The 51,674-nt window shown below is 49.0% G+C and overlaps 3 protein-coding genes and 1 pseudogene across 5 annotated transcripts; all 4 read left to right on the top strand.

Moving 5' to 3' along the window:
* The first annotated feature begins 8,516 nt into the window (after nucleotides 1–8,516).
* HNRNPL (heterogeneous nuclear ribonucleoprotein L) lies at nucleotides 8,517–22,755 on the top strand. Of its 3 annotated transcripts, XM_028530433.2 has the most exons (13): nucleotides 10,648–10,926; nucleotides 12,756–12,874; nucleotides 13,729–13,966; nucleotides 14,094–14,180; nucleotides 15,003–15,098; nucleotides 15,184–15,256; nucleotides 18,546–18,617; nucleotides 18,729–19,009; nucleotides 20,449–20,570; nucleotides 20,842–21,043; nucleotides 21,620–21,677; nucleotides 21,777–21,872; nucleotides 22,375–22,755. In XM_028530433.2, exons 1-13 carry the CDS (start codon nucleotides 10,663–10,665, stop codon nucleotides 22,431–22,433), a joined length of 1,767 nt encoding a protein of 588 aa, XP_028386234.1. In that variant the 5' UTR covers nucleotides 10,648–10,662; the 3' UTR covers nucleotides 22,434–22,755. The 3 variants fall into 3 exon arrangements, with proteins under 3 accessions (XP_035869029.1, XP_028386234.1, XP_035869028.1); XM_036013136.1 differs by lacking the exon at nucleotides 10,648–10,926 and adding an exon at nucleotides 8,517–8,583 and having other exon boundaries at nucleotides 18,546–19,009; XM_036013135.1 differs by having other exon boundaries at nucleotides 14,094–14,179; nucleotides 15,002–15,098; nucleotides 18,546–19,009.
* Nucleotides 22,756–24,926: 2,171 nt separating this feature from the next.
* Nucleotides 24,927–37,405, top strand: ECH1 (enoyl-CoA hydratase 1). Its single transcript, XM_028529569.2, has 10 exons — nucleotides 24,927–25,055; nucleotides 25,474–25,681; nucleotides 25,831–25,919; nucleotides 35,150–35,274; nucleotides 35,358–35,406; nucleotides 35,583–35,647; nucleotides 36,263–36,333; nucleotides 36,423–36,494; nucleotides 36,778–36,928; nucleotides 37,104–37,405. The coding sequence occupies exons 1-10, from the start codon at nucleotides 25,004–25,006 to the stop codon at nucleotides 37,206–37,208; spliced, it is 987 nt and encodes a 328-aa protein (XP_028385370.1). The 5' UTR covers nucleotides 24,927–25,003; the 3' UTR covers nucleotides 37,209–37,405.
* On the top strand, nucleotides 26,333–30,356 carry LOC114511235 (annotated as a pseudogene).
* Nucleotides 37,406–40,234: 2,829 nt separating the features above from the next.
* LGALS4 (galectin 4) lies at nucleotides 40,235–47,612 on the top strand. Its single transcript, XM_028530398.2, has 10 exons — nucleotides 40,235–40,573; nucleotides 40,916–41,004; nucleotides 42,298–42,502; nucleotides 44,606–44,740; nucleotides 46,235–46,261; nucleotides 46,362–46,403; nucleotides 46,580–46,609; nucleotides 46,905–46,993; nucleotides 47,131–47,296; nucleotides 47,373–47,612. The coding sequence occupies exons 1-10, from the start codon at nucleotides 40,529–40,531 to the stop codon at nucleotides 47,517–47,519; spliced, it is 975 nt and encodes a 324-aa protein (XP_028386199.1). The 5' UTR covers nucleotides 40,235–40,528; the 3' UTR covers nucleotides 47,520–47,612.
* The last annotated feature ends 4,062 nt before the right edge of the window (nucleotides 47,613–51,674 follow it).

The raw sequence follows: 51,674 nt of genomic DNA, 5'->3' as shown, positions 1-51,674 counted from the left end.
CATGGAAGAGAACCGGCCTAGCCTGGATGGGGAGAAAGGCACAGGTGCTCCAGCTCTTTGTTCTGAGGACTTACACGATTGTGGGGTGGGGGTGAGGGAATCTGGTGGGAGAAGGTGGTGCTCACTCTTCCAAGGGAGGGCCTGACCTCCTAAGCGTAAGTATGGGTGGAGGTCTGTTAACTCAGACTTTTATCTTGTTCCAGACCACTGCTTGTTATCCTGTTAAAAACAGGAGGCGGTTAATCAAAGTTACTTATGAGCTTTTTCTGCCAGTACTGTGGACACCCCCTTCTTGTAAACTTCTGCCTAACAGGTTTATTATTAATGCATAAATTGAACGTGCATACAAAATGACTCTGATATAGCAGGCAGCTAGACAGGCGCGAGCAGAGTTAGAACGAAGTCAGGTATGGGACGTCACCATGGTAGACAGCCCCAGGCACCCAGCAATGGGCAAAACTGGGGTGGGACCTCCCCGCCCAGGGCGGCCTTTCCTCCCTCCCCCAGCGTATCCGTGCTCATACAGATTAGACCCCCTGACCTTTCCTCCCTGGCATGTTGCTTTCCTGTTGAAACCACAAAAATCTGTGGTGGTGCTGCCTGTCACCAGCAGAGCCAATGAGCAGAGACAAGGACTGAATCTTTATGTCAGCAATCTGAGAAGACAGCAGGTTATGTACCCTCAAAAACTGTCTTAATGTTTCATCTCAAGCTGAGAGAAAAAAGGATAGATAAAGGGTTGGAATAAAGGTTAGTTGGATGATTTGTAGTCCAAGAGGTGATTTTCCTAGTACTCCTTCATCTGGTGATCAAGTATTTTTTAAAGGTTTTATTTATTTATTTTTAGAGAGAGGGAAAGGGAGGGAGAGAAACAGCGATGTGTGAGACACACATCAACTGGTTGCCTCTTGCACACCCCCAACTGGGAACCCAGCCAGGAACCCAGGCATGTGCCCTGACTGGGAATCGAACCAGCGACCTTTTGTTTCACAGGTCAGTACTCAACCCACTGAGCCACACCAGCCAGGGGTACTGATCAATTCTTTATCTGCATCATGGATGTTCCCTCCCTGGAATGCAGTGGCTCAGATACCATCTTCATCTGCTTGCAGACCACCTGGGGCATAAAGGTTGAACTGCTTGTGGACCTCCATGCATCCCAGTTCCTGGAACCACAGCTTTCCACATGCATTAATCACTTCAGTCTGTCAACTAAGGCTAAAATTTTTAACACTTGAGTTCCCCCTATCAGATATCTACCTCCTGTTGTGAAATGAAATTTCCTGTTTGTTTGTTTGTTTGTTTGTTTAAAGAGTTTATTTATTTGTCTTTAGAGGCGGGGGATGGAGGGAGAAAGAGAGGGAGAGATACATCAATGTGTGGTTGCCCCACACACACCCCTCACTGGGACCCTGGCCTGCAACCCAGCCATGTGCCCTGACTGGGAATCAAACCAAGGACCTTTGGCTTTGTAAGCCGGCACTCACTCAATCTACTGAGCCATACCAGCAAAGGTGACATTTCCTATTTAAATAAGTGTGTTGAATTTAAAAAAGAGTTGATTTAAAGAAAATTATTAATGAGAATTTGAAAGATACTGGATGGGTTTCTTTAAAAATATGTTATTAGCCCTGGCTGGCATAGCTCAGTGGATTGGATGCCAGCCTGAGAACCAAAGGCCCACAGGTTCAATTCCCAGTCAGGGTACATGCCTGGGTTGTGGGCCAGGTCCCCAGTAGGGGGCGCTTGAGAGGCAACCACACATTGATGTTTCTCTTCCTCTCTTTCTCCCTCCCTTCCTCTCTCTCTAAAAACATGAATAAAATATTTTTTAAAAATAAAATTAAAAATATGTTATTACGTAGGCAAGTGTTAACATCTACTCATTTATCTGTTTATTCAATAAATATTTACGGAGCTCTTAAAAATAAAGAAAAATTAAGTAGCTAAATGTACAGATGATGCACGGATATGTGGCAAGTATGGGAAAGCGAAACTCCAATGGCAGATATTTAGGGTATCAGGTATTAGGGCTTTGGGTCACTTGGCCTCTTATTCTCCCTGGGGCTCTGGGCTTTGTGCTGTATGCCTCCTCTGGGCTTTCATTCCCATGGTGCCCCAAATTGGCCAAAGCATCTCCCAGAAGCATGCTCCTTCTTCTGGTCCTATTTCAGGGGCCCTCACAATCCCACAGTCCCTAGACGGGATCCCTGAACCTCATCTTGGATGCCTCCTTCTTACCCTCCTGCCCACCCCATTCTCCCCTTCCATGGCCCCAACCTGGTTCTGGCCCAGCCTCCTCCAACCCTCTTCCTTCCTGCCTTTCCATCCTGGGGATCCCCTCCAACCCTGCTGGCATGACAGTCAGAAGGGAAATCTTATTTTATTTTATTTTATTTTATTTTTATTTTTTTAAGATTTTATTTATTTATTTTTAGAGAGGGAAGGGAGGGAGAGAGAGAGAGAGCGCGCGAGAAAGAGAAACATCCATGTGAGGTTGCTGGGGGTAATGGCCTGCAACCTTGGCATGTGCCCTGACTGGGAATTGAACCTGCGATGCCTGGTTCACAGCCCACATTCAATCCACTGAGCTACACCAGCCAGGGCTCTTATTTTTATTCTTAAAAATATTTTATTTAGCCCTGGCTGGCGTAGCTCAGTGGATTGAATGTGGGCTGTGAACCAGGCATCGCAGGTTCAATTCCCAGTCAGGGCACATGCCAAGGTTGCAGGCCATGGCCCCCAGCAACCACACATGGATGTTTCTCTCTCTCTCTCTTTCTCTCTCCCTTCCCTCTCTAAAAATAAATAAATAAAATCTTTAAAATATATATTTTATTTATTTATTTTTAGAAAGGGGGAAGGGAAGGAGAGAGGGAGAGAAGTACCAATGTGTGGTACCCCCCCTCCACTGGGGACCTGGCCCACAACCCAGGCATGTGCCCTGACTGGGAATCAAACTGGCGACCCTTTAATTCATAGCCCATGCTCAATCCACTGAGCTACACCAGCCAGGGTGGTTTTTATATTTTTGATATCTAAATTAAGCCTGTGTCCCTTGCTAATTGGGCTACATGAAAATTAAAAATTTCTATCCATCAAAGGAAATAATGACCAGAATGAAAAAGTAGTCTACAGAATGGGAGGAAATATTTGCAAATCATAAGGAATAAGGTTTAAAATACACATAGATTTCCTAAAACCCAGCAACCAAAAAACAAACAACCCATTTATAAATGGGCAAAGGACTTAAAGACATCTCTCCAAAGAAGCTTTAAAAGAAGAAGAAGATAAACAAATGGCTAATAGGCACAAGAAAAGACACTAAACATCACTAACCACTAGCGAAATGCAAACCCAAACACAATGGGCCAACACCATTTATTCTGTGGCTTCCTGAGGGACACTAGCTAGTGCTTAGTGGCTCACCTGCCTGTTGGAGGAGGTCATGGAGAAGACATGACTGCCAGTTGACCCTTGAGCTAGACCTGGGCAATCAGAAGCTCCTCTTTCCTTCTCCTGTCCTTGAAATGTACTTTGCCCACCGTTTCCACAGTGGGAGCTGTTCCAAGGACATAGCCTTGAAAGAGAACGGAGCTGTAGAAACCATCTGGCCGGTACAGGTGACTGAGCCCCATTCAGGCCTCTACAGTTAAGGGCCTAACATGGGGGTGGGGAGATATACCTGTCTTGTAGCAGCCCAAGTCAAGCTCCAGAAGTTCCCTTACTTACAAAACCTGCCACTTACCAATCTGGAGTGGCCTGCCTCTTTCTTAGGTCTCCCCCTGCTCTCTGTGTATGGGAGCCAGTTTGTGAGCCAACAAAGCCACAACCTTAGTAGGTAAAGATTGCCTTGCCAGCATCCCCTTTTTACAGAGTAAGACTCAGATCAGAGGAGTTGCCCAAAGACACACAGCTAAGAAATGACAGAGCCAGGATTTGGACCCAGGGCATCTATCTCCTGAGCAATGTGTGCTCCCAACCTCCAAACCGTTTCAGGCTTGCAGAGAGGATCTAAGTCAGACCTTAGCTTCCAAGGGTGGGAATTTTCTGTGTCTTGTTCACTGCTGACTTCCCAGTGCCTGAAACAGGGCCTGGCACACAGAAGTGCCTACTAAATATTTTTTGAGTAAAAGAATGAATGAATTAAAATAAAGCCTATATGTTCAACCAGTTTATTATTATTATTATTAAATAAATGATACCATGTTACAACTATTTGGGAAAATGGCTGGGCAGTTTCTTACAATTTTTTAAAAGATTTTATTTATTCATTTTTAGAGAGAAGGGAGGAGGAGAAAAAAAGGGAGAGAAACATCAATGTGTGGTTGCCTCTCGATCACCTCCTACTGGGAACCTGGCCTGCAACCCAGGAATGTGCCCTGATTGGGAATCGAACCTGAGACCCTTTGGTTCAAAGCTCGTGCTCAATCCACTGAGCTACACCAGCCAGGCAGTTTCTTACAAATATTAAATGTATACCTGCTGTAGGAGCCAGGCATTCCACTCCCAAGAGTATATGCCAGAGGAAAGAAATGGCCACTCATGCCCTGTCCAGTATGGCTCAGTTAGTTGGGCATTGTCCTGCAAAGTGAAAGGTCACCAGTTTGATTCCTGATCAGGATCAGGGCACGTGACTGGGTTGTGGGCCCAGTCCCTGGTTGGGGGCCTGTGCAAAAGGCAACCAATCTATGTTTCTCTCACACATTGATATTTCTCTCCCTCGCTTTCTCCTTCCTTTTCTCTCTCTCTAGAAATAAATAAAAAAATCTTTTAAATGTCCACACAAAGACTTATACACCAATGTTCCTATCATCTTCATTTGTAATTGCCAAAACTGGAAACAACCCAAATATCCATCAGTGGGTAATTCAGTAAACAAATTGCAATGACTTAAAACTATTCCATGCGATGGAGTAATACCCAGAAATAAAAAGAATGAATTCTTGTTCAACATTTATGAATCTGAAAAAAAATGATATTGAATGAAAAAAGCCAGACACAAGAATTAATGCTATATAAATTCATTCTAGAAAATAAAAACTAACCCACAATGACAGGAATCAGATCTGCGGTTGTCTGGGGATGTGTGTGTGGAGGGGTGAGGGCTGGAGGGTTCATCAAGAGGCAGGAGGAAACTTGGGGATAACAAAGACGTTCATTATCTTATGGTGATTATCTCAATTGTGGTGGTGGTTCCACAGGTTTAAACTCATAAGTTAAAACTCATTAACTTGGATTCTTGAAATATGCGTGGTTTCTTCTATGTCAGGTATACCTCAGTAATGGTGGGGAAATAGCGTTACGACTGTGTAATGAAACTGAGAACTTGTCGTCTACAGGCTGGCTTTACCCAGTGGCCCCTAAGAGCATATGAGTTTTCAATCTGAGGTGCAACAGACCGTGAAGCTATTTCCACTTCGGGCCCTGGGGAGGCTAAAGAAAAGAGTGAAAAAGAAAGCTGGCCTAATTCTGCTTTGGGGCTTGTCACATTTCTCCTCTGAGACCCCTGGCCCACAGGGGAGCAGTTTCTTGAATGGGGGAAAAGAAAAATGAGAATATGCACAGGGGAAAAGCAGCTCAGCAGATGAGAACAGTCACCGGTGGGAAGGCAGACAGGGTGGCGAAAGCGAGGGAGAACAGTAGATGAGGTGGAAAGTGGCTGTAGTTCTCAGGAAACGAGAGGGTCATGACTGAGAGTGAGGATGAGGAAGAGCTGTTGGAGGTTTGACGAGGTCTGATATATCACTTGGGAGAGTGAGACAATAAGGGGAATAGGCAAATTTGCTGGGCAGCATTATGGCTCTACTCCAAGTCAGTGGGCGTGAGCTTAAGGTAAGACCAATTAATGTGGGTGAATATTTTTCTCCATCCCCATTCCCTTGCACAGACGCAGATGTGCAACAGGTAGAGCCTTAGATTTAACAAGGATTGTGGTTTCACCAGATGAATAGGACGGAGAGTGGTGTGTGCAGAGTGTGCATAAAGTGTGATTATAATGGTTGGTCACGGCCTCTCATCTGTGTGACAACGAGGAGCCTTAGAGGTTGTGGAAAGATGGTAGGGCCGATGGATTTTTGGACTTGAGCTTCTGAAAGGAATGAACTAGAAAGACAGGTGATAGGTAGAGGGCAAGATGCCTGAAATTAAGTTCTGATGGGCCTGTGGTTATTGAGACAAGGTCTAAGTGTGACCACAGGGGACAGCAATATCACTGGAGGAAAGAAGGTCTAGGAACCAAGAGACCGGGATGGTGTGAGGATCACCTACCTTCACACAGAAATTACCAACAATGAGGACAGGAGCAGCATCAGAGACAGTGAGCTGGGAGCTAAAAAAAAAATCGTGGAGAAGTAAGGAGTAGGGACCATTACTAACTGCTGACTAGATAAAACAAAATGCAGTATATCCATACATGGAATATTTGGCTGCAAAAAGGAATGAAGCACATCCTATCACGTGGGTGAACCTTGAAAACAATGCTAAGTAAAAGAAGCCAGTCAAACACATATTGTATGATGCCACTTATATGAAATGAACAGAACAGGCAAATCCACAGAGACAGAAGGTAGGTTAGTGGTTGCTGGGGGTTGAAGGGAGGTGACTATTAACGTGTATGGAGTTTCTTGGAGGGGGAGGCTGATGAAAATGTTATGGAATGAGACAGTGGTGATAGTTGCACAACTTTGTGAATATACTATAACAGCCTGCCTTGCAGGTTCCACTTTCAAAACAAACCCACAACCTGCCCATGTCAACCCCTCCACAGACCCACCCTGATCCCCACTACCTTCTTCAGCCCGCTCCATTGAATAGGCCTACTGTCTTTCTGCTCTCACTGACATCCGTGTTTCTCATATACACTTCATGCAGCCACAGGCCTCCTGTGAATACGTGACCCAGATCAGGGCCCTCCCCTGCTCAGAACCCTCCTGTGGCTCCACCTCTAAGCCCTTCCCAGGGCCCATGAGGCCCCTCACAGATTACCCCTTCCCCCATTTTTCTGACAGCGTGGCCTACCACATACCCCTCACTAACTCTACTCCAGCTACAAAGGCCTCTAGCAATTCCTGGAACACACCAGGCACACTTCCACCTCAGGGCCTTTGCACTGGCTCTACCCTCTGCTTGGAGCCTCTTCTCCTAGTATCAACATGACTTCCCCCTCTCCTCCCCTGCAGGTTTTTACTAAAATGTCACTTTCTCAGTGAGGTTTCCCCTAATACCCTTTTGGGCTTAGCCAACTTCCCCATACAGTCCTCCTCCTTCCCCCTTTTATTTTCTTCATAGCAGTTATCACCAGCTGATACAATGTTTTACTTATCTTATGTATTGTCTACCTATTACTCTAGAATGTAATGCCCAGAGGAAGGTTTTGTATCTTGATCACCATGAATAGTGTTGGCTCAATAGAACGCCTGTTGAAAGGCTGAATGACCCCAAGGTAGGTCCTTAGGAGGATTAAAACACACCCACTTCTGGCTCCCCAAAGCCCAGATTCTAGTGAGGAGAGAGAGATTTAACAAATAAATAGATATTTGCACATGGCAATTAGAGCAGAGAGATAAGCAGGAAGCCAAAATTATGGGGTGGTCAGGAGGTGTATCAGATGAGGAGCAAAGATCTGGGAGAGTTGTAACAGCCAGTACAAATCCAGGAACAACCTTTGGGCGTTTGGGCCATGCCCAGGAAAGTGGAAAGGGTTGGATTTAGATGGGTCTGCAAGGGTCAGATTATGCCTTGGGGGTGTTGAGGCAATCTACTTGCTTTCAGAAGCTGCCTAGCTGTGGTGATTTTGCAATTGGTCTTTACCCTCTCTGGGCCTGTTTCACCTAATCGGTGAAATGGGGGTAAACTTCTGATTTCCTCTCTGCTTCCAGACTTCTCAACACTCCTCAAGACCATCCTTCGAGGCAGGTGCTATCACCTTCCTTTTATTGGATGAGGAAACGCAGGCCCAACAATGGGTTAAATCACTTTTACAAGGGCCACAGAACTACTAAGTGTGGCCTCTGCGGGCACTCTGGCCCCAAGGCCTGTGCCCTTAACTTCCATTGCATATTGCAGCCCCCACAACCATAACAGGCACTGCGGCACACTGGTTTCGCGCCTTTTGCAGCAGACAAATCCTTGTATGTCACTTACGAGCTGTAAGTGATTCTGGCCTAGTCGCTTGTGTCCTTTGAGCCCATTTCCCCATTTGTACGATGTGCACCCCAGCATTTACTTCAACCTACAGTACATTTGACTGACTAGGAGGAATGAGGCATGATTTCCAGACAGCTGCGCGCCTTTCCTGAGGGCAAGGGGCAGGGGGCTTAAGGGGTTGGGGGTGCTTGGAGAAAAGGGACGCGGAGCCGGAACGCAGAGGCCCTGCGGTCTTCCCATTGTTTTTGTACGTTATTGCTTCCACTCAACCGCGGAGCAACTCTCGGTCTGGCCCCCTCCTGACGCCCCCGCCATTTTTTTCCAGGTTGAAAAAAGGTCGTGGTCCCTTTAAGGCCCGTCCCTCCCTCTCCAAAACTTCCCAGTGTCTGCTCTCTTTTCGATTCCGAACGGCCGGCCAGGCTCGCCGCCGAGCTGGTAGGGGTTAGGGGCGAGGGGCTGGGGAGGGGTGCGGGGGGACGGGTGGGAGGTGCCACCCGCCTCCAGTTGTCGTTGCCGGAGCGCAAAGGTGGGAAGGGTGGAGGCCAGCAGCACGGTGATACAAATACCGCAGCCGCTCGTTTGCCCGCCGTGGAATTGCACGGCCAGGCCAGCGGCCGGGAAGTACCGCGCAGAGGACGGTTCCAACGCGTCCCGTTCTCCCGCGCCGGCGCCAGGGGCATTCGGGCCGGGCTCGGGGGCGGGGAGGGGAGGGGCCCCTCTCTCCCCCTCCCCCCCACCGCATTCCTCTGACGTAGGTACCTCGCGACCCCGCCCTTGTGTGGGACCAGCCCCGCCTCGATCCCGACGCCCGAATCACGCTGCGTAGCCCTCATCTCCGTTCCGTTTTGGATCATCCCAGAGTCACTGGTAGCTGGTTTAGGTCCTCATCAGCTCACTCCCAAATGTATTATCTCCTCAAATCGGCGGGCGCACCAGGCCTTGTTGTTAAGTGTCACTGACCCCATTTCAAACTTAGTTTCCACAAGGACCTCCATTTCGGGAACCCCTTTCACCTGGATGGAAAGGTTCGGAGCGTATTTGGGGGACATCCCTCGCATTTCCCACAAATCTAACATCGTTTTCTAAATGCAGTGCCCCACTTCCCCCAGCAGGCAACCTCCTAACATTTTAGAACCTTTAGGACTGGATCCCGGGTCAGACGCCCGCCCTGCCCCCATGTTCCGGTTGGTGGGTGTCGTTGGATCCTTGACTCTGAGGAAGCGCTTTCTATGGAGAAAGGAAGTCCCGCTTAGAATACCGTAACGACTCCCTTTGGCAAAGCGCTAGTACTGTGTCGTGTACTGTACTGTGTGCCTGGTACACGGACCAGCCCCGAGGCAGGGACCACCGCTCCCTAGCCCATAAACGACTTCCACGCTAAGGGAAGAGACAGTCACCGGACTGGGAAGACCTAAGAGAGGTCATGGCTGTTCCGTGAAAACCAATGGCCGGAGTGATCAGGGGCTATCGTGGGGGGAGGCCCGGGGGTCGGGGCTGGTAGGGTCGAGGAAGTCTTTTCCGAGTTAACTGGGACCGCACGGACAGAAGGAATCATTTCTTAGCTCTGGCAAAGATAGAGAGGTGCGCGGCATATGACTCCCTCTTGGGCAAAGTTAAAGGAGTTACTGTGGCTGAATTTAGAGGTGGAGTGGTGAAATGACGCCAGCGAGCTGGACAGGGTTCTAAAGCTTTTCCTGCTATGTAACGGGACAAATTCGGTTTAAAAAGATCCTCTGGCACTGTGAAGGCTTAAGATGGAGAGGAATTGGCTATGCAGATGGGGACAGAGCTGCACTGGCAGTTGTCCCTCTCTCTGGTCTAGTCTTCCGGAGCGGCACACGTTATTCAGTGAATACTCTTAAGTACTAAAGGCCTTCGCTGCTTCAGTGTTGCCCTGCCTCCGGTGGCGCCTGAAAGCATACTCGCGCATGTGTTCTCGTCTCCGATCATTTCCGAGACTGAGCCAAAGAGCGCCTGCTGGTTGGACTCACCCTTTTTCACCCAATCGGAGACCACCAGTGGTCCTGCAGCCTCGTGTGGGAGATGCTGATGACAGGCATCTGATGTAACCAATGGAAAGAGGCAAGAGGGAGGGGCTTCCTTGCCTTCTTGCCGAGTGGTGCGGGAAGGTAATCTTTGTAGTTGGAAGACTAAGGGCTTTTGGTTTAATGGATTAGCCAAAAAGCCAATGAAAGTGGGAAGGAGGCGGGGCTCTTCAGAAGCGTGGAGAGCCCGGTTCTAGAACTCCGACCTATCAAATTGGAGTTTATTTTAAGGCAGCAGGGTCGGTAAAATGACTGGCAGAAAGCGCTCGCCTATAACGAGTGTCGCAAACAAACGAGGGCGGGCACTCCTCGCAAACGGAATGGGCTTTATCCAATAGAGGCTCAAGTCATGCAGAGCCTTCCTCCCCCCGCGGCGGGACCAGTGGCTCCCCCTATCGGGTGGGGACGGCGGGTGACGGGCGTGTCCCTCCCCCAATGAGAGGCGGGGGGAGGCGGGTTCTGCACCGCCATGTCGCGGAGGCTGCTGCCCCGGGCGGAGAAGCGGCGTCGGCGGCTGGAGCAGAGGCAGCAGCCGGAGGAGCAGCGGAGGCGGTCTGGAGCGATGGTGAAGATGGCGGCGGCGGGCGGCGGAGGCGGCGGTGGCCGCTACTACGGCGGCGGCAGTGAGGGCGGCCGAGCCCCGAAGCGGCTCAAGACTGACAACGCCGGCGACCAGCACGGAGGCGGTGGCGGCGGTGGTGGAGGAGCCGGGGCGGCGGGCGGCGGCGGCGGGGTGAGGCCTGGGCTCTAGGTCCCGGTGTGGCTTAGAAGTGAGGAAAAATTTCCCACCCTGAGGATATTTCTTTGAGGCGGGGGGTCTCTGCGCAGGCGCCCCTGCACTCGCGCCGTTGAGGGGGTGGGGGAGGGGCAAGCGTTGGGCAAACGGTGGGGTTTGCTCGAGGACAGGCGCTTGCGTGTGGGAGCTATTCAGAGCCGAGAGCTCGCGCTGCGGGTGATGCAGTGCGCAGGCGCCGCGGGCTGGTGGGGGCGGGGGCGCGCTTGCGACTGGGACGATTTTTCTCGTTTTCTTCTTTGGCCCCATGCGCAGGCGCACTTTTCCCGCTTCGGCCTCGTGGGCGGTTGGGGGCGCACCGCGTGAGCGGGAACGGGTGGGCGGTGGCCTTTCCGCGTTTGAGAGGAATTCTGTTGGAACGCTTTTAAATTTTTATAGCGCCATGGTTTATCTCGAGACGGAAATCGATGTATTTCAGGATAATACAGATTGGGTCCCCTATTTTGTGAGCATTGAAAACCGGAAGAAAGGCTTGTAAAAGGTCTTCTAGGCGTTTGGGAGTTGAGCCAAGCTTTGGAGTTATCACAGTTTTGCTTATAATATCCGGGGCTTAACTGGGTGCAGGGGATTTGAGGAACCAAACTGTTCCCTGTGAGTGGTCATTTTGGAAGGCGTTCAGCCTCGTTAGTTTCCTCTGCAGAGACCACCAGTGGTTCCTTCTGGCTTGGAGCCCATTCCCTCCAAGTTGAGAAAGTCCTCTCCCGCTCAGCCATTTGCAAGGTTTTCCAGGGGTTAGCTGTGATGTATACTATGGTTTAGGAACATTTTAAAAATACCTTAATTGCATTTTCAACAGTTTTTTTATGGGATAGGGGATAGTACTACGATTTCTGACTTCGGGTATGAGGTAAATTAGTTTAGGTCCTATAGCTAGTGAGGGGCGGGGATGGGATCAGAACTCAGCTGTAGAACTCCAAAGCGCTGAACCTGGTACCCATCTGGCATGTGTGTGCCTCCTGTTTGTGTAGTTTATTTCTGAAATAAAGCACAATTATGTGCTTTGGTGGTTTTCAGACAGCAGTCTAGGCCCAGAGTTCACAAGAGGTGGGGAAATTTAACTTGTGCCCTGATTCCCAAAGGCTTCATAGTGGGAGGATACTTCCCCTGAGAAAGAAGCTGTCTTGTTTTAGTGGCATGGGTCGAATTTTCTCTTCTTTCTTAAAGAACTCCCTCCTCTTGTGTAGTTTGGCTTAGGTAGTGTTTCCCAACACAGATTTTGGTAGGAAAGTGATTAAAAACTAACTAAAAGTATTCAAGACTGGCCTGACTGCTGTTTCATCCTGTCTGAATCTGGGGATGAGTGATGGAGAACAGTAACGCTTGTCTGGGTGATGGTCCTAGCTTGCTCTAATGGCGATTGGGTGAAGAAGTTGGGATGGATGCAGACAGATTGCCCGATTCAGACTGCAAGAGAATTGTGTGGGTCCTTCTTGATGGGGCTGTCCACTTCCAAGCTCCTCCTTTCCCACATTTCTTTGACCACTGGGAAGAGGCAGGTTCTGAGAGGAATGTAAGATAAGCAATCTGCTTAGTCCTCTGTTTTTCCTTTCTCAGAAGCTACAGCAAGAGACATTACACAAGGAGCCACCTGCTGGCTCAGAATCCCTTTGAGGTGGTTGGCTTAAGTTGCTATCCCTGGTCTGACTTGTGTGTCTTTCCTGGGTGACACTCAACTGTCTTACCTGACTGGGTCCCCAATAACACAGGGGTCAGTGGGCCACCATCTTGTACAGTAAGAAATAAAATCTTATTTTTGCTTCCTTTCTCAGGAGAACTACGATGACCCACACAAAACCCCTGCCTCCCCAGTTGTCCACATCAGGGGCCTGATTGATGGTGTGGTGGAAGCTGACCTTGTGGAGGCCTTGCAAGAGTTTGGACCCATCAGGTACTCTACTCAGAAGCCATAGGTTGGGTGTGCAGAGAAGTCAACTTTTTGGTGTCCTATGTGTCACCAGTTTCTTCTGGTTGGCAGGTGCTTGGCCAGTTTGGTTTAGGATCCTTTGATTAAGTTTTGGGGTTCCTCTGCTCTTGGGGTTGACCGTTGTCAAGTTCCAGCAATTTCTGTGGCCTTTTGCTTTCTTTCTCTACTTTGTACCTTCTAAGCAACATTCTCATATTAAGCAATTATTTACTGAGAATGTGGTGCATGCTAGGTGCTGGGAAAAGAGCAATGAGTAAAACTGTCCTGGCCCTGGCTGCTGTGGATTGAGCACTGGCCTGCGAAACAAAGGGTTGCACGTTTGATTCCCAGTCGGGGCACATGCCTGGTTTATGGGCCAGGTCCCCAGTTGTGGGGGGGCGGGGGGTGGTGAGAGGCAATCACACTTTGATTTCTCTCCCTCCCTCCCTCCCTTCCTTCCCCTCTCTGAAAATAAATAAAATCTTAAATTAAAAAAAAACTGGACTTCTCCCAGACAGTTGCCCACACAGAGTGATCTGCACTGTGATAGGGGAAACTCAGGAGTCTATGGAAGGCATTTGACTGAGTCATGTGGAAAGGGGTCAGGAAGAAAGTTTCCAGAGGAGGTAATGCCAGAGCTACACCTCTTTTGCCTGTCCTGCCATTTATGACAAGGGGCGTTCAGATCAGAAAACCATGACATGAGTACACAGGAGTTCCAAGGCCAGGGAGGAGTCAGTTCATAGGAAATGGAAGGCTATTCTCCCACTGATCTTGTCATTTTTCCCTTCTTGTCTCCATGCTCCTGAGAGAGTTAAAACCTGTATTTTCTTTGCCAGCTATGTGGTGGTGATGCCTAAAAAGAGACAAGCATTGGTGGAGTTTGAAGATGTGTTGGGGGCTTGCAACGCTGTGAACTATGCAGCCGACAACCAAATCTACATTGCTGGTCACCCAGCTTTTGTTAATTATTCTACCAGCCAGAAGATCTCACGCCCTGGAGACTCGGATGACTCCCGGAGTGTCAACAGTGTGCTTCTATTTACCATCCTGAACCCCATCTATTCCATTACCACGGTGCGTGCCAGCAGACATCCCTTCAGGCTTCTCTGTGAGATCTCCTCTCTTCCCTTTCTCTGTCTCCTCCACCAAGCTACACTGACCTGCCAGTGCCCCTTCATTTTGCCTGTCTTTGCCTTTACAGGATGTTCTTTACACTATCTGTAACCCTTGTGGCCCTGTCCAGAGAATTGTCATTTTCCGGAAGAATGGAGTCCAGGCCATGGTGGAATATCCTTTTGCTAGGAAACAGGTGTTCCTTGGGATGGTTGCTCAGAACTGGGCAGGCTGCCATCCTTTTTAATTAGCATGTATCTATTGAATGCCTGCCATGTGCCAGATGTCTTTATAAAGCCCACGTCTGATGGGAGGGGCCATCAATAAACAAATAGTCAGATGTGTAATATAAAAGTGCAGAATGTAAAGTGTGCTGTGAGATATAAGAGGATCTGGGAAGGTCTCTGATGAGGTGGTATTTAATTCCCATGAGGAGGTAGGAACTGGTATTCAAGGTGGAAGAACCAGTTTCTGCAAAGATCCTCAGGTGGGCAGGAGCTTAGTATTGGAGAAAGCAAATGACCTGATGATTGAAGAATAGCAGGTATGGGGAGGGAGGTAAGCTATGGACGTTTGAAGAAGTTAATAGGGCATCCATAACAGTAGTGAAGCTTGGGTCAGTGTGCAGTGGGAAGCCACTGATGGACTATCAGAACAGGGTCATAATCTAGTTGACATTTTGTAGAGATTGTCAGGCTTAGTAAAAGCACAAGAGAGGTGGCTTGGCCTGCTGGAGTGGTGGCAAAGAGGTTGCTACCACCTCTTGGCTGGTGGGGTGGGACTGCAGATCATAAAGGAACTCTGGCCAGTGGTTGTTCACCCAGGTAGTACTCCAGCCCATCTCCATGTGAGTAGCTGGTGGCTATGGCAGTGAATAGACCCCAAGACGCTTGTAACACAGTCTTTGGGTGCTATCTTGTCTTCCTCCATTTCTGGGACACCTTGAAGACCTCTCCAAAGAGGTTCTGTGATGGGGCTTTCCTTAACTTTACTTAAGTTTGACTCTGTGCAAAGTGCCCAGCGGGCCAAGGCCTCACTCAATGGGGCTGATATCTACTCCGGCTGTTGCACTCTGAAGATTGAATATGCGAAGGTAGGTCTGGGAATTGACTGCCCCTTTGGCAGTTGCCAGCTGAGCTGGGGCCTGGCTGATCTTAAACTTTTTCTTGTCCCTATAGCCTACACGTTTGAATGTATTCAAGAATGATCAGGATACTTGGGACTACACAAACCCCAACCTCAGTGGACAAGGTAATCCTGATGGCCAGGCCACTTTGTTCTAAACACACCCGCCTTGTCTTCACTTGACTAGTGCACTTCATAGACCCGGGCTCAAGGTTATGTAATGCCATTGGGCTCCCTGTGGACATGGGAGGGCCTTGGATCAGTTCTTAAGAGAAAACACTTTAGTGGGAGAGGGTGAGTCAGCCCTTGGGTTCCAGCTGCTGTTTGGGGCCCTTGGTGCAGCTGAGGGTACAGAATCAAGGTAGGGGTTTGGATTGGGGCGGGTAGTAGGGCTTCATTGAGCACTGGGTGTGACAATGGCTTATAAACCAGTAGCAGCTCCCAAATGAATTCTGCTTCCCTTCTGTGATCCTACTTTGGCCCAGTCCATTCTCACTGGGCTGGGAATGCTCTCCACTATTGAAAGGGTTTGCTTGGGGTGGGGGGTTGGGGAGGGGGCAGCTTGGGGGGGTGATGAAGGCTCCCAGGCCCTTGCATCAGAGTCGCAGCAAGTTGACCTTGTTAAGCAGTGAAACCCTGGATTGGAACAGGGTTGATATGCCTTATCTCACTTGTAGAGGGGACTCAACTTCCTGCAGGGGGCCCAAACGGACAACCCTCTTCCTAGAATCTGTCAAGAATGGTTTGCCTTGGATGGGAGGGAGAGGTGGAGGATTGCCTTTGAAAAGCAGCAGTAACGCCTCGGCAAGACCGTCCAGCTCTGTGTCTGTCTTGGTCTAATACACTGGACTAGGCCACGGGCTGAGGGAGGAGGCTGGTTGCTGGCATCTTACAGGCTCTGGGAGGCCAGAGGACCCCATTTCTAGCCAGTCCTGTCTTCGTCCTTGAAGCTGGGCAGCAGTGGGTGGGGTGGGCTAGATGCTTCCCAAGGACCCTCACAGTGGGTGCTGTGGGCCCGGCTTCTCCCTCCAGAGGTCAGAGGCAAATTGGTGACCAAGTGAATGTACCAGAGCGGGCAATGGCATTACATGACTGCTAACAGAAACATGGCAACCAACCATTTCTTCTCCAAGGAACATAAATAGAAGATGTGCAGACCAGCAGGGGCTAGTGGCAGGGGCTGGCTGTGCATTGGTTTTGATGCCTCTCAGTTTTGGCTGCCCCGAGGCTGGGGGTCAAAAACGAGAGCTGATGAGGTAACCTGGAGTGAGGGCGGTGCTTCGCCACCCCCCTCGGGAACCATACTTCAGCGGCTCTGCCTCTGCACATTGCTCACCAACACACAGGGTAGAAACCACTAGCTCTTCCTGGAGAGAACAGAACATGCAGCCTCCACCACGTCCCCAGAAACAGCTGCAGACTTGAGCTCATTACATCAAGAACACCACACCGCGCTCCAAGGAACAGCTACAAGCACAGAGGCAGACAGAGACAAAGAAAGAGACGCAACATGGCAGCAGACACTGCTTTTTTATTAAACATTAAAAACAAGGTCAAAATCCAAGCAAACTTGAACCCGAGAATGTACACAGAAGTAGGAAACACAGAGAACAGAACTCTCAGCCAGCCAGCGGCGCTCTTTGCGGAAACCGTTTCACAGACTGAAGTAGATTCCATGGGCCTCCAAGACAATAGGATCCTCTCCATTCCTCGCCATATGGGTTTTGTTTTGTTTTTTTTAAGTCCTTTGGTTTGGGGAGGGCCTTTTTTGTTTGCTTTGATATTTTTATTTTTTCTGCAGTCAACAGCTGCCAACATAATCTGCACCAACTGGAGATAAGAAACCAAAAAAAAAAAAAAATAAGCCACAACCAAAAATTCAAAAACCAAAACAGACCTAAACCAGACAAACAGCTCAGAGGTACACAGTTACCTGCTGGTGGGTAACCGGGCGCTCTCCCAAGGCCAAAAGCTCGGGCATAGTGGGGCCACTGGCACACTTCATAACATGGAGCGCTACACAGCCAGAAGCACCGCACTGCAGCACACAATGTGAGGAGATGACAACATGGAGGGACACTACCCAGTTCATACACCTTTATTTTCCACTTTTCTGATATCTTCTGAGGACAGAACATCTGTGAGCCATTTTTGATTTAATCAAAACATTGACTGTTAAAAACAATTCTTAAAAAAAATTGTAGCGGATGTGTACTGTAACTTGTATTTATGACTGTAAAACCATGTGATGCAGGGTCGCAGTGTATGTTTGATGGGACGCCATCTTTCAGAACTGTGCTAACTCACTGTTGAAGCGTCCAATGGTAAGAGAAAATACAGATTTGTTTTTTGTGACAAATGGACATTGTACTCTGTACTTCTGCTGTAAGTAGCCCTTTTCCATCTTTGTAATGACTGATTGTTGAAAACGAAACACAGGTCGGGTGGCAGGAAAGGGCAGTGGTCTTGAGTCCTGGGTTTTGGAGCCAGCCAGACCTGGGTTCAAATCCCGGCTCAGCCACTAACTTGTTTTGTGACCTTGGGCTAAAATGTCTCTTAATTGCTCAGTTAAAAGTTAACTGCTCAGTTTCCTGATCTGTAAAATGGGGCTAAAGTAGAACCTACCTCATAGGGTTGTTGTGAGGAATTTTAGAAGCCATGATGTCTGTAAAGCGCCTTAGCACAGTGTTTGCCACTCGAGCGCTAAATTAATGGTAGCAGTTATGAACTGCAGTTGGGGTCGGGGTGGATCTGCGCCATTGTCGGGGTCTGAGAATGTTGATGCCTTGTACATGATTGCTCACATGAACTGATTTCTGACTTTGCCCTGCTTGTCCTTTTCTCTAGTCCCTGTTTGAGTTGGACGTTTCTGGGTGGGAGGGGGACTGGGACTGGGACTGAGAAAGAAGGGACCTAGGAAGTAGGATCTAGAGCTCCTAGATAGAACCTGGGGACTTTGGGAGCCAGTTGATGTCTTTCTGCTCTTCCTGGATTATTTTCCTGTCCTTAATCTCCTCTCCCTTCACTGGGAGTTCTTTTAGAAAACTGTTCTTGGCTCGTAGAACCTATGACCTTCCATAGCAGCTTGACGTTCCCCAGAGGGCCCAAGAGCTGGACTTCCCACCAGGGCCAAGGAAGGTGACAAGAGTGCCCAGAACCTTGCCTTATCCTCCATAAGAAAGGGAAGCAGCCCAGTTGGTACTGGCAGAGGAGGTAAAGTGGGTTCCAGCCTTGGGCTTCATGCCCACTTTGGGCCAGGCCACAGAAGGGAGGCCCCAGCAAGTCCTCATGAGATAGAGAGGGTTTGCAACCAGGCTTGCAGGAGCCAAGGGACTTGGAGCTTAGCCTCTTAGTCAGGAGGGAAAGAACCACCTCTCTTACTAAGCTAGGCTCTAACTGCTTTCTCTGTCCATAGGTGACCCTGGCAGCAACCCTAACAAACGCCAGAGGCAGCCCCCTCTCCTGGGAGATCACCCCGCAGAATATGGTGAGGGCAGGGGGTTCCCCTCCGTGGACTCCCGTGGCTCATGTGCCCCTGCCCGCCGCCCGCCACGCAAATTCTCACCCGCCCTCCCTCTCTTTCCTTCCCACCCCCCAGGAGGGCCCCATGGTGGGTACCACAGCCATTACCATGATGAGGGCTACGGGCCCCCCCCACCTCACTACGAAGGGAGAAGGATGGGCCCACCTGTGGGGGGTCACCGCCGGGGCCCAAGTCGCTACGGCCCCCAATATGGGCACCCCCCACCCCCTCCCCCACCACCCGAGTATGGCCCCCACGCCGACAGCCCTGTGCTCATGGTCTATGGCTTGGATCAATCTAAGATGAACTGTGACAGAGTCTTCAATGTGTTCTGCTTGTACGGCAATGTGGAGAAGGTGAGTTTCTGGTAGGTCCACTGCTTTACTTATAAACCTGGCAGGCCCCAGGGAAGCCTTGAACCTCATGGCTTGTCAGTCAGCAAAGAGGGGGACGTAGCCAACAAGGAGATCCAGAAAGAGTAACTCACTTAATCAGGTGATCTGCTGCAGGCAGGGTTTGTTTAGTCCTCACCATAAATGGCTGTTACTTATTTTTAAATTTTCAGTTCTAAAACCAGGACTAGCACATAAAAAAATACTTAGATAAATGTTAAGATTTGTAAAATTGATATGTTACAAAGATCACTATTTGTGGGTTTTCCCCAGATGATCTGGCAACATTGGGCCTTTTGCCTTGCCTTGTGGTAAAGGTGACTGTCCACTCAAATCACATGGTTTCTTCTGTTGAACCCATCTGAATCTTTTTGAGTTTGTAGTTTTTCTTGTCCCATTAATAAGGGTAGCAGCTAAGCCAGCTCTGGCCAGCCGGCTTAGTGGGAGCATCATGCCTTACACTGAAAGGTTGCAGGTTCAGTCACGATGCATGTGGGAAGTGGTCAATCAACGTTTCTCTCATTGTTGATGTCTCTCTCTGCTTCCCTCTCTTCCTTTCTAAAATCAGTGAACATACTCTCTGGTGAGAATTTTTTTTTAAATAGCTGACACGTGTTAAGTGCTCTTCCTATAGTAGGCACTCTTCTTAAAAGTGCTTTACATGTTGTAACTTGGCTTAATTTTCACAAGAGTCCTTAATAAAATGAGTGGGGGAAATGAAGGCACCGAATATGATGAACTTGCCCAGGTTCGTGGACCTTTTAGTGGAAGCAGGGCTCCGAGCTAGATGGCCTGGTTTCTAGAACAGACACTACTGTTTTTGTGTGTGTGGCAGGGACAGGGGGCTGGTGGGGGTCAAGTGTTTTTTACTATAACCCAAATAAAATATTTACATCAACCCAGTATCTAGAAAAATGTGTCTATTAACACAACATGAGAATATAGCTTTTTTTTGTTGTTTTTTAGAAAGTGGGAGAACAGGGAGAGAACCATCAATGTGTGGTGGCCTCTCACATGCCTCCTACTGGGGACCTGGCCTGCAACCCAGGCATGTGTCCTGACTGTGAATCAGGCTGATGGCCCTTTGGTTCACAGGCCAGCACTCAATCTACTGAGCCACACCGACTGGGGACTGCTTGCTTTTTTTCTCCCCCCCCCCCCCCCCCCGTGCCTATTGTTTTTTCTTGTGTTTGGCTAAGTGACCCACTTACAGGTCACGTTCCCCTGTGGTCTACCTTGGGCTGTGTACTTGACATGGGCCGAGCGTGGTTCTCTGTTTCTCTTGATTGCCCATTCACAAGTAAGATACACAAGCAGGAGTTAATTGTTCTAACTAACTTAGAAGGGGCAGGAGATGGGTCCTTTAAGCTGGGCAGTGGTGCTGACTGGTTGCTCTCCCCAAGGTGAAATTCATGAAAAGCAAGCCAGGGGCTGCCATGGTGGAGATGGCTGATGGATATGCTGTGGATCGGGCCATTACCCACCTCAACAATAACTTCATGTTTGGGCAAAAGCTGAAAGTCTGGTAGGTGTCCAAATTCCTTGGGGTAGGATGTGTTAGTGAGGGACTGGGGAGAAACGGGAAGGAAAATGGGGCCCTCTCTGGACAACAGGACCTAGCCTTGGAACACAGTGAGGCAGAGATGATGATGAAGGCAGTGGTGGGTGTGGGCCTCACCTCAGCTGTGGTGCAGTGGCCCTTAAGGCCTACAGCACTTTCTCTCAGGCAGGAATGTGAGACCTCAGTGGAGGGTTTGGGGGCCACTAGGCCCGACAAAGGTTTCCATTCCCCCTAGTGTCTCTAAGCAACCAGCCATCATGCCTGGTCAATCATATGGGCTAGAAGACGGGTCGTCCAGTTACAAAGACTTCAGTGAATCAAGGAACAATCGGTTCTCCACTCCGGAGCAGGCAGCCAAGAACCGCATCCAGCATCCTAGCAATGTGTTGCACTTCTTCAATGCCCCTCTGGAGGTGACAGAGGAGAACTTCTTTGAGGTGGGTGCCATGGAATTGGTCCCTCACAACAGCTGTCTGAGTGGGCCTTTCATTTTAGCCTTGGAACAAATACCTATTGATCTCTGCCAGGCCCTGGGTTGGGTGCTGGGGACAGCACCACACTTCTAGTACCAGTGGAGTTTGCCAGGCTCTTAACATTTTTTGTAAGCTAAGATGTCGATACTTTACCTCAGAAAGATTTTGCCTGTCTGGGTGTTAGGTGATGGTCAGAGTCCAATCTCAAAACATCCCCTTTGTCAGGCCCCTGGTGTCTAGATAACATCTGAAGGGAGGGGCCTGTTAAGGGCGAGGTCAGAAGAAGCTAGGGCAGGAAGTATGACTGTCAGAGTTGAACTTTGGTCCTGGTATTTAGTTCATCAAACATTTACCTAGTGTCAACACTCAAATAGCAGCTGATGATGGAAAATTTGGGGGGTCATGGAGATACTTTAGTGTGTGATACAAGCTTAAAAACTTTCTCCAGAAAAATTTAAGCACTCAGTCATGCACTGCATAGTCTGCTTGAATACTGCCATGTGGCACTCTTGTGTTTCTGCATCTGTTTTTGTCCTGCAGATCTGCGATGAGCTGGGAGTGAAGCGACCATCTTCTGTGAAAGTATTCTCAGGCAAAAGTGAGTAAACTTCTCTGTTTCCCCTTCATTTTTCGGTTATAGATGGGTGGCTCTCTGGTTTCTGCTGGGGTCAGCCTGAAACCTTTGCTTTCCGGTCAGGTGAACGCAGCTCCTCTGGGCTGCTGGAGTGGGAGTCTAAGAGTGATGCCCTGGAGACTTTGGGCTTCCTGAACCATTACCAGATGAAAAACCCAAGTGAGTATCTGTGTATCCTATAGTCATCTCCCTTGTGGCCTAATGGGTTGGCTGCCTTCAAGCCAGAGCTGTCCTTCCTGCTATCAAGATACAGCCCCAGAGATTTCCACATTGTCCTTGACGCAGACAAGTGGGACCTGATTACCAGGAGAGCAGCCTGATAGTCCCCATGGGGGAGGGCCAGCTGGCTGTGTACTGGGAGTTGCTTGGGCTTGTCCTCTAGGGAGCAGGTATTCTCTGTGTCAGAAGCTGCCAGTAACGCTCTACCGTGTCAGTCGCAGAAGTTGGCTGAGCTGAGCCAATACCCAGGGCAGGAGCCATATTAGCCCTGGGCCAGCTACAGAGCTAGGAATGGGATTCTCCATGGGAATGGAGGAAGGGAAGGAGAAAGGTCTTGTGTATTTGGCTTGTTTTTAAGTCACATTGGGCAGTGAACGAGGGGAACTATGTGGGGGAGCCTCCAGAGATGGGCTCAGCCAGGCCTCTTTCTTCTCCTTTGCAGATGGTCCATACCCGTACACCTTGAAATTGTGTTTCTCCACCGCTCAACATGCCTCGTAATTAGTTGCCGTGGAAGAGTCCCATCTGAGCAGGAAAACATTTCTTTCCTTTTTGCTGGTTTTCTGGTTTTGTTTTTGTTTTTTTGGCAAAAGTTCCTGTATTTTCTTTCTTTCTTTCTTTTTTTGTAATGCTAGGTTAGAGGCTTAACCATAATGGAAACGCTGGAAGGATGGAAGGGGAGGGGAAGGGAATTGATATCTCCCAAGATTAACCTTCACTTTTTAAAAATTATTGTACAAGTGATTATTTTTTCCTGTTCATATTTGTGCTGCCCATGTACTCTTGGCACATTTCAATAAAATAGTTTGGAAAATTAACAGTACTTTGGGATTCCAGGGTGTGTCTACTTCCCGTGCACTTGCTCTTCTGAAGGGCAGGCAGGCCAGGGCACAGCTGCAGGCCCAGCCCTGAGAAGAGCAGGGTGAGCCAGGGCTGTGGATCAGCCAAAATGCTAGCAGCTAAGGAGTCTTGGAAACCTCCAGAGATTTGGTGGTGCACTTTTCATGGATTCTGCCTAAGCAAGTTCAGTCTGGTTGGGAGACTCACTTAATAGAAGTACATGGTTTGGCAGGAGGAAAAACTTCAAGGGAAATTAATCCTGTCTACTTACTACCCCACCTACCTTTTTTATAAGGTTGGAACATAAAACTTCTGAAATAAAAGTGAGAGTCTTCTTTCCATTCCCTTTATCAGTTTTTGGTGTGGTTTTTCCCTTGTCACATTGGGCAATGGCCCCTGCAGTTGAACTGCGGAAAAAGATGTGTGTGCAAAACCTGGGGAACAGGGTGGGAGGAGCATGGTTTGGAGTTACATCTGCACAGTTCTGTATTATGACCACATACTGATCAATTTCCTTATCTTTACCCCTGAAATTTATCTTGTGTGGGTGTGTCAGAATTTACCTGGTCCCAGAGGGTATTTCCACCTTTTTGCTACTGCCAACTATATACTGTGCTGTATATCTTTATACAAATACCTTGGCCAACATCCCTGGTATTGTTTTCAAGGTACATTCCTAGTAGTGGAATTGCGGGGTCAAAAGATCTATGTACAATTGCAGTGTGATAGGTACTCCCCAATTGTGGTAGGTGGGAACTTGTGTCATGTGGGGTGACAGATGACAACCTGGAAGGAGTCTGTTTTAAGGGCCTTGGCTCATGGAAGAGATAGCCTGTGGAAAGGAGCAAGTCAAAAGGATAGTACTGCCCTGGCTGGTGTGGTTCAGTGGATTGAGCATTGGCCTGTGAACCAAAAGGTTGCTGGTTTTTTCAATTCCTGGTCAGGGCACATGCCTAGCCTGCAGGCCAGGTAGTCAGTTGGGAGCATTCAAGAGGCAACCAATACATGTTTCTGTCATACTTCAATGTGTCCCTCCCTCCCTCTCTCTAAAAATTTCATTTTAAGAAAAAGTACAGCACCTTGTTCATGCATGTGCTCCTGAAAACCCACTTGGAGAATATACTGTGAAGTTTTGAAACTCAGATTAACATTACTGAAGACCTGGCATCAGATGAATATGCTTCAACAAGGAATTTTCAAATAGAACCTCCAGACAAGGAGAAACTAGTCCACATTGCAGCCACAAACTTCAAAATCTGTGATTTATTTTTAAGCTAATCATGGGGGTAAAAAGTAAATTTCCCCATTTTTTGTCTTCCAGCACTGCTATTTGTTAGCACTTTTGAGTCTCCTATAGATCTACGTACATACTGCATTGTATGCCTACTTTTATGCTGATGATACTAAATGTTCTATCTCTTTCGTATCTTGGTATTTGCATAGCAGTTTCAGAGTTTTCCATTGCATAGATAACTAAACAGTTCTCTGTTGATGGACAGTCACTGGTTCTGTTTTCCAGTAGACCCTGCCTAGGACGTTTCATTGAGGCAGGGTATTCCTGTAATCCTGTTTGCCAAGAGACATCCGTTCACTTTCCGGTGAACATTTTCCTAATGAGCATACTTAAAGCAGTTTTATGGCACATATGTTGGTGGGTTAACTGGCTTTTGTTGATAGAAGACTTTAAAAGAAATTTAAGAACATGGACTTCAGATCCACATAAATCCTCTCTTCACTCATCTCCAGCCCCAGGTTTCTGTGTACAAAGAAAGTAGGACCTCGTGGTGGTGTGGGAGATTAACAAGTTATCAGTCAGTGCTTAATGTTGGCCCAACTATGTTTCTGTTCCTTGATGTGGGTCAACTGTCTAGATAACTTTTTCCTTTTAGTTAACATGGCACTAGTAAATTATTAGGGCCGCAGTTATTCAGCCATTATGTCCTTGGACATTTAAGCTGTTTCCAATTTTAGCATTATACAACAGCGCTGTAATGACTCTGTGCAGGAATACCCATCACCCGGTGAATTACTTTTAGGCCAGGCTCCTACTGGGCCAAAGGGTCCTGTTAGCCAACTAAACAAGGCTATTTCCGGTTGCCCTTAGTAAAGATGGCGGGAGGAGGGGCGTCACTGACGTGAGGCTGCGGCATTGGCGCCCTCACCCAACATGGCTGCTTTGTGCCCGCCCCTTTGGCTTCCTTTTGTTGAGTTACTTCAGCAACTCAGTAGCAATGGCGGCGGTGGTGGCAGCTTCCCGCAGACTTCGCGACCTTCTGACGTGGCGTGAGTCACCGCTTGAACTCTGAGGGCCCATTAACACTGTCGTGCTGTCATAGAGATTATAGGACGGGGAGGACTGTCCCAGGCCATCCAGGGTTTGTGTCCTTTAAACTTAGAGAGCCGTGTGTTCCCGGCTAATGGCTCCCCAGTTTTATAGGCCTGTGTGTTACTGTTGGGTCACTAATGGCTCACTGTCCCTAATAGGGGGTCAGTCCCAGGATTAAGGGTTTGAAGTGGTCCTCAGACTGAGGTCGCTGATAATGCACCCCTAATCTTCAACTTTGTATCTAGCTAAACTGAGGTTTCTTAGGGTCCTGTGTTCCCCAATCTAGTGTCATGGAGATGTGTGCCCTTTGCTCTTGAAGGTGCTGCATCTCCAATCTGGAGTCATCAAAAGCCCTTCCTTCCTTTGTCTCCCTAGGATTGACAGCCCCCACCCACCTGGGTCTCAACCTTAGCCTTCGCCCCATGGGCTCCTCTGCACAAGATGAGACCTCCAGAACAGCCCCCAGTGAAGCCCCACACCACAACTATGAGTCCCTTAAGGTGACAGCTGCCCAGAGACACATTCTGCATGTACAGCTAAACCGGCCTGAGAAGAGAAATGCCATGAACAAAGCCTTCTGGAGGTCTGGCAGGAAGATCCCCAAGGCCTGCCTGCAGGAGGAGGCAGAGACTGAGGGATTGGTCAGGGGTGGGGTGTGGGAGATAGTTGGACAAGAGGGTAGGGGATTTCCACCCCAGACACAGCCCTTATTCACTCTTTGCTCCTGCACAGAGAGATGGTGGAGTGCTTCAACAAGATAGCACAAGACACTGACTGTCGGGCTGTGGTGATCTCTGGTGCAGGAAAAATGTTCACTTCAGGTATGAGGTGCTCTCCACCCCACTCCCACCAGTCTTCCCTACCCTGGGAATACAGCAATGTTTTTTTTTTTCTTTTTTAATGCATCTAAAAAAGTAAAGGTGTTAGGAAGTAGCAAGTAGCTCATGTCTGGAAACAAGTTAGCTAATGCTCAAAGACCTGGCTCCTGGAAGGCTTCCAGGCAATGGGTCACAGAGAGGAAAAATCATTAATCGTGATGACTTGAGGAGTTAAAGTCATGGTCATGTTGTGGTCTCTACTGATTAGTCCATGCTAGGGTAGTGGGTAGTTGATCAGTGCATCTGGTCCTGATGTCAGCCATAGTGGCGTTTGGCTGTTTTTCTGGGCCTGGAGCTAAAATGCTACTGAGGCCTAGGTGTTATCACTAGTTTGACCAAAACTGTCTTTGTGGTCAATGGACTGGACACTTTGTTTTGATGCTGGTGAGAACCTCATTGTCCTGAGTATACTTAAAGGAGTTGTCCTGCAAGGGAGGAGGCAGGGAGGTGAGTGGGGTGCTGGGACGCCAGTTTGAATCAAAAGGAAAGAAAGGAGGAAAGCTCATATTACATAAATGAAGTTTCTATGCGGTTACAGTTTCCCCTTTTCTTTTGATCACTCCTCAATCTTGAGGAATATAGGGCATCTAGGTTTCAGTTCAATCGAGGGAGGGTTAGCTCATAAGATGGAGTCGAATTTGCCTGGGTATTATGCCCCTCTTATCTGGCGCTTACCATCTCACAAGCCCACCTCTTTCTCCTGGTCCCTAAGCCTTAAAGGGGGCATTCTAGGTATTCATTTTATAAGCGGGAACCACAGAGATGGTAGAAGAAGCAGTAGGCCAGGATACCTGTACCCAGTCTCTGAGTCTTTAAGACTGCCAGTAGGGAAGATCTCTAGATGAAAGATTCAGAGCTTCATTCTTGCTGGAATGAAGGCAGGCCGTGATAGTCTGACCGATTTCCCTGGCCTACAGTCCAGACATCCCTGATGAATGCCCTGACACCAGCTCAAGCAAGCTCTCTGTGTGGCTAAAACAGCATCAGTCACCAAAGCCATTTAAGCATAAACTGTTGTGATGACTTATCTGAAATTTACATTGTGTTGTCTGGCTCAGGTCTGCAATTATAGGCTCAGAAAAAAAGTTTTTGTTCTCAGTAAGTCCAAGGCAGAGGAGGGAGAAAAATAAAACACTGGTACAGAGGGCTGCACCCAAACAGTTTCATTAGAAAAATTCAGGGTTCTGGCCGGGTAGCTCAGTTGGTTAGAGCATTGTTCCGATATGCCAAGGTTGTGGGTTTGATCCCTGCTCAGAACACATATAAGAATCAACCAATGAATGTATAAATTAAGTGGAACAACAAATCAGTGTTTCTCTCTTTCTCTCTCTCTCAAATCAACAAATAATTTTTTTTTAAGAAAAAAATATCAGGGTCCAGTCCAGTCCACACATGAAAAATAAGATTTTTAAAGACAATGAACAGAACTAGAATCTAATAACCCAATAGCCAACTATAATACCATAGTTGGGTATTATAGTTCCTATTGGAACAACTTTTTTCTCTAAAATCACCCTCATTGGCCCTGACTAGTGTGGCTAGTGGGTTGGGCATTATCCCACAAACCGAAGGGTTGCTGGTTCAGTTCCTGGTCAGGGGACATGCCTGGATTGTGGGCCAGGTTCCCAGATGGGGGCATGCGAGAGGCTGCCGATCGATATTTCTCGGCACATCCATGTTTCTCTGCCTCTCTTTCTCCCTCCCTTATCCTCTCTAAAAATACATGGATAAAATCTTTTTTAAGAAATAAATAAAGTCACCCTCATTTTATCAAAGATAGCTAATTTATTGTATTAAGTCTAGTTTCAATAAATTTGGCCTGTTATTTGCATGAATATTACAAGAATGGTAATTGATCACAGATTCTTTTAAGTCTGCTTTGCTGGAACTTCATAACAAATCTCTAGATTGAACTATAATTTGCCTCTTAGAGCTAAGAAGCCAAGCCACATGGTTGCCGTCAGCATTTGCCTGTGGTACCTATTGATTTGGGTGAATTCCTCAGGTTCTTGAGGTTCCTCCAAATGTCTTGAGGTTCTTTCTTTGTTGTCTCCCAGGAAAGCAACCTTCACTCCTTACCTGGAAAGACTGCTATGAACCTTGTAAGTAAGGTATCAGGATGTTTTTCCAAGGGGTTTATGTTGGCTTCCAAAGTCTATCTTAATTCCTTAAGGTTTCCTGTTGACATCCAGAGTCTATACATGTCTCTCTGAGACATGACATTATAGTCAAAGTCTTGGTAATACACCAATTTCCAATTGTGTCCTGTTATAACAAGAACTGATTCCTAATGAATTTATGCAAACAACCATATTGCCATGATAATAATACTCAGAGTCTCCAAACTTCCATGGGGGTCAGGTTAGAAGAAAAATATAAAAGTTTCAATATGAGCAATGCTTCTTAATTGGGGTTTTCAGCAGCTTCTAACCTCCCCACTTATCATTAAAAAAAATTAGAGATTTTATTTCTTTTTAGAGAGAAGGGGAGGAAGGGAGAGAGAGGAGAGAAATATCAGTGTGTACACAGATTGGTTGCCACATGTACACCCCCAGATGGGGACTTGACCTGCAACCCAGGCAGGTGCCCTGATTGGGAATTGAACCAGTGACCTTTGGGTTTGCAGGCCAGCACTCAATCCACTGAGCCACACCAGCCAGGCCTAAAAAAATTTAAAACCTTCAAATTCCGAAAATAGTCCAATAGAACATGATAGGATCATGGACTCTGAAATCTGAACTTAAAGCCCTTAACCTGTGAGAGTCTTTTTTTTTTTGTCAGTAAAGGTGTGACAGTAATAATATACTTTCGTGCAATTATCCAGCCAACAGGGACTGATTTCCAGTTGCACGTCTATTCAGTCTTTGCCCCATGGGCCTGCTCCTCAGACGGGGTCGCTTCCATTGAGCAGATCACTGGCTCCTTTGTCGTCTCTGTTCTGCTGTTAAGCCTGACCAGGGATTTTTTTAAATTTCTGATATTGTAGTTTAGAGTTCTCAAATTTCCATTTGCTTCTTTTGTTATATTTTCATTTCTCTGCTGAATTTTCATGTCTTTTTATTTATCATGAGCCTATTTTTCTCTGCACCATTGAGCATAGTTATAAGGCTGCTTTAAAATCCTTGTCTCCTAATTCCAGCACATGGGTTGCCTTCAGGTCGGTCTGTTTATTATCTTTTCTTTTGAAAATATGGGCCTCATGTTCTTTTACTTACATTTGGAGTAAGTTCGGATTGCACCCTGGATATGGGGTTATTGGAAGATGTGGAAACTCTGGATCCTGCTATATAACTCAACAGAGTGTTGAGATTCCTATTTTATCAGCTTAGTTGGAATCAGTTTTTAAATCTTTTGGGCTGCATTCATGGTTCATAGGTCAGTGAGCAATCTGGGCAGAATTTATACACAGAATTTGGGGCTCCCCTCTCTGGCCATCTCCTTCCTGGGTTTTATTCCCTCACTTTTCAGCAACTAGGATCCCCCCTGACTCTGTTGTCTGCTTCTCCAAGCACAACTTCAGGTTGGCCTCAGGCTAAAGCTTTAAAAACAGGTAAATTCACTTGGTACCAGAACCTTCGTTTAAGTGATAACTCTCTCCAGAATGTTCCCTGTGCTCTCCGGTAGTTTGTATCTTATCCAACCAGAGCACATAGTTGTCTTCTGTGAGAGGGTCCATGCCCTAGGCGAAGCGTCACAAACAGATTGCTGGATTGGAGCCAGCCTACTTGGCTTGGGTGCTCTGCTGAGGGGCCTGAGGGTGGGCTGCAGTTTCCACCACATCCACTCCCGATCCCTGGCCCATCAGTGGCACAGTGTGCAGGGCGATGTGGAGCAGCCAAGGAGTTCAAGGAGGCACTGCTGAGCCCAGGTTCCCCAAAGCAGTGGTGTTGCGCCCTATTTCTGGCCCCACACTGGGCCTGAGACCCCCAGATGCTGAGCTGCCGCTGCTTCAGATGCAGACCCCACCACAGACTTTGCAACAGCCCATCCTCCCAGCAGCAAGTGGCGCCTTCCAACAATGAAGCATATTTTTCGGAACATAAAACAAAAATGTAGTCATTATCAGAGGTGGGTACATTCGGAAGTTGTTCTTAATCAGAATGAAGCTTGTACCTCAAGGTCAGCACTTGCAGCACCTAGTCGTCCAGGTCCGTCCCAGATGAGGAAGAACCAGCCTCCCTTTACACTTCACAAGTTGGAATAGTGTGGTCATTTCTTAAAAGACTGAAGATAAATTTTGGGAGGAGTATGAGCAAATCCTCAAAGCAAACTAGTAGAACAATATGAATCTTTTGTGAAATTTACACATGATCAGATTGTGCAATGAAATGTGACAAGCCCAAGCCACTGTGCCCTGAAGCTTTTTTCTTTTTTTTTAAATATATGTTATGGCTTATGTTATTACAGTTGCCCCATTCTTTTTTCTCCCCTTTATTCCCCGCTGCCCTGCACCCCACTCCCAACAGCATTCCTGCCTTTAGTTCAGGTCTGTGGGTCGTACATGTAAGTTCTTTGGCTTCTCCATGTCCTCTACTATGGTACTATTTTGTACCTACCATTTATGCTCCTTATTCCCTGTACCTTTTCCCCCATTCTCCCCTATCCCCCTCCCCTCTGATAACCCTCCATGTGATCTCCATTTCTGTGATTCTGTTCCTGTTCTAGTTGTTTGCTTAGTTTATTTTTGTATTTTAGATTCAGTTGTTTATAGTTACTAGTTTTTTGTCATTTTACGATTCATAGTTTTGATCTTCTTTTTCTTAGATAAGTCCCTTTAGCATTCATAAAATAAGGGCTTGGTGATGATGAACTCCTTTAACTTGACCTTATCTGAGAAGCACTTTATCTGCCCTTCCATTCTAAATGAGAGCTTTGCTGGATAGAGCAATCTGGGATGTAGGTCCTTGTCTTTCATGACTTGGAATATTTCTTTCCAGCCCCTTCTTGCCTGTAAGGTCTCTTTGGAGAAATCAGCTGACAGTCTGATGGGAACTCCTTTGTAGGTGACTGTCCCCTTATCTCTTGCTGCTTCTAAGATTCTCTCCTTCGTTTTTACCTTGGCTAATGTAATTATGATATGCCTTGGTGTGTTTCTTCTTGGGTCCAACTTCTTTGGGGCTCTCTGAGCTTCTTAGATTTCTTGGAAGACTGTTCCCTTTGCCAGATTAGGGAAGTTCTCCTTTATTATTTGTTCAAATACGTGCTCAATTTGTTGCTTTTCCCCTTCCCATTCTGTTACCCCTATAATTCAGATGTTGGAACGTTTAAAGGTGTCCTGGATGCTCTTAAGCTTTTCCTCGATTTTTTGAATTCTTATTTCATCATGCTTTCCTGCTTGGTTGATTCTATCTTCCTTCTGGTCCACTGTATTGTTTTGAGACTCAGATTCCTTCCTTTCACTATTGGCTCTCCTCCATATATCTTCCTGCATCTCTTTTATGGTAACCTGCATCCCTTCATCTAAATTGCACCCCAAATCAATCAATTCCGTGAGCTTTCTGATCACCAGTGTTTCGAACTGTGCATCTGATAGATTGGCTATTTCTTGGTCGCTCAAAAGGATGAGTCCTGGGGGACTGATCTGTTCTGTTGGAAACATATCTCTCCCTGTCTCTCCTCCCCCCCCCGCCGTCTGGTCGCTCTTGTTACGGTGGGGGGCAGAGCCTTAGGTGTTCACTGGGGCTGAGCACCCCAGTCGCTAGATTGTGACATTATATGTGGGGGCGGTGGCGGGAGCTGGGACGGGAGGGAACAATGGCAGTAGTTCCGTTCTCCTGAGCTCAGACCCTTCTCTGGGATCTTGGGCTGCGAGCTCTGCCCTGGTCCACAATCGCTACCTCACTGGGCCCGCCAGCTGCAGCTTGCGTACTCAGGGATCACCGCTGTGTTCTTGCGCCCCGGATGGCTGTCGCGCCGATTTTGCGCCAAATTTTCCCCAACCTCCACGCGCCGCCAACCCACACCAGCCCCACACCCGCCCGGCTCGTCTTCTCCTACCAGTCTGGATATATGGGTCTACTTCAACTTCTTGGCTGTCCAACTTCCATTCACATAAATCCTCTGTCAGTTCTGGGTGTTATTCTATCTGTAAATTATTGTTGTTCTAATCTTGGTTGTGCGAGGAGGTACCATGCGTCCACCTATTCCTCCATCTTGCCGAAAGTCCTCTAATGCACAATTCAAAGCAAGGGCTCTGTGCCCAGCAGCCAGCCACCTGCCACTGGTGCTTCCTGCCCACATCCCTTCACCTGTCTGTTGCGGTTTCCTCATCTGAAGAGAATGGAGAGTTGACATTAGCACCTGCCTCAGGTTGCTGTGAGGGTTCAGTGAGGATATACGCATAAAATGTCAGTGTATCTAACACCTGTGTGGTATAGCTGTTGGTGATTGTGAATAACTTCATTATGATTATGAATAATACCTGAAACATTTCAAGGTCCACGAGGGAATGAGATGGAGTTCTCTGCAGTGAGTAGTTCTTACTGTGGAGGGGGACACCTCATACCCTGTTGGGTACCCTTTACTTCAAGGCATTGTGAAAGCCAGTGTCTGCAGGTCCAGGTAGGGCTGGTAAACCAGGAAAACTGGTAGGAGGAGGGATCACAAGGTGCCAGGCTCCTCTCCCTCTGGGAGTAAGCTTGGCTCCTGTAGGTCGATGGGGCCTCCAGACAAGGAGTGGGCGGCAGCAGAAGCCCTCAGGCTGACCCAGGTGGTTCCAACCTCCGCTGAAATGGAGTCTGTAGTAATAGTGGCTCGTGATGCTGTCCGTGCCAGGCACTGCTGAAGTTCCTGGACTCTGTCTCCTTGAAGTCTTACAGGCCGTCAGCTCTCAGGACTTTACCCTTGGTTGGTTTGTTTTTAAAAATTTCAAGCCCTGGCTGGCGAAGCTCAGTGGATTGAGTGCGGGCTGCAAACCAGTGTCACAGGTTCAATTCCCAGTCAGGGCACATGCCTGGGTTGCAGGTCATGACCCCCAGCAACCGCACATTGATCTCTCTCTCTCTCTCTCTCTCTCCCCCCTTCCCTCCCCTCTCTAAAAATAAATAAATAAAATATTTTATAAGTAAATAAATAAATAAATAAAAATTTCAGAGAAGAGAAGGAGAGAAACATCGATGTGAGAAAGGTAGATCAACCCATTGTCTCTCACACGCCCCCAAATAGGGACCTGGCTCTCAACCCAGGCATGTACCCTGACTGGGAATTGTTCCAGCAACCTTTTGGTTCACAGGCTGGCACGCAGTCCACTGAGCCATGCCAGCCAGGGTGCCCTTGTTTTACAGAGAAGAAACCAAAGGCCCAGAGGATGAAGTGACCTGGACAAGGTCGCACAGGGGTTCCGTCTTAAACACACTTAACTTGTGCAAATGCAGTTCTACCCTGAGCCAGCGCCCCTCCCATCCCACTTATTTCAACAAACCGTGTAGGCAGTGAAGCCCGCAAGTCGGGGGGTGCATGTACATGGAAATGATTTTTCACATTTGTTAACTGAGTCATTAGAGGACCAGCAACAGGATGAGCATGACTGAGTCCAGGAAGAAGAAAGCGAAGGATGATTCTGCTCAAATTGGCCCATAGCTCTTGTCTCTCTCAGAGTAAAAACCAGCGTCCCCTCCTTGGCCCATGAGGCCCCACACAGCTGGCCCTGTCACCTCTCTGACCTTGACTCTGCCCACTTCCCCCTTGCTCATTCCACCCCAGCTGACCTCCTCAATGGCCCTCACACAGACCAGGGGCATTCCCACCACTGGGCCTCTGCACTGGCCGTTCCTGCCATTTGGAATCCTCTCACCCAGATGTCTCTGCAGCTCCCCGAGTCCTCCTCCACATCTTTACTTGGGTGCCACTTTTTCGGTGAGAGGGCCCCTGACTGCCCAGTTTACCACTGCAGCAGCCCTCACTGCACACACACGCCCCTCACTGCACACACACACGCTCCATTCTGTTCCATTTTCCTTCTTTCAGCATTTCTCACCACCTGACAAAATGTGTCTATATATGTTCGTCTCTTGCATAGAAAGGCAGCTCCATGAGGGCAGGAGTTGTCTGTATTGCTTACTTACTGAGTGCCTACTGTATACTAGGCCCTGTTTAGCTACTGGGGAGACTGGTGGGCAAAAAGACAAAAATTCCTCTGCTCCTGGAGCTCAAGCTCTGGCCCTAGGTGGGAGAAAGACACTGAACGCGATAAGCCTATTATTCTGCGACAGCAGGGGGGCAATGTAGGAGGCAGATAGAGGGAAGGGATCGAAGATGATGCCATTCAGCCAGGTGCCCGGAGCAGGCCTCCCTGCAGAGGTGACCTCTGCGCTGTGGCCTGGATAGAGTGATGGAGTCAGTCTTGGGGCCATTGCAGGAGGAAGGACTGTCCTAGGCAGCGGGAGCGGGAGGCCAAAGGCCCTGGGAAGGGAATGTGTTGTGTTGTCGGACCAACCGTTGGAGGCCTGTGTGCCTGAAGGAATGGGTTGGAAATGACTTTTGTGCAGAGCTGGTTCAGGTGTTTTGGCAAAGACCTTGCATTTTATTCTGAGTAAGTGGGATGGGAGGGAAGAAGAGAGGGCCCTGGAGTGCCTGCGAGTTCCCTCTGGCCATGTGTGGGGGAGCAGGCTGTGGGAGCCCCGGGGGGGAACGCAGAGACTAGGGGCCACGCATGATGGGAGCCAGACGAGGGGTCATAGAGAATAACAAGTGGGGGAAAGGTCAGCTCCAGGCTTGTCTCTCAGCGGAAGACCCCAGAATTGCGCCATCGCATGTTTTCCCATCTCAGGAAACACGGGTGCCATTGACTCAGTTGCTCAAGGCACAACCTGACTGTCTGGCATGATAGTGAAAAGAATGGCCCTTGGTTCTGGCTTTGGAATCACAGCCCCACTGCTCACAAGCCATTATGAACTCGGGCAAGTGACTTAACTTTCCTGTGCCTCAGTTTACCCCCTAAAGTGAAAATAGTGATAGGACCCACCTCATAGGATTGTCCTGAGGACAAAGTGAGTAGTGACTCAATAAATGTTAACTTTTATTTACTTCACAATCCCTTGCTAAGCACTATGTGAGTTGCTTTCTCCACTCTGGTGGTTTGAGGGTTCAAATAGGCTGAGCCCAGGTTCTCGCCTCTAGATGGGACGGTGGGTAGCGTCTGGGGGCTCCTGAGCCTCCTCACACCTCCCCACCAGGTATCGACCTCATGGACATGGCTGCAGACATCCTTCAGCCTCAGGGAGACGATGTGGCCCGCACAAGCTGGTACTTCCGTAAGCTCATCGCCACATACCAAGAGACCTTCAGCGTCATCGAGAAGGTGACTCTGGAGGCTCATGAGGCATCCCGCCTGCCCACCCCTCCTGAACCAGCCCTGACCCCGCCCCAACCATTCTCTCCTAGTGCCCTAAGCCCGTGATTGCTGCCATCCACGGGGGCTGCATTGGCGGAGGTGAGTCTGCCTCATCCCGGAGCTCATTCTGGGTGGGTGCCCATTGGCTGCTGTTGCTCGCCTCATCCCGTGGCCTCCAGCCTCAGATCTGTTGCTGGTTAGATTTTGTCCCAAGGTGGAAACCCCACGACCTGGGTCCTTGAGGTTGTTTAGTGTCCCCAGCCTCTACCCCCCAGGTGTGGACCTCATCACCGCATGTGACATCCGGTACTGTGCCCAGGATGCCTTCTTCCAGGTGAAGGTGAGCCATCCTCCCAAGCTTCTGTTTCCTCAAGTCCTGCGTAGAGCTGGGCAATGAGTGGCACAGTGGAGGCAGAGCAGGGACGGCCCAGGTAAGGAAGTGGGGTGCGGGGGGAGGTGTGGAGTGAGCCCAGAGGGCTTCATGGAAGAATTGACCCTTAAAAAGTGAGGCTTGGGAAGAAAAACAACGCTTGGCTGTGGAGGAGGCTAAGGGTGGGTCATGCTGCCCAGGCGTGGTCAGGAGTGAGGGAAGGTGTGGGTGAGGCTGGGGCGCTACATTATGGGGTCAGTGCCTGAGAGGGTAGGAGGCAGGATGGAGCCCAGGGGTGCTGTAAGGGGTGAGGTGACAGGGTTAAGAAGGACTCCCCTCTGGAGGTAGATGTGGCTGACCAGGAAGAACTGAGATGGCAGGGGGGTTGGTAGGTGGGCTGTGTTCCAGCCTGAAGGAACCACGTGGGTGAGAGTGTGTGGGTGGAAACGAGATGGAGTAGTGGGGCAGCCGTGTCTGAGGGAGGGGTGGAGAGGGGCCTCTAGTTAGTGCAGTTTCACTGGCATCGAGGTGGCACGGGGGCCTGTATGGGGCGGAGACTGAGCCCTGACGGGACTGCTCCCGCAGGAGGTGGATGTAGGTTTGGCAGCTGATGTGGGAACGCTGCAGCGTCTGCCCAGAGTCATCGGCAACCAGAGGTATGTGAGAAAACCTGGGGAGGGGACCGAAAGGCATCTCCTGGACCGGGAATGATTGCTGTCTCTGATAATGCCTTGCCCCCCTGCAGCCTGGTCAATGAGCTGGCCTTCACCGCCCGCAAGATGATGGCTGATGAGGCCCTGGGCAGTGGGCTGGTCAGGTAGGACCTCGCCGGTTCTGGTGAAGAGCTCAGGGGCAGCCAGGTCTGGGTGGGGTTCTCTGGGTCTCCATGGAACCTCACTTACAGATTCCACATGGCTTCTTCTCTCTGAGTGGTCAGTTCTTTATTCTGGAGTCTCTTGCCCTGACCTGACTGGTCCATTTCACGGGAGAGGATGGTGGGGGGAGCTTCTGCTTTCTACTGTGATTAGCCACTGCTAATATGGGAGGGAGCAGCGAAAGGCCGTCTCAGACCCCTGATTCCTGATGCCCTTCATCTGCAGCCGAGTATTCCCGGACAAGGACGTCATGCTTGAGGCGGCCTTTGCCCTGGCAGCTGAGATTTCAAGCAAGAGTCCTGTGGCAGTTCAGGGCACAAAAATCAACCTGCTCTACTCCCGTGACCATTCGGTAGCCGAGGGCCTCAACTACATGGTAAGACTCTCCATCTAACCAATCACAGCCCTTCTCTGATCTCAGAGCAACCAATCAGGGCTCAGTGTCTGCTGCAGGCCTTGTCCTCTGATTGGTGTGCTGCTATGTCGCTTTTTTCACTGGTCGGACTCCAGTTTTGCTGTCTTTTCCATTACATGCTGCTCTCTTTATCTAGACGTCCTGGAACATGAGCATGCTGCAAACCCAGGACATTGTTAAGTCTGTCCAGGCCGCAGTGGAGAAGAAGGACCTGAAGAGCGTCACTTTCTCCAAGCTCTGAGAGACCCTGCATCTCAGGCCCTGGCCGGGGATCCAGCCTTGCTCCCCCTCCTGCCTGTTTCCACATCCACAGAGAAGGAGGGCTAGGGAAGATGCTCATCTTGCTGCCTTCTCACCCAGTTCGTAACCTTATGAACCTGATTTCTTCATGCCCAGGGCTGTATCTTCCCCCCATGAACAATAAAGCAAAGTCAAGAACCTGGTGTCCTTATTGGTGATGGGAGAGGCGCCAAGGAGCCAAGATGCATGCGCCTGGGGGTCCATGGACCACAGTTGTGCTGAGGGTTGGGGAGAGAACTTTAACCAATGGGAATGGGACCCATGCAAGTGGTGACCATTCAGGGTTGGCAGTGGGCAGGCCAGGACCAATAGAAAATCTGGCACAGAGTTCCAACCAAGATGGAGGCACAGGTAGAAACCCTTCACTTCCTTGCACAATCCAAAGGAGGATAACAACTGATCTAAAATCAATAAACAACCAGAAGTTCCAGAAAAGCAAACTGCATGGAACTCTGGCAACCACAGAATTAAAGAAACAGTCAACCAGACCAACCAGACTGGTAGGAGGGAGATGGGTGGATGGAGAGAACTGGGCAAGGTGGCAGACTGCACAGGCGGGACTAGCTGAACAGGAAACTGAGACTCAGCTGAGCGTGGACTACAGCAGGGGTTGCCTCAGTGGGAGAAACTCCCAGTCTCACAGTTCATTGGAAAGTGGGGCTAGAGCCGAGCAGGCGAGCTGCATTGTTCCCTTTCTGGCCTCTCCCCCACAGACAGCACCACAACGCAGCAAAGAGGGTCCCCCTGCCCTGGTGAATACCTAAGGCCCTGCCCCCTTACAACCTAACAGGTGCACCAAGACAAAGAAAATGGCCCAAATGAAAGAACAGAGCAAAACTCCAAAAAGAGAGCTAAGCAATGAGGAGATAGCCAACCTATCTGATGGGGAATTTAAAGCTGTGGTAATCAATATGCTCACAGAACTGATTGAGCTTGGTTGCAAAATGAAAGAACAAATGAAGGATACCCAAAGTGAAATAAAGCAAAATATTCAGGGAACCAACAGTGAAGGGAAGGAAACCAAGACTCAAAGCAATGATTTGGAACAAAGGAAGAAATAAACATCCAACTGGAACAGAATGAAGAAACAAGAATTTAAAAAAAATTGAAGAGAGACTTATAAACCTCTGGGATAACTTTAAACATTCCAATGTCCAGATCAGGGGTGCCAGAAGGAGAAGAACAAGAGCAAGTAATGGAAAACTTATTTGAACAAATAATAAAGGAGAACTTCCCCATTCTGGCCAAGGAAATAGACTTCCAGGAAGTCCAGGAAGCCCAGAGAGCCCCAAAGAAGTTGGACCCAAAGAGGAACACACCAAGGCACATCATCATTAAGTTACCCAAGATTAAAGATAAAGAGAGAATCTTAAAAGCAGCTAGAGAAAAGGAGACAGTTACCTACAAAGGAGCTCCCATAAGACTCTCAGCTGATTTTTCAGAAGAAACCTTACAGGCAAGAAAGGGCTGGAAAGAAGTATTCCAAGTCATGAAAAGCAAGGACCTACACCCAAGATTACTCTCTCCAACAAAGCTATCATTTAGAATGGGAGGACAGATAAAGTGCTTCCCAGATAAGGTCAGGTTAAAGGAGTTCATCATCACTAAGCCCTTATTATATGACATGTTAAAGGGACTTATCTAAGAAATTGAAGAAGATCAAAACAGTAAAATGAACAGTAAAATGACAACAAAACACAACCATCAACAACTGACCCTAAAAAAAAAACCTAAGCAAACATACCAGAACAGGAACAAAATCAGAGAAATGGAGATCACATGGAGGGTTTTCAGTGGGGAAAGGGAAGGGAGGAATAGGGGGAAAGGTATAGGGAATAGGAAGCATAATTGGTAGGCATAAAATAGATGGGGAGAGGTTAAGAACAGCATAGAAAACAGAGAACTCAAAAAACTTATATGTACAACCCATGGACATGAACTAAGTGGGGTGAATGCTGGAGGGTTGGGGGTGCAGGGCGGAGGGAGGGTAAAGGAGGAAAAAATGGAACTGTAATAGCATGATCAATAAAATATAGGTAAAAGAAAGAAAATCTAGCACGGATGGAGCGAGCAGAGGCTACAGCTGGTCCCCCTGCCTGCCCCAGGCTTGAGGGCGGTGTTCACCCTGCCTGGCCCTCACTGCACAGTGGGATCTGGTGCTGGAGTCTGGCTAGGGTTCCACTGCTACCCAGTCTTAGACGGGCTGCTTTATTTCTTCAGGCTTCGGGTCTTCTCATCCACATGCATACAATCCCACCCTCCTGGATTTATGTTCAGAATAACCAAGAGACCAAGCATTAATTTAGTGCCATCCATATGCCACATCCTGTCTGAGCATTTATTAACTTAGTGATTTCTTTCAAGGATCTATGAAGTTGATACTATTAATATCCCCATTTTACAGAAGGGCAAATGGGCAAATTGAGGTTTAGGCACTGACCTAAGATCACAGAGCCAGGGAGTAGCAGAGGCAGGATTTACTTGTTTATTTATTTTTTAATTTATTTATTTACTTTTAGAGACAGGGGAAAGGAGGGAGAAAGAGAGGGAGAGAAACATCAGTGTGTGAGAGATACATCGATCGATTGCCTCTCCCACGCCCCCAACTGGGCATCTGGTCCTCAGTCCAGTGAGGCACACCAGCCAGGGCCAGAGGCAGGACTAAACCCATAACCTCTGGCTGCAGAAATCAGTGATCTAATCCACCATGTATTCAATAGAAACTCATGGGAAAGGCATGTAGTAGACACATAATCAATTTAGGTCCCTTCAAATTTCCTGGAATGTCCTGAGCACCCAGTCCCTCCCTGCTTTCCCTGGCTTCCATTGCGCACCTGTCCTGGGCCACTCCTGCAGCCCTGCCCTGCCCCACCCGCCGGACCTCACCCTCCCTCTGATAACAAAGGTCCAGGGAGGGTTTTATGGGCTCTGATAAGGCACTGTCAGGGCCCAAGTTCACTAGCACTTCCTCTTTGCAGAGGGGTCTAGAGGAGGGGTCCCTGACCTGAGTCCCCCCAGGCCTGGCCCAGATGATCTGGGTTCTGACTGGTTACCACTGAGGCTGGCGAGAGAGGGAAGGCCGGGGGTGCTCAAGGAGAAGATGTGAGCCTGGGGCGCTCAGAAGAGGGACCCTTTGAGCCCTGCCCTGCCCGCCCCTCCCTCGTCCTGAGGTATAAGAGCCAGCTGCCACCTGCCACCTGTCACCATTTCCCTCTCCTGCTGCACTTCTCACAGGACGAGCCACCAGCCCAGCCTTTCAAGATGGCCTTTGTTCCTGCACCTGGCTACCAGCCCACCTACAACCCGGTGAGATACTAGCCCAGGCATTGACCCAGGCCCTGGCTTCACTCCAGCCTGGCCTTTCCAATCCAATTTCCTCTCACCCCAATCTTCAGAGGTGCCCACCCAACCCCTGGGTCTGATGGACCCAATACTGGCCATGGCGCGTGATTCACTCCCACCCTGTCACTCAGGCTGTTTGTGTCCACACCGAACTCTTGGCCCTCCTCATCTCCATGCTGACTCCTCACTCCTCAGTTTCCTTTCTTGCTTAAGGGAGCAGTGGGGGTGGGGGGGTTCTTCTCATTGAGGGGGAAAGGTGCAATAGGTGGATAGCCTATTGACGCCCCTCACCGGCCCCTTCTACAGACTCTGCCCTACAACAAGCCCATTCCTGGAGGACTCAGTGTGGGAATGTCTGTTTACATCCAAGGAGTGGCTAGCGAGCGCATGAAAAGGTAATCCCCTCCCCCAGGCCAGGCTAGGCTGGGAGAGGGGCTACAAGTAGGGGCTTCTGGCTTTTTTCCCTCCCCCCACCCTGGCTGGGGAGGAGCTCTGTGCCACCACAGCTGAGGGCCAAGGACCCGCTCTGGCCTGGGGAGTCCAGAGCTTGGTGATCAGATCAGGAGGAGAGCCCTGGAGGCTGGGGGGAGGTCAGGGAGCTCACCACAAGAGGCGGCCCCAGAACTGGGCTGCAGGGTTGGAACCAATGGGTGTGGCAGCATGAACAAAACCACAGGCCAAGCCGACGCTGGGCCGTTCTGTCAGCGGCTGTGCGACTGGGAAAGCCACTGCCCCTCTGCGCACTTTGGTTTCCCACCCAGAGACTGGGACTCAGTGTGTAAACGATGTAGGACTGGAAAGGAAGCGCTGAAGTAAGTCCTTAAAATGGCGATAATAACTGAACTGAAGCCTCGGGACTGCTGCTTCTATGTCCATCGCTTCTCTGATCATGGAGGGGGCCTGCTTTGCGCCTGGGCACTGCGGCCGAGCGGTCAACAGCACAGACAAAGGTCCCTGTCCTCATGGACCTACCATCCTAGTAGAAGAGACAGATAAAAAATAAGTAAGTTAAATGTATAATATGTCGGATGGTGATAAGTGCTACGGAGTCAACTAAGGAGGGAAGGCAGATGGATGGATGTGAGAGAGAAGGGCATGGCATTGTCCCTTTACATAGAGTGGCCGGGAATGGGCCTCCCTGGGAAGGGGACTTTCAGCGAAGACCTGACGCAGGTGAGAGAGGGAGCCTGGGGTGTATCTGAGGGAAGGGCGTTCCAGGCAGAAAGAGTAGCCAGTGCAAAGGCCCTGAGACAGGTGTGCGCCTGCCTGGATGGAGTAACTTTGAGGGTGCCGGTGTGAGGGGAGATGCTCTAATTTGGATGTTCACGGGCTCCCTCTGGCTCCGTGTGGGGAATGACCTACAGGGCCAGGCATGCAGCAAGAAGTCTGAATTGATAGATGTAGGCTTCCTAGGACAGTGCCTGGCCCACGGTGGCCGAGGGTGAACTCAGGAGTCCCAGTGGCAGCCCTATTAGGGGGGCTGGGGAGAAGTCCAGGAAGGAAAGGGAGTGAGTGAATCTGCCTCCTGAAACTCAGGGGCGCAACCGCCCCCTCCTGTTCTGAATCAACAGTGGCAAGGTCGCCCCACCAGGAACCGTGGAACAAGGTGGGACCGACAGGGCTTCCCAGAGGAGGGTCTGCTGGGCTGGCAGGTGGGGCCCGGGGAACATCTCTTCATATCCCACCAGGTTTTCTGTGAACTTCGTGGTGGGACAGAACCCAGGGTCCGACATTGCCTTTCACTTCAATCCCCGCTTTGATGGCTGGGACAAGGTGGTCTTCAACTCGCAGCAGGGCGGCAAGTGGGGCAGCGAGGAGAAGAAAAGGAGCATGCCCTTCCACAAGGGCGCCGCCTTCGAGCTGGTGATCATGGTCCTGGCGGAGCACTACAAGGTAGGAGCTGCAGGCCAGGGCCTCCTCCCGCTCCGCCCTCTCTCTTCCCCCTCCCTCCTCCCCTCTCTCCTCCCTTCTCCCTCGCCCCCCCTTCTTTTCTTCCTCCTCTCTTCTTCTTTTCTCTCTTCCCCCTCCCTCTTTCCTTCCTAGCTCACTTTTTCCTTTTCCTCCCTTCCCCACCTTGTAAAAAAATTTCTCTTTTATCTTTTTCTCATCCCCATGCCTCTGCCACAGAGAGGCTTCTAACCTGTTTAATGTATATCATCTGTTTCTTTGTGTTCTTGCGAAATGTATGTCTTTGCTGTTTCTCACGGAGAACTCTGAGTACACACATGCAGGGAAGGTGTCGTCTCCTTGGCCAGCTCCAGTCGTGGTCGACCCTGCCTCCATCCTCACCTCACACTTCCCCACCTGAGGGATGTCACAGCAAACCCCAGATATCATACAATTTCATCCATAAATATTTCAGCCTTTTTTTTAGAGATTTTATTTATGTGTTTGTTTGTTTGATTATTTACTTAATTTTTAGAGAAAGGGGAAGGGAGCAGGAAAGAAAGGGACAGAAACATCAATGTGTGGTTGCCTCTCACGTGCCCCCTACTGGAGACCTGGCCTGCAACCCAGGCATGTGCCCTTAGTGGTAATCAAACTGGCGACCCTTTGGTGTTCAATCCACTGAGCCACACCAGCCAGGGCTATTTCAGCTTTTATAAACACAGTCATGCTGCCATAATCACACCTGAAAATTGACAGTGTGTCCTTAGTGTCACCACATGTCGAGCCGGTGTTCCAGCCACCTCAGAAACGCCGTGTTTGCTGTTTCCTGCAGTTTGTTTGAGTCGGGGTCCAAATGAGACCCACACGTTGTGACCTGTTGCTACCGTGCACATGTTTCATGTCTCACTAAAGTGCGACCCACACACAGAAAAGTGTGCGCTGTGCATGCTTTGTTTTCACAGGGAGTGTGCCCCAGAAAACCCTGTGTGCCGCGGTCCCCTTGACCCCAGGGGTGGCCTTTCCCCTGACTCCTCTCAGCCCTGACCTTTTTCTGTGCCTTTGTTTCTTTTAAGTGTGTGGGCTCGGTGCTGTGCTGTTGCCTTCTGCCCTGTTCTCATGTATCGTGTGTGTGTTAAGCCCCTGGGTTGCTGTCACACCTGGTCTGCACCTTCCAATAGTTGTGCAGAGCTCCTGGCACACCCACTCTAAGTGTGACCCATCCCCGAGTCCAGCTCCCCATCAAGGACACTGAGCAAACCCCATGCACACGTGTCCCACAAGACTCGTGCAAGGCGTCCCTAGGAGGGGAGCTGCTGGGCTGGGCCACCCACCTGGGCTTTGTTTGCCCTCATACGGTCACCAGATTTCTAACCTCCTCGCTGGGGATTAGCTCCATGCTCTGAGGTTGGACAGACAGGGATCTCAGGCTGAGCTTTGCCCCTCCCCAGTGTGTGACCTTGAGCTGACCAGTCTCTCCCCGGGGCCTCTGCTTTCTTGAACAACAGGGACAATCCCTTGCCCTGCCTCACAGAGCTGCTGAGGGAATCGCGTGTTGCTATCACAGCGGGAAGTGCTTAACAAGTAGGAAGCACCCAGCCCGGCAGAGCTGGCTCTCGCCCCATGGCCACTGCTCAGCACTGCAACTAGAACTGTGCACTGAGATATGAGTACAAGGCAAGGCTCTCCACAGGGTTTGCACAGTGCCCCCAACAGGCTTTGCTGGGTCAGAGTGAGCCCCATTTACAGGGGAGGAAACAAAGTCCCAGAGAGGTGAAGTGATTTACCTGAGGTTGCACAGGTTAGACAGGTCAGAGATCGACCACCACCCCAGCTCGTTTGGTGCTCAAAGTGGGACTCAGACTCAATTCTCTCCTGATCTCCATCCCCAGACTACATTCTATGTTCTCTCCCATCCACCAGTCTGTCAGCTGACTTTTGACCCCAGCTTGACCTCTGACCTGTGGACTCAAGGTTCTTGACACTGAAGCTATCTCAGCTCACCCCCAGGACTTTTGATCCCAAGTTAACAAGACCCCTGTTCCCTGCTTCCTGTCTCTCCCTTCCCCAGTTCATGGCTGCTGACTTCGGCCTTACCCCCTCCTGCAGGTGGTGGTAAACGGAAATCCGTTTTATGAGTTCGGGCACCGGCTCCCCCCACAGATGGTCACCCACCTGCAAGTGGATGGGGACCTGGAGCTTCAGTCAATCAACTTCATCGGAGGCCAGCCAAGACCAAACCACGTGTGTAGTGTCTCCCTCTCTCACTTGTTTTCTTCTTCAATTCATTCACTCCCACGTTCCTTTGTTCCCTTCGCTGGGTGATGCTGTGGACCCAGAGGACCAAGACAGTCTAGTATGTCACCAGATGGCTTTGGGCATAGTCGTCAGGGCCAGCATGGGGGACACACCGGAGCTTTGGGGAGTCTTCAGGAAGGCCTTCCTGAAGGAGGAGGAGGAGGAAGAGTGTACTCAAAGAAGCCTACACTCAGACTCCTGACATGCCCTTCAGGGAAAGCTCCACCCTCGCAACCTAGAAGCGCCCCCCCCCCCCCCCCCCCCGGCACAGCACCCTGTGACCCTCAGCTGCGTTCCACAGCCGTGGAGCTGAGCCAGGGAAGCTTAGGGAACCTGCCCCAGGTCATGGACCCACAAGTGGCTGAACCACAGGGCCTGTGCTCCAACCTCGCCTCTGCTCCCTCATGAGGAAACGTTGGGAATATCTTTTTTTTTATTTTTTTAAAGATTTTGTTTATTTATTTTTAGAGAAGGAAAGGAGGGAGGGGGAGAGAGAGAGAGAGAGAGAGAGAGAGAGAGAGAGAGAGAGAGAAACATCACTGTGCAGTTGCTGGGGGCTCTGGCCTGCAACCCAGGAATGTATCCTGGCTGGGAATCGAACCTGGGACACTTTGGTTCCCAGCCCACGCTCAATCCACTGAGCTACGCCAGCCAGGTCCAACGTTGGGAATATCTTTATCTGTAAGGGGGTCACCTGCCTGTGGGCTCTATTTTGCCATCATGTTTCATCAATGCATTTTTGAAAAATCAACAATAAGGCCTTCAGAAAAGGGCCGTCAGAGTAGCTGGCTTTAAATGGAAGCCAAGGCAGAAAGGAGGTCATTGGAAAGAAGAGAAAGCAGAAAGAGTGAATAAAAGTTAACTAGGGAATGGAAGGGTATTTTGGGCAGGAGGAACCACCTGAGAGAAGGTGTGGACGAGAGAGGGCAACAGAGACAGACAGAGACGGGGAGATGGAGGCACACGCAGACTGAGGGAGCCAGAGACAGACAAGGGAGAGACAAGAACCTGGCTGGTTCTGAGGACTCCTCCTGGCCCCCACACTGGGCATGCGCAGAGAGGGGCAAATGGTGGTTGGGGCCGAGAAGAGCATGGGCTTTGTGTGGGCCTGGGAGGAGTGGACACTTCATTGTGCAGCTTCTGGAGTGCTTCGGGGTGCGGGGGTAGTGCTGGGGTGGGGGCAGGTGAGAACAGCAGGAAGCCAGGATAGGAGAGGTACAAGAATGGAATTTACCAGGCTTGTCCTAAGGGGTGGAGTGAGATTCACCATGCACTGGAGATCCCTAAACACAATGAGTCCCCCTCCATTAATGAGCCATCTGAGTGCCACCCTGTGACCCCAGAGTTCCCTTGGTGGGGCGGGGAACCTGCCCCAGGGCAGCATCCTAGGCCTCAGTCTGGAGTCCCTCTCATCACCTCCTTCTCCCTCTGTGCCCATAGACACCCATGACTATTCCGGCTTATCCAGTAAGTACCCTCGTGGTGGAGGTTCTTGGCTGAGGGGGTCGTAGGGTGGCTGAAGGACCCCAGCCCTTCTCACCATTCCTGCTTTTTTACGTCTGTGTAGGGTCCTGGACAGAGCTACCAACCCTCGCAGAATCAACTGCCTGTAAGTGGGAGGGCTGTGTGGCCATCTGGTGGAAGTGGGGAGAACTGGGAGGGTCAGAGAGGTTGGATCCCCAGGAGTAATAATCCAACGCCCAGAGATACACCTGCTTGGCATAGATGTGTCATAGATATTTGTTGAATAATATAGAGTAATATATTTTCTTCTTCACTTCACAGACCATGGAGGGACCCCCAGTCTTTAACCCGGTAAGGAGCCCTGTAGTTTAGGGCTCTGTGGTGGGCCATTTGTGAGGAAGCAGAACTGCTGGGGGTGTTGGGGGCCCTGGTCCACGGGGAGCGCTGACAGGGCAGGACATAGAGTGGCAGAGGGTGTTTGGGACGGGGTGCGGGAGGAGGGAGAAGTTGGTGGTCTGGGTGGGGCAGGGGACAGGGGTTGGGGACATTTTCCAGGATGAGTATGGGCCCCTCTTTGAAAATGTGTCTTTGCATCTGGCTTCTGGGGACCTGGGAGATGATGGGACCCCATGATCTCTCTCCACAGCCTGTGCCATTTACGGGAAGAATACAAGGGGGGCTTACAGCCCGAAAAACCATCATAGTGAAGGGCTATGTGCCCCCCACGAGCACAAGGTACAGAACCTAGACTGAGGTGGGAATTCGTGGCTCATCTCCCCCTTCAGGCCCAGGAGTCCAGTGCCCAGCGCCCCCTTCCCTAGGGGAACCAGGTGTGGGCCCCTTCTGACCCTCGTCTCCCTCTCTGTCCCCAGCTTTGTGGTCAACTTCAAGGTGGGGTCCTCAGGGGACCTGGCTCTCCACATTAACCCCCGTCTGACCGAGGGCACTGTGGTGCGGAACAGCTATCTGAACGGCTCGTGGGGTTCTGAGGAGAAGAAGATCTCCTACAACCCCTTTGGTTTCGGCCAGTTCTTTGATGTGAGTCTGGGTCTCTTACCCCTTTCCGTGCAAAGCCTCTGTCCTGGCTGTGACCTCACGCCCTCTCTCCCTACAGCTGTCCATCCGCTGTGGCCTGGATCGCTTCAAGGTTTACGCCAATGGCCAGCACCTCTTTGACTACTCCCATCGGCTTTCGGCCTTCCAGAGAGTGGACACTCTGGAGATTCAGGGTGATGTCACCTTGTCCTATGTCCAGATCTGACCTAGTCCTGGGACCGCAACCCCTGGGAACACACAGACAAGAACCCCATAGGACTCCCTTCTAAGCCCCTAATAAACTGTCTGAGGGCGTCTAGTGAGTGTCTACGGCTCCGTGCACCTCCCTCTCGGCCCCTTCCTTCCTTCCTTCCTTGCTGGGTTCATCGTGCGCTGGCTCCTGGTCCTCCTGCCTAATGAACCAGGGTACCCGCCCCACCCACCACTGACCTTAGGGCCTTATTGTGGCAACTCGTCCACCCCTCACAACAACTATCACCACCCAAAATCAAGAATGAACACTACTCATGACGCCAACAGAAAATGTAAAACATTACAAGGGAATATTAGGAACGATGCAGGCCGACAAGTCAGGCAGCTTAGATGTGAGGAGAACAAATTCTGGGGAAGTCAGGCATTTTCTAAACTGACTAGAGAAGACGCAGAAAATACTGTTTTCTCCATAGAAACACTCATAAAACGTTTGTAGAAATATACATTACAACTAACTTGAAAATTACAGAGACCTAGAGTAGCCCTGACTGGTGTAGCTCAGCTGGTTCGGCATTACCCCCCAAAGCGAAGGGTCACCAGTTTGCTCCCTGGCCGGGGCAGGTGCCTGGGTTGCGAGTCCAGTCCCCAGCTGGGATGCGAATGAGAGGAAACTGATCAATGTTCCTCACATGGATGTTTAATTCTTTCTCCCTCCTCCTCCTCCCTCTGAAAATAAGTAAATAAAATCTTTAAATAAACAAAAAAAACCCTAGAGTCAAAACAATTTTGAAAAGAACAAAGTATTTAAACTACATGATTTCAAGACTTACAATAAAGCCCCAGTAACCAACAATGTGGCGCTGGCATGAGGAGAGACACACAGGTCAATGAAAAAAAGAGTTCAGAAATAAACTCACACATATATGGTCAATTTATTTTTGAAAAAAAAATTGTCAAGGTAATTCAATGGTGGAAGACAGTCAATGGGGGTAAGAAATGAAGCTCAACCCTTACCTCACACCATACACAAAAATTAACTCAAAATGGGTCAAGACCTAAACATAAATGGTAAAACTGTAAAAACAGCTAGTAAAAAAAAAATGCAAGAGAGAATCTTTGTGACCTGATAAGCAATGATTGCTTAAATAGGACACAAAAGTAGAAGCCATAATAGATAATTTTGATAAAATGCACTTCAGCACAATTAAAGACTTTTTTTTAAAGTCTTAATTTTTTTTAAAGATTTTATTTATTTACCTTTAGGGAAGGAAGGGAGTGAGAGAGAGAGAGAGAGAGAGAGGGAAACATCAATGTGCGGTTGCTGGGGGTTATGGCCTGCAACCCAGGAATGTACCCTGGCTGGGAATCGAATCTGGGACACTTTGGTTCCCAGCCCACGCTCAATCCACTGAGCTACACCAGCCAGGACTAGACTTTTTTAAAAAAGACTATTTATTTATTTTTTAGAGAGAGGGGAAAGGAGGGAGAAAGAAAGGGAGAGAAACATTGATATGGGAGAGACACATCAATTGGTTGCCTCTTGCACACCCCCAAAAGGGGACCTGGCCTGCAACTCAGGCATGTGCCCTGACTGGGAATTGAACTGGTGACCCTTTGGTTTGCAGGCTGACACTCAATCCACTGAGCCACACCAGCCAGGGCCATTATTAAAAATTCTGAAATAAGCACACATACATTTTATAATCAGAAAGGAGATTACAAAACAGGTAAAACCTATTGGCTGACGTAGGCCCCAGGACACTCACTGAAGCGTAGTTTGATTACAGTAGACGCTGTGATACCACCAGACACCCAGCAGGGCTCAAGTGGCATCTGCTCCTCCTCACCACGCAGCACCAGGGCACCCAGCGAAGTGAATGAAAGCCAGCATGTATACTGCTGAGTGACAGAAATGAGGACAGTGGGTGCAGGGTGCTACTGCTTACGCAAGGAGAGCAAAGACACTGTCTGTGCTTGTGAGTACAGATTTTTTTGAAAGACACACAAGAAATGAACACATAGGTAAGAGCAGTTTACTTTCACAAAAGAGGACTTTTGTGTGTGTATGTATATATGTGTGTGTGTATATATACATAATTTATTTTGAAACAAAGTTGGAAGTGTAGTACAAACATTTTTTCTTACATTCGAGAGTAAGTTGACAATGGGCTTTCTGATCACCTTCAAAAACTTGACTGAGCATTTTCTACAAATCGGAACATTCTCCCTCACGTCCACGGTGAGGCAACGGTGAAAATCAGGAAAGTCAAAGGATGAATCAGGCCCTGGCTGGCATAGCTCAGTGGATTGAGCGAGGGCTATGAACCAAAGTATTGCAGGTTCGATTCCCAGTCAGGGCACATGCTTGGGTTGCAGGCCATGGCCCCCAGCAACTGTAGATTGATGTTTTTTTTAAAATAGGATTAATCAGTCCTGAGTGGTGGCTCCATTGGCCGGGCACCCTCTTGAAAACTCAAGGGTCGCTGGTTCAATTCCGAGTTAGGGAACGTGCTTGGGTTGTGGGTTTGGGCCCTGGTTGGAGTTACATGAAGGGCAACTGACTGATGTTTCCTTCTTTTCCCCCTCCCTTCCCCTTTCGCTAAAATAAATAAATAAAACCTTAAAAAAAGAAAGGATGGATTACTACCAGCTAATCTGAGGACTCCAGCCACCTTTACCAGTTGTACCAATAAGTGTACTTCACGCTGCATACTTTTGAAATTTGTACCATATCTACATGTTATTTTCACAAAAATTTTAAATATATACTTACAATATTTGACGAATGAAAATAAAAGTGAAAACTAAGTCATTCAAGAACAAGCCCTGGGGACCAGAGGAATTCAGACTTGCTCAGGTTTCCCACTGAAGAGGTGGCCCCTTGTGAAAATCTGACATAAATGGAGCCATTTCTTTTTTGCCGATGGAAACTTAGGAATATCTTCCAATATACATTTACAATCAAGTTGATAACACTAGTATTTTCACTTCAATACTAATTATGTTAGAGGACTCTTAAATTTCAGACATGGTCATATATATTTTTTTAATTCTTTTTTTGTCTAGATACCAATCTTGACAGTGACTCCTGTAATGACAGATGTGCAGCTGGCTGGTCTGGGAGCTCACAAAGGTGATCATATTGCTTTATAGTCTGCGTTGCTCCAGATCCCCCTGGGCTGTCCACAGCTTGCGGTGGTGATGCTGCATCAGACAGGTATAGCAGTAGACAAGTAGCTACACGACAAGATCTGCCAACTCCTCCTTAACCATGCATTAAGGTTTTCCAGTTATTTTTAAGGCAGATTGCAAGCTCCTCCATTATTTCACTGCAGCTGTCTCTGCCAGGAGTCCCCACATCTTGGATTGGATGAAGACCAGAGGTAACTCCACACTGCTGGTAGAGATCCAAAAAATTTGGGACTCTGTATTTTGACACTTGCTCTTCTGGTGCAGAAAACAAGTGTCTTGTATACCAGAGCGCTTTAGTTCTTCTGTATTTTTTTGATATTTATTCTAATATCTTTATTTTTTATTATATTTAAATTTTTATTGTATTTGTTCCATTACTATTTATTCCCTTTATACCTTCTGCCCTCCTTTTTTTAAAAGATGTTTGTATTTTGTAAGACTTTATTTATTTACTTTTAGAGAGAGGGGAAGGGAAGGAGACAGAGAGGGAGAGAAACATCAATGTGTGGTTGCCTCTCACATACCCCCAGCTGGGGACCTGGCCTGTAACCCAGGCATGTGCCCTGACTGGGAATCCAACTGGCGTTAACTTTGGTTTGAAGCCCGTGCTCAATCCACTGAAGCTACACCAGCCAGGGCCTCTCTCCTTCTACTGTCTTTAAATTACAACCTGGAAGAGCACATAAACCAAGAAACAGAACAATCTATTCGTGTCAGATGATATCAGAACTGGAGTCTGTTCATCTTCAATATGCTACTTCAGCCCCACTCTGTATATATTTCAATTTCAATGAGTCAAATTCACTTGTTTGGGAGGAATTCAGTGCCCTCATCGCTGGCCACCCCAAGTGAAGCCCTTTTCAACAAGAGCCCTAGCAGCCCTTACAGAGGAACTGCCTTGCTGCTCTTACTCCCTGGAACTTTGGAATTAACTTTTGGACTGGACCAAACCAACATTGTCTGACAAACAACCTTG

This window comes from Phyllostomus discolor, chromosome 12 (assembly GCF_004126475.2).
Source record: "Phyllostomus discolor isolate MPI-MPIP mPhyDis1 chromosome 12, mPhyDis1.pri.v3, whole genome shotgun sequence".
Taxonomy (NCBI): domain Eukaryota; kingdom Metazoa; phylum Chordata; class Mammalia; order Chiroptera; family Phyllostomidae; genus Phyllostomus; species Phyllostomus discolor.
This window is presented reverse-complemented; position numbering and strand designations above follow the sequence as displayed.

Bases quoted from the DNA above. Each gene is read 5' to 3' on its own strand.
- ECH1 (XM_028529569.2), top strand. From the start codon at position 25,004: ATGGCGGCGGTGGTGGCAGCTTCCCGCAGACTTCGCGACCTTCTGACG. The intron at 35,407-35,582 runs GTGAGTCTGCCT...TCTACCCCCCAG, and splicing joins CGGGGGCTGCATTGGCGGAG to GTGTGGACCTCATCACCGCA. The intron at 36,929-37,103 runs GTAAGACTCTCC...CTCTTTATCTAG, and splicing joins CCGAGGGCCTCAACTACATG to ACGTCCTGGAACATGAGCAT.
- HNRNPL (XM_036013135.1), top strand. From the start codon at position 10,663: ATGTCGCGGAGGCTGCTGCCCCGGGCGGAGAAGCGGCGTCGGCGGCTG. The intron at 13,967-14,093 runs GTGCGTGCCAGC...TTGCCTTTACAG, and splicing joins CCATCTATTCCATTACCACG to GATGTTCTTTACACTATCTG. The intron at 20,571-20,841 runs GTAGGTGTCCAA...CATTCCCCCTAG, and splicing joins GGGCAAAAGCTGAAAGTCTG to TGTCTCTAAGCAACCAGCCA.
- LGALS4 (XM_028530398.2), top strand. From the start codon at position 40,529: ATGGCCTTTGTTCCTGCACCTGGCTACCAGCCCACCTACAACCCG. The intron at 41,005-42,297 runs GTAATCCCCTCC...ATATCCCACCAG, and splicing joins GCTAGCGAGCGCATGAAAAG to GTTTTCTGTGAACTTCGTGG. The intron at 47,297-47,372 runs GTGAGTCTGGGT...CTCTCCCTACAG, and splicing joins GTTTCGGCCAGTTCTTTGAT to CTGTCCATCCGCTGTGGCCT.